The sequence below is a fragment of the Crotalus tigris genome, unplaced genomic scaffold (assembly GCF_016545835.1).
Source record: "Crotalus tigris isolate CLP2741 ecotype Arizona unplaced genomic scaffold, ASM1654583v1 scf7180000017695.2238764, whole genome shotgun sequence".
Taxonomy (NCBI): domain Eukaryota; kingdom Metazoa; phylum Chordata; class Lepidosauria; order Squamata; family Viperidae; genus Crotalus; species Crotalus tigris.
Window position 1 is genome coordinate 1,626,577 of NW_024096573.1, and position 72,089 is coordinate 1,698,665.

Here is a 72,089-nt window from a genome sequence, read left to right on the forward strand (position 1 = left end):
CACATTTTTATCTGTCTTTTTTGCTTCCGCTAAGAAAAACGTTCTGCCATCTGATTTCTGGGATATGATGTGTAAAAGATACTTTGAAGAAAAGTGGTGAATTTTGTTTTTATGCATAGCAATATATGCATAAACGTAGAACAAGAAAGGCTTTTAAAATGTTATATTGGGATTCACAGTATTTCAAAGTTTTTATTAAAACTTACATAATCATAATATAAGTATACACTTAAGTATAATGTAATATTTTTATTAGTTATATGTCTCCCATCTCACTACAGAGAAGCTCTGGATGACCTACAGCATCATAAAAACATTCAAATATTAAAGCATATAATATTTGTGGGCATACTCTGTTTCCTCTCAATTAAACAGTGTCATCTTATGGGATGCAGGAAAGATATTTCCTCTGTCACAATATCTTCCCTATAGAAAAAAAAACATACCCATTGAGATTAGGACAATCCCAGTCTTGTTGGCTTTCCATGGAACACTGAAGACCTGGTTCTTCACCCATGCATTGTAATAGATCATTGGAGAGGCCAGCTTATGTACAGGTAGTTGTAGACTTACAACCACAATTGAGTGCAAAATTTCCATTGCTAAGCAAGACAGTTATTAAGTTAGTGTTGCCCCATTTTATGACTCTTCTTGCTATAGTTGTTAAGTGAATCACTTCACTTGTTAAGTTAGTAACATGGTTGTTAGTGAATCTGGATTCGTTATTGATTTTGCTTGTCAGAAGGTTGCAAAAGGTGATCACATGAACCCAGAACACTGCAACTGTCATAAATATGAGTCAGTTACCAAGCGTCTGAATTTTGATCAGGTGACCATGAGAATGCAATAATGGTCATAAGTGTGAACAACAGTCATAAGTCACTTTTTCCAGTGCTGTTGTAACTTTGAACGGTCACTAAATGAACTATTGTAAGTTGAGGATTATCTGTATTTTGAGTTCAATTATTATTACACCAGGTTCAATATATTTTGTTTTTTTCTAACCTAGTTTTTATTTTAATGATTGTGACATACAGTTGCATGTGAGTTGATGGCCAGATAAAACGAATGAATGAATGCAGACCTAAAAATGCTAGGAATTCCTGGAAGCTTGGCATTCAGACAAATCAGGCACCAATAGGCACACAGAGATAAAACACATTTATACATCATACACAAGAGACCAAAAAAAAAAAAAAAAACCCTAGGAAGGAAACAAAAAGAACACATCCCCTCCAGTATTGCACAGTCAGATAGCAAGGATCAATATCAGACAAACAATCATGTATAAAACAATACTTTAATCAAGAACCATCAAGCAGGAAACCACACCTCTACCAAAACTGGCAGGCAAGCTACTATATATAAACCAGTAGCAATCCCATCCTAACTTGTGGTGCTGATGTTATCTATTTGGGTAATAAAATATCTGCAAGCAAGCAAGCAAACTCAAAAAGCACCAAGAACTCCACAGATGTCTCTCTTTCACCAGGTTTTAATTTTTAAGATGGTTTTGCATTTATTTGATTGTAGTTTTAATATTTACTTTATTTACATTTTGTTAGCTACTTCAAGTACTCAACAAAACAGAACAGCAGGAAATAAACCAAATAAATAAATTTGGATTCTACTAATTGTTGTATATAACTTCACAAAACTGATCTTTACACAAAAGCAATCAAGAGGAGAAAAAAACAATGAAAAGAATGTTACTGAAGGTTAAATAAGATTTGATTTAATCAACTCAACCCAATATTTAGTTACCTAATAAACATTAAAACTCAATGAAAATTACATTACATGCTGGGATTAATTGTAGCAACAACTGCTGCTAAGGGCATCTTTATTTAGAGCAGTCTGAAATAGAAGGATAGCTGTGGTTTTAATGCATTTTCTTGTTTTAGAAGTTTGCATGCTGGGTTTTTCACTTAAGTTTGTAACAAAGAGGAAAAAATGCAAATAGGAAACACAACTCTGTTAGATGATTAATTCTGCATTGTCCCATTTATTATTTTCAATGAAATAAAATTCTTATCCATGTGAAGTACAATGAATGAGATCATGAGATCCAGTTTCTCATTCCTTTCTTTCACTGTTCAGCTGCCCAAATACATCCAAAAGCATTTCACCTCCAGGCCAAATGTATAAGTAGCTTACAAGAACTTGGACTGCGATTCTGTACTTCATTAAGCATCGCTAGGTCCCTCAACACAGAAAGAAGAGCCAGCCAGCAGTGGTCTCTAAGAAACAAAGTGCATTTTCATCTCTGCAGTGTGAATCGGTCATGTCATCATGTTGGCATTCTTTAATTTAGAATATCCCTCCAACTGTTTGTGCACAGCTAACAATAACACTGTCACTTGCTTGCAATGCATTCAGGCAGCTGTGAACTTTGAAGGATCACATAACAATGAGCTAAGAAGAACTTTGGGCCCATAGAAAAATACTTGATAACCCTCCCAGTGGTTATTTAATATATTTAATATATCAAGTATTTGATGGATAATCTCAAGTGGATTCCTGCTATCCTTTGATCTCTCCTTTGTTTTGCATTACTCTTTGTTACTATAGAATTATGGAAGGCTTAATAGTTGGCAGCTTCATGTCTTTGGTTTTAAGGCTAGTAAGGGTGCTGCTGCAGCTCATGTCAGCGGCTATTCTGTCTTCCGCATATGGTTCCCTCTTGGAAAATCTCTGTTGTCTCCTGTAAAAGAAAACAAAAATTCAAGGAATAAAATTCTCTGTGGACAAATATTTTATGGTTATAAAATATAGTTCAAATATCCATTTGTTTGTTAGCTGAATTCTAATACATCTGTCCCCTGTGGTGTAACACTAATCTTTAGCAGTTGAGGCTGAAACTATTATTGCAGTATTCCTCAAACTAGAAGGTGGCCTGATCTGCTAGATGGCAATTATAGGAATTGTAGATCAATGACTCTGCAACATACCTGTTGGAGGAGAAGGAGGTGGCTATACTACTGGTCATAGCTAGGGATAATGAGATTGACATGGAGACAAAGAAATGGAGAGATTGAGTTCAGTGTTCCCTAGCCTACAATTCTCAGATACATTTAACATTCATTTTGCTTCCATAAAGATGTGAAAATTAAAATTTGTTTATTTCCCATGGGTAGAGAAGGGATGAATTATCAGTGGCCCTTACCCAACAGAAATTGTTTAACTTTCAACTAATCTATCTGAAAATGCTCACCCAGGTGTGCTTTACCAGATCCCTGGAATGTATGTGATCCCTAATTGTTGCACTTAATTTTAACTAATATGTCAGAAGTTGAAAATATTAAATGATTGATTGATTATGTGCCGTCAACTTATTTTCAATTCCTAGTCACTACATAGATTTTCTTCATGACAATCTATCCCTGATCTGTTTTTTTCAAGTTTTAAAAGCATGGCACTATTGATATTGTTTTTAAACTTAAACTCAGATCAGAAACTCAAAATTACTTTTGCCATGTTCACACCCACTTTATATATGTAATGGATATGCAAGCTTATGACATGTCGCTCAAAGGCAAGGTGCAACCCTTAGCCAAAAATGTGCACATTGCTTCACCCACAATTTAGTTTCAATTTCTTTGGAAGCTTAATAATTTTCTCTGGAAAATTAACTGATTAACTTTCCCACAGCTTCAACTTTTCAAGATAATCAATATTCACTTCCACAATAAAAATAAATAGACTTCAAACTTTCCAGATTATTAGACCCTCAAGCACAAACAATCTCCAGTTAGATTTAAAAACAAGAGTGCTATTAAGTAAAGTTTATTTACATTCCAAAACTAAACCAAGCTCATAATCCTTTCACATTCAAATCCACTCTTCCCTGTTCTAAGCTTTCATCATTTCAGCTTAATTTAAATTGGAAAAATCCCTTTTGTTGTTGCTATTGCTAATCTATTACTAACTGGATATGAGATGTATTGTATGCGAGCAGCCAATTTTATATTATTGTCATAAAATTGCTTAAATAATAAGTAAAGCACTTAGGATATTAACAGTGGATTGTATTGATTGTGTACTTTTTGCATATAACTACTGATTACACCCAAGAATAGTCTCACCATTCAAAAGTTAACATTTTTTTTTGACAGCAAACTCGCTGTCCAAGTGGGAATCCCATAGTCTCAAATACCTTACATACTGCACATAATTGGGTACTATGGAATCAAAAACACCATCCATATATAAGTAGACACCACGTTTTGATGAAGTACCCCTCCAATACAATGCCCCCCAAGGTATAGAATAGGCAGATTCTACTTCAAGAAAGTGAATGGCATTATACAAGCTGCAGTATGACTCTCTGACTAGCACCCTGAAGAAAAAAAAATCATTTTCTTTATTTGTTTATTTGTAGGTCCCATTAGCAAGACTTTTTGGTACATGAATATAGCAGCAACATGAAGATATTGTTTGTATTTTATAAGTCTTATCCCTGCAGGCCATGATGTTTTTATTTTTGCGAGTGTATTTTCTTAGATCTGCAAGCTTCTTAAACAGCAATATGAGTTCATGTTTTATGGATGAAGCGAAGGCCTCTTACTGACCTGCTTCCAAAACATAATCAATATGTCTTAAAATACAGCAGAGTATGAGTAAAAATGAAATAGCAATCCCAATTCAAATATTGGCTTCTGGACTCTAGTTAAAAGGGGATTTAGATCAGGGATTCCATTTTGATGTAGTTAGCCTGCTGATAGTGGTCATATAAACCCAGCCGAGCATATAATTGAAAACTTGCTTTCAAGATAAACAGTTATATTGCTCAAAACTATTTGGTGAAAGAGAAAAATAAATCAGGGGAAAATAAACAACAACAACAGCAATAATAATGATGATAATAATAATGATAGAATAATAATAGAATAGTACAGTCTACATTTGGCTGACAAAACAAAAATAATAATAGAATGTTTTTATAGAAGTGGACACAGAGGAATAGTGGAATGAATCAGAGTTCCTAAATTTCAAATATTCAGAGTATTCTTATAATGGTGATGGTGTTGGTGACAATTTTATACAATTTCATCATTTTGGGTGGCTCTACATTTCAAATATATGATCCATATGACCATTCAGCTGAACTGAGGACTCGGCAAACTGTAATCAACATTTAATATAGCATTCTTATACCAGCTGAAGGTGAATTAAAACAATATTGCTTTCAAACAAATAATATATACTTTGAGCATGTTCTGGAAATGGTGGTTCTCAGACCATCTTGTATGTGAGGTGATGTAACTTTGGACAGATGATGGCTCATTGGTTTAGTAGACCTTATTATAAAAATATAAAATCCAGCATGTGTCAACATGCAAGTATATAAGTTCAAAAAATCAGGGACTGCAGTTTCTCATACAAAGAACCGGTATAAACAACTCAATTAAAACACATAAAAACTAAACGACTGTTATAGTTAGGAATGCTAGATTTTATGTGGTAGACAGTTTTGAGAAAACAGTTGCTTAAAAAAATGTGATGTTATGCGGAACATCCATTAGGCTATTCACATTCAAGACTAAGCAACATTATACCAAGCACAGGAAAAGAAATTTAAACCAAAAAAACTGAAGAAATGAGGTAAGATAGTTTCCCCCAACATCATTCATTCTATATCTTTCTGTCCTTCCAAACCCATCAATACTTTCACCATGTCTATAGATATCATGTTGAGGATCTTAACTTTAACATCTCCTTCCTGCTAAACTCTTGGCTTTTTCAAACTGCACCCCTGTGAAATCTTCACACCTATTCATCTTATTGTGTGCTTCTCTAAATCAACATATAACAGAATTCCTTTCAAACATTCTTTTTATTTTTGATTGCATTTTCTCTTTTAGAGATTCTTTCTTTATCCTTCACCTATTTCCAGAACATCTCTTGTTTCCTTCAAAATTGCTGTGTATTGTCTCTGCCTCTTTTAATCTTGATTGTTCCTTGCTGTCTTTGATTACAATTGTCTTCTTTTCTATACACACACCTCTCTATATTATTCAGCTCTATATAAATTAACTCTCGCTCTACTTCTCCTTCTGTACATAATACAAAGTCCTACTTTTATCTTATCTGTAGTTAGATATGATAATGCATTTCATTGGCATCTTTGTTCAATTCAATTTTAAAGCAACTCGACAGATTACTGTGGCACTCTCTAAAAAATTTTCTTTCACTATGCTGCATGCAGCTTCTATGTCCTCTTTCCATTCATAATGTTGCAAGATTAATCTCTCCAATATATTTTCATAAAGATTTTCATGCTTTTTTCCTGCAATAATTCATATTTCTTTCACTTTTCCTTCCCCCCCCCATCCATTTTTCCAAGATCTGTTCTTGACATTATCAAATTATTGCCCATTTCAATTAATTATCTCTGGTATTTTTCACTAACTTTCTCAAGCTTTCATCATAGACAATCAAACCAACCATGTTTTTGTGGCAGTAAGCATTCTGAAGTGATTAAAGAGCTGGACAAAGAGCAGGGAAATCCAGAATCTAGTCTTCCTTAAGAGCAGAATCCAGCTGGATTATTTTGGGCACTCAAGCCCTCTCAACTATAATCAGTGTTACACTCTGTAACAAGCCAGCTGATAAATAAATCCTTTGTCACACCATGTACTGATAGTTTCACTGTAAGAACTAAGTGAGCCCAGTGCAAAGATAAGCAAATCCTGCAACTCGTAGGACAAGCACTAAAAAAAAATCAATTGTGAGACATAATCTTCCATATTTTACCAACAGATGGGCCTATAGAGATTCACTTTCAGCACTAACTGTGGGTTTGGTCAAATGAGATTTTTACATAAAGCTTTTTAATAATATAGGGCATAGACGAGGTTACCAGCTTTACCCATACCTCTACCCAGTGCTTTTTTTCTAAAAAAAAAAAAAAAAAAGGTGCCGGAACTCACACATGTCATACAACCCACCTTGCCTACCCTTCAAGGTTCCATCCAAAAAAGGTGCTGGAACTCCGTTCTGGGCATTCTATGAGAAAAAAAAGCCCTGCCTCTACCACCTGCAGCAAGCCGTGTAAGTGGTACCACCAATAAGTCACAATCAGAGCTCAAGAGCATGCTTACTCTATTACACAGATACAGTGATAGAGCCAATATATTAAAAGCCATCCTACTGTTGTTTCCCTGTCACCAACTACAAGGCACATGAAGCAGTCTAACACATACAATTAGGAAGACATTCTCAAAAAAAAAAAAAAAAGACCACCCTTACCCCCAAGTATTTTATTCAGCTGCAACAAAGAATTTGGCAGATATCAGTTTAATTGAAATTAAATTTTCCCAGCAAACAGAGTCAAGATGATCTGTGTAAGTCCAAGAAAGCAGAGAGACTAAATGGAGAGGTAGCTAGGGATTGTACAGCTGAATAAGCAGGGCACATAAAGCAGGGGATTAAAAGTTGCCTTTGTTAATTACCAATTAAGAGCCCTGAGCCAAGCTTTTGCTATTCCTTTTGAGAAATTAGATCTGCAAACCTCATAGTTTATTTTTTTCAGCAGGTGAGAAAAAGTGCACAGTAATGCTCTGCCTTCAGTGTATTCTTACTTAGTGTAAATTGATCTAAGAAAAAAAGATGCTACTGCCTTCTTTGCAATGAACTCTGCCCTTCTTTTTTTAAAAAAATGATTCTTTTCTCAACTGAAGTATTTTTCTCTTGTATTTCCCTCATCATATTGATTAAAAGCCAGAGGAAACCCAGGAACAACGACCACCAAGATCTGCTCAGCTGGCTGGTCCCTCCCTCACCTGATCTCCCACCGTTATTACCAGCTAAACAGTTGGAAGGATGATTGAAGAAGAGAGAAAAAGATGACATTTTTCCCTGCTCACATCCAAAAGGGGAATTATTACTATCTATTTCAGGAAGCATCCAAGAACTTATTGTTTTATTCACAATATTGCTTGTAAATTGCCAGAAAAAGTGTTAGCCTGAATAGTGGGATACAAATAATATTGATAATAGATATAAATATTTCATATGTATTGGACATGACTGAATTCTACCTGTTTCTAGGAAGAGGTGCTTAACTCATATTTTGAGAATTGCATATAGGCAGAGAAGATTTATATACATCATTAAAGTATAAACATAGCCAAGTGAAGGTCTGGTTTCAGTTTCACCCTAGCTCATCCTTTTTCTACATTTGTTTCTCAAAAGCATGACACATTCACCAACTTTCTGACATGAATTAGAAATATTGGGAAAATAATTTGCTTCTTTAGAAGTTGTGTTGTTCCCAATGTAGATAACACACACTCATTGTATGCTGTTGAATTGTCAAGATAAATCCATCCTGTTGTTACACTTTTAACAGAATTACAACAATTAGGGAATGAAATATGAGAGCATTTTAGATGGGGTGCAGCCACCAGAAAATTTTTGTGGGAATTCCAAGGAAATCATCTTACACTTGAGTTTTCTTTTCTTTTTTCTTTTTTCTTTTCTGTTTTTGATATGGAGGTTTTAGCAGGTTTTGGTATGGTGGGAGGTCTAGTAATTTAGGACTTTTTGTCTAATTCTATCCTATCATTTCTATGATTCAAGGAGAAGCCACAATCTCTCCAGTTCAAGGTAAGCATACTGGCTTTTCCTAATTTCCAATATCTCAGGGGCTGCCATAAAGAAGAGGGAATTAAGCTATTTTCCAAAGCACCTGAAGGCAGGACAAGAAGCAACGGGTGGAAACTAATCAAGGAGAGAAGCAACCTAGAACTAAGGAGAAACTTCCTGACAGTGAGAACAATTAATCAGTGGAACAGCCTGCCTCCAGAAGCAGTAAATGCTCCAACACTGGAAGTTTTTAAGAAGAGACTGGACAGCCATTTGTCTGAAATGGTGTAGGGTTTCCTGCCCGAGCAGGGGGTTGGACTAGATGACCTTCAAGGTCCCTTCCAACTTTACTACTATTATTATTATTACTAATTCTCCACAATTTCTTGCATCCAATTTGTACCTATTCTTTAAAAAAAATCATTGGCTGGAGTCTCAGATGTCCAATGGGCAGGTGCATCTGCAGGATCTAGTACTTTCATCAAAATAACAAAAACAGGATTGTAACATTGTGACACAAGCTCTCCCTTTTCATATATGCATATGATATTACAACACATGTGCCAAAGAGGGAGAGTTTGTTTTGGATAGTTAATGTGCTCTCATCATTTACCTTCACGTATGTTTCAGCCAAAAGACTTTAGGGCCACATGTCTGCAAACATGATATGTTGAAATTCAACTTTCAAAAGATGCTCATTTAAATTCCTCAAGCATATTGCTAGAAATGTTTAAAAGGCAAGCACGGTAGGATATGCAGTCGTAAATTAAAACAGCCTCATCATCCTTATCAGTATAAATGTATATTAGGACCAATAATGTATATGAATGTCAAATTAATGAGCAAACAAACCCATGCTCTTGGGTTTATGATGTATGAAAGAATTTATAAAGATCACAAACAACATAACAATGGATTATCATAAACAGGAAATAAATTCTACCTATAGTAGTAGAAGGCACCCCCTCCAAAGAGCAGGACCAAGAACAGCCCAGCGAAGAACGCAGCAGTTGCGATGTTTTGCTTTTTAATCTTCATCTCATGTTGCTCTTCCCACCACTCCAAGTCACTAAACTGACAACGGTCTCCCAGGTAGCCTTTCGCACAGCTGTTGATGAGCAAACCAATAAAGAAGGCAAAGTTAATTATCAGGAGTGGCTGATTTCACTCAGTGAAGTGCAGTCTTTCTGGGAAATTGTGATTTCTAGTCACCACATAAGAAAAAGCAGTCAAAATATGCAGAAAAGACAACCAACTTGTTTAGAAGGCTACAGGCCAAATGAAATCTGATGGAAATACATGGCATTACAACAATAGAATGGGTCATATGTTAAAAGTAAACATTCAGGACTGAGTGAATTTAAAAAAAAAAACGTCTTGGAGAATTAAACTGAGAATTTTTCTGCCATCACATTTTGTTTTAAAATGCCTTGGACAAATTCAGGAAAGATCAAGTTCCCATGGCTGCTAGTTAGGCTGTTTACTATCATCAAAATCCTAGGCAACATACTTAAATATCATCTGCTTTGAAAATAACAATGGAGGATGCTATCACCTTTGTTTCCATCTTTATAGCTTTATACCAGGGGTCTTCAAACTTGGCCGCTTTAAGACTTGTGGACTTCAATTCCCAGAATTCTGGGAGTTGAAGTCCACAAGTCTTAAAGCGGCCAAGTTTGAAGACCCCTACTTTATACAGTATAGAATGATCGATTAAATGAGCCACTAGCATGCAGAATTCTGAGAACTGTGATCCATATATTTGCAGACATCAAGATTAAATATGGCAATATTACTTTTTTTCCTTAATCTACTACCCCCAGATATATTTGGATTACAGTTTCCATGTTTCAACCAGCAAAAATGGGAATTATGGGAAATGTAGCCCATAAGGAAGGCAACAAACCGAGAACTGCAAGGACATGACTTCTAAAAATATTTAAATGAATGACGGCTTTAATGTTTGCTTTATTTTGACTATAGTCAACAGGTCTACATTTTACAATGTTAGCTTTGCTTACTTGAGAACTAAAAGACAAATAGTAAATGATTGGAAGTAATATTTTCCTTTCCTCCTCTGTAGGGCATTCACTGAATCCAACTTCATTCTGAATTGCACTGTGTAGAGATCTCATAATGAATGAAAAAGCAATTCTTATTTTCACTGAATTTTACAAACCCGTCTCACTCAGAGAGCTGCAAAAAAGTGTATGACTCTTAAGTAAGTAATAGTGAAAGACTATAATAGTGAGAGACCATGTGCTATGCTACAACAAGCATGTATAAGAAGCATGTTTATTTTTAAAGTAAGCTATAAAGCCTTCTGATATGTCTTGAAAATGGGAACAAAAATGTTTTCTCCCAATTGGTGATGGAATGAAATGTGTGTGTTAATGAATGATGAAACACTGCCACCTAATGTAAAACTATATACAAGAACAATAAGTATAAAATAATGTTGAAGTCGAACTCTGGCTGTCCTATAGATATGTGGCATCTAAGAGCAAGATACGGAATATCTTAATTGGAACAGTAAGCTGAAATGTTTTACAAATTTCCAGGTCCGTCTTTGGATATTCTCAAATGGAGTGAGAATATCTACAAGAAAACTGCAGGAGAGTTCTGCAGAATAAAATCCCTCTCATACCTTTCCTGCTCAGTCAAAAGTATCTGAAGGGGATGTTGTCTAAAAAGCTAACAAGGCAGGCACAATGGTGCCATTGAAGTTCCTCTTTGATTTTACGTGCATCGTACATGTAACCCTCATAAAAAATAGACAGAGCTTAGATCCCAGCGCTGTGGTCAACATCGTGATTTTATTTAACCATACCCTACAAAAGCCCCAGTGTAAAAATATCAAAACTAGAGCTGATGCACATAGAGATCTTGTGAGGTAAAGCGAAATAAATATTTCTATACCTCATCCAAACATTATATCCTCACGGGTTTTAGATCTGTAAGTGACTTGGGCCAAATGCTTAAAACTAGATTGGTGAAAACTAAGCTCCTTTCTTGATGACAGAGCTCATTGGGTAAGTGAGGATCATATATTTTCTCTCATCCCAAATTACCTTACAAGGTTATCATTGTGAAGACAAGAGATTATGCATGCATTAAGCATGCATGGGATCTAAATAAAACACATGTATTTCACATGCCTAGCAACACTATTTAACTTGCCTTTTATTTCACTAACTGAATTAATAACTATGGAATTACATTGGAGTTCAGTACTTACTTGCATGCAAAAGTCTGCAGATCTGAAAAATAAACACAAACTCCCTCATGGAAACAGTATGATGGTGGGCAGTCCATAGGAACTTCTTTTTCAGATAATGTAGAGTCATCCCTGGTTACAACAGAAGGAGCGATGACAGATTCTGAAACAATTTAGGAGAAGGGGGTTAATGTGTTTGAGTCTTGGGGCCAAATTTGAATGACTTGATATGTGAGTAGGTTCTCCCACTTTTAAAACAGTAAATATCAGCTGCTGGAAGAAATAAAGGCAGATACAGTGAAATGTCTACTTAACAGATCTTAATCCAACAGAACTGGGATACAAAATATGAAATTCCCTATGACTTTGTTACTTAAAGTCACTGCATAATATCACTTTCTTAATAATGACTATTTGAGATCCAGTATGATGCAGTGTCTGAGATGCTGTATTTAGCAAGGAAAATGCAAGTCCTCATTCAAAAACTGAGTGATTTTGGACTGGTTATTCATTAGCAGCCCATTCTAGGCCTATTCTCAAAGTAAAGCGGGAGGAGGAAGGGAGAAACAGAGAAAGAGAGAAACTTGGTCCATAGCAGTTGAGGAGGAGCTAAAGAAGATTGTTACTAAGCATTACATGTAAATTAGGGTCCTTTTCTCTCCATACTATGACAGAACATCCCAGTTCATATACAATACTATGACTTTCTTCCACTGTGTAGCTAGCATTTTAATTAGAAAAACATAAGAACATAAGCAGTGTCCTGCTAAACTGGATTCCATCTAGTCCAGCAGATGGATAAGATTTCATAATGGATAACTAGGACATCAACTGGTCTCCCAGAAGAGGAAACGCTTGTAACTATCACGCTAATAGCCATAAACCAAGGTTTTCCTCCTCGGTTGTTATTTCAGCAAAACAACAAATCAGGATATATTGATGGAGTAAGCAAGAGTAAGAAAGGGGGAATTTAAATGGAGATGGGAGAGAAAGGGATGTGCATTTGCAAAGTCTAATTGCCAATTTGCAAAATACACATATCTGCATCAGACTTGGTACAGTTTGGGATAAGCTGACAAATTGCTAAAAATTGCTGCCTTCGTATCTCCAAACAATACTCTTAGACAGTAAACTTATGATTTAATGTCAGCCTTTGCATTCTAGCTATGTGGATCAGGGAATCTGATTGTGAACATAGTTTTCAATGAACTCTATTGGAAATGTCAGCAACTCGAATCTCATGACTATTAATGAACATAAAATTATTTGATGAGTATTATGACTGACTCAATACTCGCTTTTATTTATAGGCAAGGTAATGATTTCCAATAAATCTCTATTGGGTCATTCATTCCATTAACGCTGCCAAATAACAAAAGAAAAAAACATATCCTGACATCTAGAGGCTTTGCATATTGATGAACTGATGATGTTAAACATCACCTAGAATGCAGAGAGCCTGGAAGAAGGGGATAAATAATGCCAGCAACCTTATAGAATTTGCAAATCCAGCGTCAGCAAGTAAAACTTTTAACAGGGGAATATAGTCTTTTCAGTGCCAAGAACTGCTTTGTGTGTGTGTGTGTGTGTGTTTTACATATTGAAGTCAGCTGTGGTTGTTGCCTTGATGCAATATCTCTAGAACTATCTGGAATTTTGAACACATTTTAAAATATAAAATAAGACTACCAGGCCCATCAGAGGCTTAATATCTCTTTACTGTCATATCTACAAAACCGATTTTTTTGTTTGTTTTACTATAATTTAACATTCTCTGGGGGAGCATATGCATTCCATGACCTGCAGGTTACATTTCATTCTCCAGCTACTTTGTATATAAAGTACTATATGACCTCATTAAGGCAATTCCTTGAATGACACCTTCTCAGTTCTTTCAAGCTCTTCTTTAATGTTTCACACCTGTAAACAAAATCTTGCCTGACTGAGCACTCTACCATCTGCACCTACAACATACTCTGTGAACTCTTAGGGAGAGGCTGTCTTCACCCTCGTTCTTTGACACATAAGATCTGGGCTGAGTTGCCTCTTACTCCTCTGGAATGTTTCCCTTCCCTTCTGGGCAACACCTTTTCACTACATTCTATCATATCAATACTTACATCGATATTTAAATGAAAATTAGTTATTCTGCTACTATTCCCCATAGCAGGTCACAGTGTGAAACTGCTTCCCTAAACTAAAGGAAAGAATATAATGTGGAACCTCATCTCCCCCCCCCACTTCCTGAAGTAAGAGTAGCCCCTTCCTTGATATCCTTCCAAAAGTCCCTTAAACTTGTTTTTGTCAACAGGATTTGAGGTCTCATGGAAATGGGGAACTAATGAGGTAGTTACATTGTGTATAACCTTTATGATCTCCCTATCCATTTTGTTTTTCTAATGTATAATAATATTTGTTTTAATTTTAGAATACTTTTTATAATCGTTATTTTTATTGTTTTATTATACAGTGCCCAGAGTCACGTTTCTGTGAAATGGGAAGCATATAAATATGATAATCTATATGATGAGAGAGAGAGAGAGGGAGGGAGGGAGGGAGGGAGGGAGAGAGAGAGAGAGAGAGAGAGAGAGAGAGAGAGAGAGAGAGAGAGAGAGAGAGAGAGAGATTTAGAAACTTGGCATAAAAATCCCTCTATGTAGGATGGAGAAATTATTCAAAATGTCCAGAAGAATATCCTTCATCCTAATAACTCACCAGAACAATGAAGCCCATCTTCATCATAACCCAAAAGGCACTCACAGACATAGCTTCCTTCAGTATTGATACACCTGGACCAGCTCTGATTGCACTGTTCTTTGTTAAGAAGGCATTCATCAACATCTACAAGATAAAAAAGTATTGACAGCTGGGAGACTATAGCTGAAAGAATTAATTAAATTCTTTCTCACAAAAGGGTTGGGAGGATAAAAGAGAACTGGGGAGAATCATGTATGCTGCCTTAAATTCCTGCTGAGAAGACAGGATATAAATACAATGAATCAAATCTGCTGTAGGTGAACCTTACTCACTATGTGTATGAATGCATTTGTTTAGTGAACTTATTACATTGATAACTACTATATATTGATTTTAAATATGATCTTGGCCCTCCGAATGCTGACTGGCCTGACTGTCAGGGATAATCTATTCTAAACTAAAGGATAAACCTAAAATGAAGGCATATTTAAAAAGTTTTAAAAGCTCTAAGTTTAAACCTGAATTTATATTTGTTGTATTCCTTATTAATCATAGCTTGCATGCTTTTTGATGGCATCGGCATAGTGCCAGGGCGTACATTCCTGATCTCAAAATGATAACCCAAGATTAAATCCATGCAAAAATATACTATATTAATATTACTCTGTAATCAGTTATGTAAAATTACCATGGCACAGTTGACCTTCCATGATGAACCCTCTCTGGCACTCACACATAGCCCCATTTTGATGTGCAATGCATTGGGAATTGAGATCACAACCCAATGATGTACAGTCGTCCTGATCTGTGGCACAAAATAATAATAAAATATATCACTCTACAGTTGTCCATAGTTTATGTGTTCGGAGTAACAAATTAGTATGAACAAACTCACTAGAGCTAACTTTTCAAATTTTATCCATCTGCCCCCTCTTTATAAGGCACATGGGTTATTGATAGGATGACAGACCTTCTCAGTGTCAGACCCCATTTTATGAACTATTCTCCTTCCAAGATATCTGTACCTTTTTCCCTATTTGCATTTTGTAAATTAGTTAAAACAGTATTGTTCCAGTGGACATTCCTCTTTTTTTCATCAGTTAGTTAGAGTCTTTCCTGGGGTTGAGAAAAAGTGACTGGTCCAAAGTCAGTCAGCTGGCTTTCTGTCTAAAGCGGGACTAGAATTCACAGTCTCCCAGCTTCTCTAGCCTGATGTTTTAATCCAGGGGTGGGGAATAACAGCTCTTTTATGACTTATAGACTTCAACTCCCAGAATTCCTGAGCCAGTCATCCCGGCTCAGGAATTCTGGGAGTTGAAGTCTATAAGTCATAAATGGACCATTGTTTCCCACCTCTGCCTTAATCACTATAGCAAGCTGCCTCTCATTCAGCCCTTGAATTGATTTAAATATTGCTAGCTAGTCCTTTGTAGTTTCTTCTTTATAAATGCTTCTGTACCATGACCAGAGTCCATTTGGATTGAAGGGGCTATAAATGTTGCAAAATAAATAGATAAATAATATTTGTTATGAAGCTACCAGTAGTTGCTGCACAGTTTAACTTGCCACTGCAGAATCGGCAGATCAAGGATCTAAGTTAATATAAGGCAGGTTTTTTTTTTTATGTTCTAACTGCACATGATCATAACAGCCATTCTCATAAACTGCAGAGATGCTTCTTTGGTCCCTATCAGCTATTTTGCCAGTCACACAGAACACACGTCTTCTCCTATCATTATGAAATAAGAAAAGGCAATCTTTACTAGACACCACAATTTCAGCAGTCAGTGTCTGTTGCTTCTCCCGGTCATCTCCGTGGCTATCACCATATTTGCTGTTACTCAGAAAATGCTGGGATGGTGTTTCTATGGCAAACACTTTCTTTCCTGATGCACCTTTCTCGGATGTAGAGGTACGGACTGAAAAGGTAAAAATAACAGGGTGATACATACCACTGCACTGTATCATTTCAAAATTATTTTTTTAATATATTTTATTGATTTTTACAATCACAATCCCTAGTGCCTAGTGAACAGCGTGTTATCTTGGTTCATATATTTTTAAAAAATCAGTAATAATTAATTAACAGTCAATACTGATTAATTTTATAATTCCATAATTAGTGTATTAATTAGTAATATATTTCTTTGATCTTCTCTTCTTCCAATAGTATTCTCCTTCGTCAACCTTAAACAAGTATAATTCTTAATATTTTCAATGCATAAATGATTAAATATAGGCATTTTTTTCATATTTGTAGAAATAATAATGATGTCCATATATGACATTTTTTTCTAATCAACTTGTATTGTATTTATAAAAATCATCTTATTGGTTCATCATGCATTCTATTTTTATAATTCTTATTTAAGCTTAACTTCCCCTTAATATTCAAGTCATTTTTATCAGTCTTAATTTTCTCAGTATATCCAAGCTTTCTATTTATATACACCATCCCAATATTTTCATGTTTCATGTGTTATAAGGATAATATACTACTTATTTATCTTATAACATCTACATATAATATCTTTTTTTATTGGCTTATATTTCACTTATATTTGTAAAAATTATCTTGTTAAGTCACTATATAATCTGTTTTCAAAAATTCTTGTTTAAGCTTAATTTCCCCTCAATATTTTAGTCATTCCTCAGTCCTAGTTCTCTTCAAATTAATTACCTTTAAATTTCAAACTTTTCATTCACACATATCATCCAATATTTTTACATTTCATATATTGTAAAAGATACTATACTAACTTATATCTCTTATCCCTCTTACTATAGAGCCCCCTTATATCCAAAATTTTCTGTTCTTTTAACCATATTCAAACAGGTGTTTGTTCATGTAATATTCCATCTGGTAAGGCAAATCAAATCTTTTGAATCTAACTCTGGCCTTCTTCTTTTGCCAAGTAGCTTTCCAAGTTAATATATTTCGCTTACCAGGAAGTTCCTGTATTTTTGTGGGTATTATTGGGAGTGAGAAAAACAAATTATGTAGGATATGTGCTTTTTGTCTCCCAAAATCTAATGATTCTCCTGGCAGCTCTGTAGTCCATTTTATTAAATCTTCTTTCTTATCCTCGGGTTTGTTTTGACATCCTGACAAATAAGTTACTTGTTTCATTTTTATTGGCAAAATCTTGTAGATTTTTTCCTGTTTTTGTTAAGTTGCAATTTTCTTCATTTGTGGCTTTGCTGTTTAAGTCATTTTCTTCAAGTTTGTGTTCAATTATCTGATTTGTTTGTTCATTCTTTATCGTCATTTTCTGAAAGTTTTTTAATTGTAAGTTTAGATTAGAGATGTGCTCATTTATGCCATCAAAGTTGTTTTTGATCTCCTCATGGTTTGAATCCATTGTCATTTGTATCTGTTATAGCACTGCATACATTTCCTCCTGAAAAGTATTTGTCTTGTCTTGGAATATTGCTTCTGGAGGTCTGTGATATTCCAGGCTAGAACTTTTAGGAGTAGATATTAGATGTGGTTTCCTGTCGTTTTTTTTTTGATAAGTATACAATATCCCTATTGTCTCCCCCTCCAAATAGTCTTTCATCAGTGCCATAGTCTCTATGATTAGCCTTGCCAAACCAGCCAATCTCAGAATCCAAACAACCTAATCTTATATAATTATCTTTATATATGGTTTTTGTAATCCAATCTGTTTCCAATTGTCAAGGCATCAGTGAAAGAAGTATTTTACCACAGTTCTTCTATTTAGGGGTCAGTTATCAACCAGTCAGAATTGCAATCCAGTATATTTAGCCACCTTGAGTCCTTCCTGTAAATTCCCCTCCTGAGAGATTAGCCAAAAGTCAAAATTTTTCTTTTTCTATAAATAATTTTTGGGCTTAAACAGCAGTCAGAGCCTTTCTTTTTCTGCAAACGCTTTTTAATCTTATGGCTGGCTCCGTATGTTTTCTTTCTTTGTTCCCAGATGTCTTCTTGAGAGTTATTAAAGTTCAAGGGAACAGATTATTCTTTGTTTCTGGGCATCTTGCCAATTTCTGAATCAGTCTTGTTGATGTTTTATAGTCTGATTCTTTACTAGATGTAGTAGTTGTTTGTTTTCTAGTTTTTTCAAACAAAAAGTTCTTATTTTTTATATATATATATATATAATTTCATCAGAATCTTTTAGGGTGTAAAATCTTAACAATTGTTTTAGTTTCTAGGTTTATCCAGACTGTAGTAATATAGATTTCATTTCAATATATTTCTTTCCCCCTTAAAAGTTAAAATTCACCACTTCCTTCTATGGAGGAATGGGGGTGTAGTCCCCTCCCTTCACTTTTGGAGGATTTCTTACTTTGGGGATCTTTCCCAAGGAATCAGTTACAAAATAGAAGAGAGAAGATCGATACCCTCACCAATTCCAAGCATGCTATTCACTGTTGTTCTAGTTCGTGCTCTTGGACTTTGGCTGCAAATAGCTTAGGCTAGATATTGGTGTGCAGCTAGCCTTTCTCCTGCAGGTTAGATGTCTTCTCCCGGATCAAATGGATTGACTGCCATGATTCCGTGTTCATTGGAGCACTCCTCTTTCTTTGTCGTTTCTCTGGGGCGACCTTTGATCCATTTAGGGTCCCCTGGCAGAGCAAAACTGGCCATGGGGTGCAGAGCATCGCAATCCCATGGCCATGTGCTACAGCACAAAACTGGAAGTCCCATTTCAGAATTATTTATTAGGGGACAAATATCCCTGTAATATATTCAACTGCTAAATTAAAGCAAAAAGGAAATATATTGTAATTGTCAAAACAAACCAGTAATAGAGATACATTGCTTACTATATATCATGTTTCCCCGAAAATAAGACCTGGTCATATTTTTTTGGACCAAAAGACCCATTACGACTTATTTTCAGGGAATGTCTCATTTTGCAGCCACCCAGCCACCCACTCCATCCCACGGTCTGATTGCTCATAGCCGCAACGGAGCAGGACTGCATGTGTCACACCGATGCCACCACCACAAGGTGAAGTGAGGCAGGTGGGGAGGTGAAGCTGCTCCACATGCCCCACACCCGCTTACCTCATGGTCCCCGCAGCCAGGACACCCATGCCCCACCACCTGCCTCACCTCGCAGGGGGGCACCAACAACAGCAGCAACTGTTGCAGCAGGAGCACGGACGATGGGCGGGGAGGATTGGTCACTTTACCCAGTCCCATTTCAGAGCCAGGAGGTTTCACTGGAGGGCCTTTCTTCGGTCCTGGCTACCCCCGCTTTGCCCCACAGATCACCTGACTGGTGGTAGTTCCTTTTCCTTCTCCGCCAACTCTCCTGTGCCTTGTGCCATGCCCGGGCAGTGCAAGCCTCCCCTGACGTCTCCCTCTGCCTGCCAGACATCCACCAAAGCTGCCCGCCCATTTCTTCCTACCGTCTGCTTGCCAGAAAGCTTGTGTCTAACATTTTAGAACCTCTAATAAGTCCTGATACAGAGCTAATCAGAAAAAGATTAAAGTACCCTTGACATATACCTGGTTTGGCTAAAGGATGAACTACAAGCAGTGAAGTGGGTCTCAGCATGCTTCCTCCAAGGCGTACCTTCTTGAAGCCATTTTTCTTGTCTATTCTCAGTAACGAAGGCCTAGCCCAGTCAGATACCCAAATGTGGTCCTCAAAAATTGTTATGCCATATGGATGGCCTAGAATGTAGATATAAAGATTGATAGTTCCATTATATACATTCACTGAGTAAACACATCGATTTATTTGCACCCAGTATATTTCTGTTCTGAATATTGCAGATCAAGATTCAAATCTCTGGCTTAGGGATTGCATGGATTATTTCATAATCTCTTCTGCAACTTGCAGATCCCGCCGCCCAGAATCTGTCTGTTTTTGGAGGGGGCATCCCTCAATCCATAAAAACCTTAGAACAATCTTTAAAGACTCCTAGCCCCACCCACTTTGGGACTGCAGCTTTAGTTATACCCTACACAGTATTAGAGTTGTCCATCCTTGTCATAAATTGAAGATTAGGATTAGAGTGAGGCAGAATCTTTTAAATTCCTAGATCAATCTCTTGCCTAAAGCACATTCATCAATCTGCATTAGATGCACATTGTGTCCTTCCATATTGTATTTGACTCCAGATGTCATCACTGCTACCACAACATTGATGGATAAAAGCGGGAAATGTTAAAATAATATATACAGACTTTATATTACTGAGTGGTGATCAGGAACATCAGACAGGAATAATCTGTCCAAGCATTAAAGCAATAAGATGTCAGCTCACCAGTAGCTTGTTCCACTAGCAAAATGGTTCTAACTGATGTTTAATTGACTTTAAATAATACAAATTACTATTTGTAGTCCAAAATATTTTTGTATTGCCAGTCTTCAATCATTTATTTAATTTTACCTAAAAAGTCCCATTCTTCTAGGATTTTTATGACTACTGGGAAGCCTAAGAGTACAAAATCCAAATAGCAGTTATAGCACAAGTAGCTTTCAGTTAATGAATATTTGCAATTACAAGAGTGATGAAAAAGTAACTTTGTGACCAATCTTCGCATTAACAACCTTCACAAGTCTGCAAAGCAAAGGAAAGCTGAACTCAGTTAATGTCCACTTTGCTTTACAACTGAGTTGCAGGTCCCAGTTGTGATCACTAAGCAAGGACTACTTGAAGTAATATCAATTATAAGCATTGTCTTTTTCTTTCTTCCCTTAACACAACAGTGTGCAATATGTAGCCCTAGGGACATACGTAGTCCCCACCTTCATTTCTCTACAACCAGTGATCCTTTTTTAAAATAGCCCAACTGGAGCAAAATGGCACAATTTTAAAAAAATCAGTCACACTTCTTGCTGTTTTATGACAGGAAGCACACAAAAAGTATAGACAGAAAAACTTCAACACTTCCCCACCCCAAACAGAGACACTACTGGAAATCTTGGCTGTATCTGCATATATATCATATCCTCACTCTGAGGTTTTTTTGTCCTTCTTTTAGTTCAGGCTAAAGCTAGCAAAGGATTGCCCATCTTCACCTAAAAGCTTGGCCCTTCCACCAGCCAAGAACCAGAGAACGTACAAAAATCACTGGAAGTCTTAGAATGCATGCACAAAAGTTTCTTCTGTTCTCTTATAAACATAACAGCTTGTCTAAGAACATAAAAAATGACCATTCTGGATTAGGCCAAAATCTTCTTGCCAGCATTTACTTTCTGAGTTGTCAGATAGACTTGCATTTACAGCACTCACAAGCAGAGATAGAAACATCGGCCTCCTCTGCTCTTTTTCCCCTACAACTGGTCATTGGAAGCATATTATCATCAACTCAGAGCTGACACTAAATCTCAAGTCTTTTGATCTCTCCTCCACAGAGGCATCTTTTCAGTATCTTAAATGACAGGAATGGGCACTAGATGGCAGAAGTGCTGCAATAAGAATCACTATAGTAATATTAAGTTATTATTACCTGGGCTAAAGGAGGTGAAAGTATTTGTTCTGTTTTCTTTCCTTTATGAGCACATAGTACTTCAATTTTCAAAATTTCTTCACATTTCTTTACAAATAATACACAAGTAAGTAATAATACACATTTCTTTTCAAATAATACTTCAAGTAAGTCAGCAAAATGGGAGGGGGGAAACACACACACACACACACACACACACACACACACACACACACACACGTCCCTTTGTTAAACTCCCTCCCTTATCTAGTGCCCTATTGATTTATCAGAACAAACATACGTTGGAATGTGAACTAGGTGAGTCCTAACGCTATTTGCTCTCCAAAGCAGAGTCCAAATACAATTCCTTTAACACTTTCCTGCTTCCCATTTTTTTAAAAAAACTATTTTTTTTCTTCATTTTCCACAGGGCTGCCTGAACCTCATCTTGGGGCAAGCTGGAATCAGATCATAGAAATAATGCAATATGATGGGTGACCAACAAATAACCAGCTGACTATCATGGATATTTGCAGGAACTTGCTTCTTTCATCACTGTGACCCTAATCAATTTTCTAGAGCAGCAGTGATGGATAAGTGGTACAAAAAAGGAGGGAGCTACTGAAGTCACTCTTCCATTGACATTTTTGATATGTGCCTTATTAGATAGAAAACTAACATCCCAACGCCTCACCTACATCATTCTGTGTAAGTATTTGCCGGTTGGAACCATCCAGGTTTGCAGTTTCAATAACAGACATTTTGGCATCACACCAGTATAGCTTGTCATCAGAGTAGTCGATAGTTATTCCACTGGGCCAAACTAAGTCTGAATTTGCTATAATGATACGCTCTGAGCCTTGCAAAGTAGATTTTCCAATATGTGGATTGATCCCTAGGTTTGTCCAAAACAGTTCCCTTTGGTGAAGGAAAACAAAATAAGTCATTGCATTTTTAAAAATCCTTTCAACTTGCAGAACAAAGAAGACATATATATATATATATATATATATATATATATATATATATATATATATATATATATATATATGTTTTCTGAGGTTTTCGCGGGTATTTGTATGTAGGTCTTTGGTTGTTCGGGTTTTCTCCCGCGTAAAATTGGAAGTGTCTTGGCGACGTTTCGACGAAGTCCCATTCGTCATCTTCAGGCTGGTGTTTTCAGCTTCGTGCTTTGAGCAGCAAGGACTTCATCGAAACGTCGCCAAGACACTTCCAATTTTACGCGGGAGAAAACCCGAACAACTAAAGACCTACATATATATATATATATATATATATATATATATATATGTCAGAGTGAGATATAAACACTATTCATAGGTAATAATTTTGTGTTTTAAAATCCATCTTTGATCCCTCAACCATGATTAAAATACAGTGGGGCACAAGTCATTGGACAATTTCCAGATGTATGACTAGAACAGAAAATGAAATTTATTTAGAGGAAATAGCTCATGGGGATAAGAGAAAGTCAACCATCTAGCTAACTATCTGGAGAAGAGTCAAAGAACATGTGCTCTGTGCATGGCTGTCTGAGGAGAAAGGCAACGGAAACAATCTCTTAGACAAAGAGCAGGCAGAGTGATGAACAGAGAGAACCATAGAATTTGTTCTTTTTAACCAATTAGTCATGTCCGATTCTTTATAGGCAAGTTTATAGGGAAGTGCTCTCCATAATACTCTTCAAGCACAGCTACTTTCAGTTGTTGGATGTTCAATTTTGTATCAGATTTGATGTTATCAAGCCAGCATGTTTGTTGCTTGGTCCTTTTTGTTCCATTAACCATTCCTGGCACCATTGCTTTCTGCAATGGATTGTATGCATCACATGGCCAAAGTAAATCAGACGTAGTCTTATGATTTTGGCTTCTAGTGGTGTGTCTGGTTTTATAAGATTTAATATCTCTCTGTTAGTTACTCTGGCTGTCCACAGTATACGCAGTAATTTACGCCAGTATCACAAACAAAGGTGTCAGTTCTTTTTCAATCAACTACTCTTAGTGTCCAATTCTCACACCCATATATCATTACAGAGAAGACTATTGCTCTAACTAGCCTGCTTTTTGTATTTATGAACACCGAATAAGCAACTGTTTATCCACATTCTACTTCTGCTTTGTGGTCAGTAGCTCATGAGGGGCTGAAGAATTAGAGCCATTGGATCTGCACCTTCAATTATTGTATTTGCAAAATCTCTGCACAGGTGAAACAGTTTCAATAGAAGCAACAATTTTACAGACTTTATTCTTGGGAGTCTATAATACCCAATAACAGTTTGGAAACAAATTTGACTTGGTATCTTACCTGGTAAATGGATGAACAGCAATTCCTTGAGGATGAAACTCCTTCTCCTGTATGATTATTTTTCTCTGCATTCCATTTAGATTACTAGTTTCAATGCTATATTTCCTGCAAAATATGCACATAGAAAGGGGTTTCTTATTGCGATAACTTTAGTTTGTCACTTTACTTGCCTCCTTCCAGTTGATTCTTAGTCTATACCATAATATTAATTAAATGTTTTAACATTTCTTCTCGGTTCTATCTTGTCCTATTAATTAAAGTTGTAAACTGCAAGAGAACTGAGTAAGACTAGGAGTAGGAGCAACTAGAATCCATAAATTAAATTAGTAACTTCATGAAAAGCAACTATTATTATGTGTGCGTCTTCAAGTCAATTGACTGCCTGGACTAGTCTCTGTGGTTGTCTTGGCAATTTTTTTCAGAAATGGTTTGCTATTGCCTTGTTCTCAGAGCTAAAGGAGAGTGACTGGTCCAAAGTCATCCAGCTGGTTTTATGTCTATCCTGAATTCTACCTGGGTGCCTTAATCACTAGACCAAACTGGCTTTGTAAACCAATTATTACTATATTCAAATACAGCAATTGCTAACTGGTTTCTTAGGAAGACAATATTTTTATGACTTTTGATATAATCAAAAGTGTTCCCTTCGTAGGTGGAAATTCTGGACAGGAGATCTGTGAAGTGAATTAAAAATAACATCTCAGACACAATTGTTTGGGAGTGTTTTTTTTCCTAACAATGTCCTTGTTTTTTCAAAAGGAAATACATTCAATGTTCAATAAAGAAATTGCTTTACATGAATGCTTTTGGTTAGCATATTATTCAGCAAAGGGTCTCTCTTTTTTATCTCTAGGTCTTTCTGTTATGACTATCTTAAGTATACAAAAATGCATGCTACCATTTCAGAAACATTTCAGTTACTCTCTCCTTTTTTTGTCAGTTGTTTATTTACTACCATATTTTTTTACTACCAGTAAGTGTCCTGCAATATTTATGCAAAAAACATACTCTGGGTCAGTCCAGTATAATTTACGATTAATCCAGTCTAGTGCTAGTCCTTCTGATTTCTCCCTTGTGTCACATACAACTTTTTCACAATTGGTGCCATCCAGATCAGATCTCTCTATACAGTTCAGGTCTGTATGGGTAAAATAAATCTGTAAGAAGAAAACAGAAGGTTTAGAGATGATCCTCAACCTACAACCACAGAATTTCTATTGCTAAGCAAGTCAGTTGTTAAGTGGGTTGCGCTCACTTTTGCAGCCTTACCACATCTTTTGCTGTGGTTGTTAAACAAATCACTGCAGTTGTTAAATGAGTCTAGTGGTTGTTAAATTAATACAGCTTCCTCTTATTGGCTTTGCTGATCAAATGCTGACTGGGAAGGTTGCAGCAGGATGCTGCAATCATTGGAAATGCATGCCATTTGTCAAGCGCCTGACTTTTGATCACATGACTGTGGGGATGCTGCAATGGTTGTGAGAGGACCAGTCATAAGTCATTTTTTTCAGTCATGTTGTAACTTTGAATGATCATTAAATGAATAGTTGTAAGTTGAGTACCACCTGTACTGCACTTCTTAGTTGGGGATAGGATTTCTTCTCTCACATCTTCTCATATTAATGACATTTATTTGAGCAAAAAAATAGTTACATTATTTACAAAGTTGAGACTGTGTTTCTTCCAAACCTACTAGTGCACAAATAATGTTTAATCAAGGTCCTGGATGGAAGCCATGTGTGAATAACACCAACAGATCCATGGTGGTACAGTGGTTAGAAACCAGTATTGCAAGCTAACTCTGCCAACAGCCAGCAGTTCGATTCTCACTGGCTCAAGGTTGGCTCATCCTTCCATCCTTCCGAGGTCAGTAAATTGAGGACCCAGATTGTTGGGGGCAATATGCTGATTCTGTAAACAGCTTAGAGATGGCTGTAAAGCACTGTGAAGTGGTACATAAATCTAAGTGCTATTGCTAATAGAGAAAATAACAAATACGGAATGTATAGATATGACAGATATGTCATGTTAACAGTGGTGGGATTCAAATATGTGAACAACTAGTTCTCTGTGTGGATGCCGCTTCTGGAAGTCCATTCTGGGCCTGGACAACAAAAAATTAGCTCCGGTTCTGCTGATGTGGTGTGAACCGGCTGAATCACACCACTGCATGTTAATATATAACTGCTGTCAAGTGCTCATTGTTTAGGAAGTCATTTGGCCCAAAGCATAATAGCAATAAGAAGCACTTTATCTATATCATGGAACATCATGAACTGCACAGTTAAAATGCAATGCAGTAAAAGCATTGATCCTTGCAATATTTTGAAATCCTCTTTAAAAAAAAAAAAAAAAGCTTACCTTACTTTCCATTGGATCCCAGTCCAAAGCTGAGACTATTCCCATCTGCCAGCTAAGGATTCTTGAGTATTGCGTCCCATCAAAAGCAATGCTACGGATATCATGACTGTTCGCAAACAACAGAAATGGCTTTGCTCCTGTTTGTAATAAATGTAGTAACATGTTAAGTCTTCTACTTCAACACTCTGCAGATAACAATGGAAAGAAGCAAATTGTAGCACGTCTTTCTCTCTTTTCTTCTCATTTACAATCCTTACTTGGCACTAATCACAGATTACCTTAATTACAATATGATTATAAATAACCAAGATGATAATCTGCCAATGAATTTAACATGCTAAATGTGACAGATGCTTATGTCGTTCAAAACAGGTATATGAATATTGTTACATACTACCATTTTTTCCTGGACAGGAATAATCTGTGGTGGACTTGCTTTAGAGCAGGGGTGTCAAACTGCCGGCCCACAGGCCAGTTGCATCATGTGGAGGCCGTGCCCACCCCAGCTCCAGCAATGCAAAAAAAGTCTTGATACATCGCAACATGTCATATGATGCAGCGAGTTTGAGATCCGTGCTTTAGAGAATAGTGCTCTGAAGATATACCAGTAGTATTTGGTTAAATAAAGCTTCAAAATAAATTTAACATAATAGAACATAAATATAAATGTCACCGTAGCCACCCTCGCCCCCATCCCCAAGATACCTTATCAATTCCAGTCTTTCATTAAACACCAATTTGTAACTCAATAGTACTTCCCATGTTAAGCTGAACTATTTTGCTTAGCTACGCTTTCAATTCTGTCCTATGAAGAGTGTCTACAGGGTATGGTTAAAAAGGAAGATTGACGTATCAATCCCCAGTTGTAGTGATGGAAGATCAAATAAGGAAAGTCTCCCTAGATCTCTTTAAGAGCCATCTATGCTTAAATTTAGCTATACATTTTAGCAAAATGCACCATGTGCTGGAGCAGTTTATTTCAGAATGACCAGAAACACCAGTCTGGCATTACATGGACAGATGCACCTGCAAAAAGCACGTATCCAATCCATCTTGCAACCCATGCCAAAATGTCCATAAATCAGTATCCTGTTACTGCATCAGCTTAAATTGGCCAATAGAAAGCAGAAAGATCGTCACAATGTCATCCACCATGTCTTCAAGGATGATTCATAGATTGTGTCCATTGCAAAAAAAAATGTGTGAATTAAGCAAAGAGGTAAAATTCTACATCAGCAGCCCCCAATCTTTTGGGTACCAGGGACCAGTTCAATGGAGAGAGGTTTTTTTCATGGACCAGAGGGGGCATGGTTTTGTGTGCTGCCTACATCCCGTGGATGGGTCTTCGCTTGTTTATGCAACCTGATTTCTGGCATGTTGCGGACCGGTGCCGATCCATGGATCAGGGGTTGGGGACCCCTTGTCCTATATGATACCACCATATGTCTTTTAAAAGCAGTTTGTGGAGCATCTTCATGCCTCAGTTAGACGAATTTGAGGATGAGTCCAAAAATCACAATACTTACTTGAAGCAGCACAATGTCTTTTGTCCTCCTGGAGATCATAGCCAGGAAAGCAACTACATTCCCAGGTTGTTGGACTCAAAGATGTACAAATCTGGCTACAACCACCATTATCAGGCGATGTACAACCTAGAACAGATTCACTTTTTTAAAAGATGGATCTTTATCTAAAGTCACTGCACTTAGATTGACATGAAATAGTATGGTTCACTCTGCTGAGCTTCAGTAAATATTACAATAAACATCTTTTAGAGATGATCTCTAGTTAAACTATATCTGGTAGTTATTTATTTAGGGATTCCCAGGCTGGATAGAGATGAAAGTAAGGACCCTCTATACCTCACTTGTTCCATCAGGAGGTCAATAACAGAAAAATCTTTTGATTTCCATGCAAAGGAATTCTGCTTCCTAAATTGTCTGTCTCGGGCAGTAATTGGTATTGGTCAATAATGGATAATAGGATGATATTAAGGTATTTCAAACATTTATAACACTGTAATTTAGATCAGCCTCCTCAGAACCTGGTGTCCTTTGAATTCAGTTGACCACAACTCCCAAATTTCTCAGTCAGCATGGACCTTTCGTCCTATTAGATTATAATTTTTCCCAATTTGTTTTTTGCTACCTAATATGAAAGCTTACATTATCTCTTGTTTTATTCATATTATAACAACATGCTTGATATCTCTTCTACTTCTCACCAATCATGAGGTCTGGATATCTTACGAAGGATTTAAATAGTTTGGACTTTAACAGCTCAAATTTATGTTTCAAATGAAATCAGTTTATTACAGTTTGTTACTGTACAGATTTGATAAAATATCCAATAGTAGCATTTATATTTCAAATAATGGATAGCTTACAAAAATGTTTGCTTTCTGCTCCTAGAAAGCTTTATGACAATGGTGGTGAACCTTTTAGAGATTGAGTGCCCAAACTGCAACCCAAAACCCACTTATGGATCGCCGGGTGCTGGGTGGGCGTGGCCACCAAATGGGCATGGCCACCGAGCTGTCAGCTCGTGCTCACTTGCTGTCTGCTCCGACTTGTGCTCACTCTCAAGCTGTCTGCAGCAAATGCTGCTTTCGCAGAAAGTTGCTTCTTTTATAGCTTCTCGCCTATTCCCAGACTGCGCATGCGCGGAGAGGAGGAGGGAGCAGCTAAGCCCAGCAATGGCTTGCGTGCCACCAGAGACAGCTCCGCGTGCCGCCTGTGGCACCCGTGCCATAGGTTCGCCACCACGGCTTTATGAGAACTCCTGGCAACTCACACTCTCTACTTGTATATCTCAAGATCTCCATTTTTCTACCTAAAAACCAATTATAGCATATAGTAAACATGGCATGAATATCAGCCACCTTTTTCATTCCTTTCTTCATTTTATACCTTCTAACCATCTTATTTATTCATGAGTTCTTTAAAGCTTACAAATAGTTTTAGTTGACCTAATTTTCACTTGGCCTAATAAAAATATTATATCTTTGATTCCCCCATCCCAGGGCAACTAGATTCCAACTGCTTTTTTACTGAAATAAGATAAAGAAAATGGTTAAACACTATTATTTTGCCAAGCTTGGATTCTTCTAGATATGTTCTACAACATATCCAGTACATCCAGTTCGATTCAGGATTATAGGAATTAATCAAATACTTCCAGTACCTGTTTGGTTCAACACCAGGCTAGAGGAAGCTGAAGTACAGAACAAATGCTAAACACTGTTAATTATAAAATATATTATCCTGTTTCAACATCAAACATTTGTCATCTACAGCAACATTTTCAGAATAAGCATTGAAAAATAATTATATTTATTTACCTGAACATGTTTTTCCATCGGCTTGGAGAACTGATCCTTCAGGACAAAAGCAAATAGGCCCTTTGGGTGTCTGTCCACAGTCATTGCTGCAGTGCATATAATTGCTTGAACAGGAAATCAGTTCTATAATGCATTAAAATGAAGAAGAAAATGTTTTTTAAAATTGATGGAAATAACTTGGAAGAATTCAAGCCAGAGTTAAATACAAGTTATTTGCCATGTGTTACATCACTGATATTATTTTTGTCCGCTGCTTTCCAGTGTTTATGTCATGGGCCAAGTATTGCTTCCAGACAAGTTTGATGGGTGTTTTGTTTTTAAAGAGAATATATTTCCAATTTCTAAAGCTAAAAGCTAGAGCAACCTAGTTGAGTAAGGCTTCTCCTGAGAAGGTGTGTATATGTGACAGAAAAATAATTGACAAAATGTAAATATTTGATTTTTTCAGAATAAATACATACTTTTCAACAGAATACTGAACTTCACTTCTCTATCACTTTTAGGACAACCCAAAGCATTTGGAACAGTTTTTTTTTCAAAGTATGTTAGGAAACTTAAAAAACTTTTTTTATATTATAGGGCCATCTGTTTTACAAAGCTTATGCTTTGTCTATGTGCATATGTACACAAGTAACATTTCCACTGGGACTGTGCCATGGTATGTGGGAATGACCTTGGGAGAAATGAGGGAGAGCCTATAAAAGATATCATGGTGGTGCAGTGGTTAGAATGCAGTATTGCAGGCTAACTTTGCTCACACTGCCAGGAGTTCGACTCCTTTGATCCTGACCAGTTGACCCAGCCTTCCATCCTTCCGAGGTCAGTAAAATGAGGACTCAAATTGTTGGGGGCAATATGCTGACTCTGTAAACCACTTAGAGAGGGCTGTAAAGCACGGTGAAGCAGTATATAAGTCTAAGTGCTATTGCTATTGTTATCATAGTCCACAAAAGAAGAGAGAGAGTGAAAGAGTTTCAAAGGTATACAACATATTTTTCCAGAGAGTAAAAGGAAAGGAGGGGAGAAATACTTTCAGTCTTGCAAGATTCTGCTGTGTAAGCTTAGAATAGAGCTAGTACACCTGGTTGTGCTTCTTCTCTGGACTGCCTCTCAGGTTGTCAGCAAATGCACGTGGAGACAAGGACAGTTTTTAAAGAAGATACACTAACCTTGTAAAGCAGCAATCCCCAACCTTTTGAGCACCAGGGACAGTTATGTGGAAAACAATTTATCCATGAACCAGGGGGCCCATGGTTTCGCATGCTACCTAGATCCTGTGCATACACAGAAGAAGCTTTGCTCGCTTGCACAGCCCAATTCCTAACAAGGGGGTTGGGGACTCTTGTTGTAAAGGACAGAGCTGTTTTAAAATTTTTGAAGAGATGCCTTGTTCACACTAACATAATTTGCCAAACTGCCCTTTCAAATGCTGTGCACACTGCTATCGTGTGCGGCAAAAAGCATTCTTAGAAATAATGTGCTTAAAGATTGATCTTGTGCTAACTTCCCATTTAGTTTTTGATTAAGAATAATCAATATGGATAATGTTCCATTGCTGCCACATTAAACATGACAATTTGGCAGTAGTTTTTGTATAGACTCTGGGGAGCTCATGAGGCCTGGAGGCTTAAATTGCACATCTCTGTACTACATGAAAAAAAGATTAATGCCCTTGTTCATTCAACAGCTTGCCCAGGGGAAATGCCCCTCTATTATTTGCACTGATGATGAAAAGATTCAGAAAACTCAGCTTTTGTCCATCTCACTATATCCCTAGATAATCTTCTACCAAACAACATATCTCAATAGTGACACAAACTTATATTAGAATTCTGTGGAATAATGGAATCACAATTCAGGGTATTGTGAAAATATATGAAATATCTGGGAAGGATAAACAGAAACTACAATGCAGTGGCAACATTTTGAGGAGAAACATCCTTTTGTGAATAATCCAGCCACAACTTTGTTATTTTAATCGTGAGTCTTAGAGATGCAGAATTTATCATCAGGCTGTAATGGACAAATTCTGTAATCCTAAGCAAGTTTGCATAACCTTAGCTTGACCAATTTTCAGTAGCAAAAATGTTTACCAAATTTGTTTTATATTTCTTATCCCACATAGTCAGTATGAAATCAACTGTTTCTACCTGGTATGGTGTCAGGTTAAAGAATAATCATAGATATCTTCCTATAGTAAACTAACAAGCAAATACTGGAGCGGACAACACCAGACACATGACTGGAAGGCAAAATCACAAAACTGCATCTCACTTATTTAGACCATTTCATGCGGGGGAATTTACTGGAGAAAGCAATTATGTTTGGAAGAGTTAGCGGTAAAAGAAAACCAGGTCACAAAGGACACGGAGGCCGGACATAATTAAAGCTGACACTAGTCAGAACATAGAACAACTCAAAGAAGTAATTCAAGATTGGAAGATGTGGAGAGACCTGGCCTACAGAATTGACAGGAGTCAGATCGGACTGAATGGATATCATTATCATCATCATCATCATTTATTTGCTTTCTTCAATATTCAAGACACCATATGGAGACATCTGCAGACACAGACTCTAAAACTGGAACAAATTAGGTTTTCCTACAGCTGTTTTCTGGAATCTATGGTAGATAGTCATTCATTTCAACAGAAAATAATAAAAATCCATCTTGTTTTCTAAGAAAGCAGTCCTAATTGCACTTCTTAAAAGTATACTACTTAATTTTGATCAAGTCACAGACTTAGTTTTAGAATAATAATATCTTAGAACTAGTAGGTTCAAGTAACAAAGCAAGCAAAATAATTCTTATATTATTCGGTATCTTATCTACATTCATAAAACACTTGTTTGTTCACTGCTCAATAGAAAGATCACTTACAAATTTGTATTAAGACCAATTATAGTCTCTTAATTTTATTTAAGCTGCTGTGAGGTTTAGATACTGATTATAAGAAAGGACTAGATCGGGGGTAGACAACCTTGGCTCATTTATGACTTGTGGACTTCAACTCCCAGAATTCCTGAGCCAGCATGTCTGGATGAGGAATTCTGGGAGTTGAAGTCCACAAGTCATAAAAGGACTATGTCTGAAGACCTTTGACATAGACTGTATTCTCATCTTCATTCTTCATGGTTTCGTCCCTAGTCGTACATGAAAATGAATGAATCTAAGAGTATTTTCTTTGCAAATGACCCCTAGGATTTAGCCAAAATTAGAGCTCCAAAGCAATACAAATAGCCCTGCTGTGTCTTCTGCATGAGAGCCTTTCAGATATTGGACTACTGCTATCATATCTTTCCTTAATATTTTTACTCCAGCTATCTCTGTTGTTCATCTTGATGGCTTTTCTCCTGATGCACTCATTTGTCAGTGTGTTTTAAAATATGATGCTTGAAGTTGAACATGGTATTGTAATGCTGATAAAATGGAAGTTTTTTATTTCCTGTGACTTTGATCCTTTTCTAGCAACTATATTATCAAATAATACATCTAGATCTTCTTTAAATGTACTGCTGTAAACTAGCCTCGCCCATCTTATATTTTTGACTTTAGTTTCTTGGACTTAAAGCAAGACCTTGAATATAACGATTCTGGCCTGTCAAGATATTTATGAATCTTGATTTTATCTGCAATTGTCTTAATCTTCTTAGCTTCAGATTTTATCTGCAGTCCCTTTACATCTTTATTCAGGTCATTTTTAGAATGTTAAATAGTCCATACCTACATGGAGTCATTGGCATGGAAATAATAACTATGACTGCTTAAGCTGGTATTGATCCCCCTAACAATAGTTTTAAGCTGCCCAGTGAAGCCTTGCACAAGATGGGCTACAAACAAAATTAATAAAACAAATAAATAAAAATAGTAGCCATAGCTCCAACACACATTTTACCAATTTGTAAAGCAGAGCTATCCTACACAAATTTGCTCAATAGTTTATTAAAATCAAGTTATTGTATTTCCATAGCATTCCTATTATCTAGTGCAGAGGTCCCTAACCTTTTGGACACCAGGGACCGGTTCTGTGGAGAGAAGTTTTTCCGCAGACCAGAGAGGGCATGGTTTTGTGTGCTGCCTGCATCCCACAGATGGGGCTTTGTCAGATTTAAACAAATATAAAGCATGCAAGACCAGGGATTTTGAATTCATTTTTTTATGTTTTTTTAACTACAATAAATGATAGGCTATGTCAATGGTGACAAACCTATGGCAAGCGTGCCAGAGGCAGCACTCAGAGCCCTCTCTGTTGGCACGTGCGCTGCCGCCCTCAGCAGCAGGCCCATCAGGCCGACACTGCCACCCGGAGCAGGAGCCCTGCCCAGCACAAAGGGGGCAAAGCGGCCAACTAGCAAGCTCCAGTAAAGGTGGTAGAGCAGAGATCACCAACCATTGTCGATTGATGGAGTGGAAAAAAAGGGAGGGGAAGCATTTTACATGCGTGCATGCATGCACGGGGCTGCAAGCATGCACACGCTGCAAATGGGGTGGGGCTAGTGCCTGTATGATACTCACTAGCCCTGCCCCCTTCTTGCATGGTGCAGTGGCGTTCATCTGCACCCCGCAGTGCGGCGGCGGCCATTTTTGTGCCTTGCAGCACGGTGGCCCATTTTTGCGCCCCTGGTTTTTGCGTGCCAGAGGCGGCACTCAGAGCCACCTCCCTGCCCCCCCTGAGGGCACCACAAGGCTGATGCGCTCCTGGCACTTTGCAATAAATAAGTGGGTTTTGGGCTGCGGTTTGGGCACTCAGTCTCTAAAAGGTTCACCATCATTGGGCTATGTAAATTCATCAGGTAAACTGGGTCTTATGTCCATAGGATTTAGATGTTCTCCTCTTATAAGATATATAATTCTAATTTTGCCCATTGTGTGATGATTTAAAAGAGGGAAACCTTGCTATATATTTTTCTTGATATCTGAAAAATTCACAAGTGCCCCCTGATTTGATGGACAAACTCAGTTTCTCTATAGAATGTTGACATTTTGATAGATCAATAGCTTAGTTGTCAAATACCACATAAGGAGTATTAAAAGAAATTATTTGAAAAAGTTTGGGAAAATAGTAGGGTGCCACCTACCATAGCATGTTTTCTTATCAGACAAGAGAATAAAACCCTTTGGACATGTGCAGTAATAGGATCCAGGGATATTCACACAGCCCAAAGTACAGCCATGATTCCATAATGCGCATTCATTGACATCTGATGAATTTAAAAACACATAAACAATTAGGTTACATGCTTGTGAGTTCTTAAGAGCAGTAAGCTATTATAACAGTAATTAATATAATGTAATTTAGTATCTTGTGAAGTTGTTACAGAAATATTCTTCAATGTAAAGATAAAAACAGATCAAGCTGTACTTAAATCAATATATTTGGATAGATTGAAGAAAATTCAGTTTAGTTATTGGCATCATATGATGCTTATCTTCTGCAAAGATCAATGACAGAAATTCAGAATGGAAATGTTTTTCTAAGTAACGTACTGGGCTGTCATTTTAGTTTCTGATTTCTGATTATTCATGCCCATTGGCAAAACAAGAAATGGTTTAGTTAATAATCAGATTTGAGTCAAACAGATTTCAAATACAGATTTGTATATTTTCAATTATTCTGTGTTGATTCCAAATAATCAAGAAAATATCAAGTGACTGAAACTATTAAAAGCTATCTCAATCCAGAGTAATTATAGTAGACAAATTAGCTACATATTACACTCCTTGTAATATGTACTTATTTCTGGATAATCAGTCATGCTAGTCCAAGGGAAAAGAGTATACATAGGTCAGGGTTGAACTTAGTCCTTGAAAATTTGATAAACGCTTCTTAATCTCACACAGGTGGACAGACTCAATCATAATTTCAACAAGAACAGCCTCCTAGACCAAGCTAGATCCAAAAAAGCTAGGGAATGCCTAGAAGATTGGCATTCAGACAAGCAGCCATCAATAGACACGTAGAAATAAACTGTATTTACACATCATTCAAAAGACACAAAAAAGCTAAGAGGGAAACAAAAAGGCCAGAACACATCCTCACGAGCAGCCAACCCTTAATATCAGACAATCTATCGAGCAGAAACATTATACTAACCAAGGAATTCCAAGGACAAAACCACACCTCTACCAAAACTGACAGAGCCAGCTACTGTATATAAACAGGGAGAAAATCCCACACTCACTGAAACTGCTGATGTTACTGAGTCAGGTTATGAAATGTCTGCCAAGCTCAGAGAACACTAGGAACTCCACAATTATGCTACTTTATGCTACAATAATCTTCTGTCATCTGGATAGGATCACAGCATACCCACAGGGCTGTTCCTTCTGTAAATGAATGGTAATCCATTTTATTGCATCCTGCAATGAAGCTGGCAACTATTAACCCAAATTTGAGTAAAGCAAACCTATAACCATTAAAACTACTTCTGTGCTGTCCATGAAACCACTGTAATTTCCTTGTCACAACGATGTTCAATTGTGCATTTTTATTTCTAGCACGTCATGATTTGCCTCCACAGAACATAGAGTTTACATGATTTTATCCTGAAATTTCCCTTGCTGTAAGGCCTCATTGTAAATCTAATTTGGACGTTAATTAGTCTGGTTGGATAAACTGAATAAGGCAGATGCAAAGTTCATCTGGACTGGGAAACTTAAGCTCCTTATGAAGCTGCTTTATAAAGAGGCATTTAGCAGGAGAAAGGAAAAAACAAAAGAAGCTTGAGACCAGGACAACATGACCTTCATATTTCTCTTTTTCAGTCGGTTTTGCTGGAAAGAGAATGAATAGATTGCATTCAACAAATAGTATGCTTTAAAAGCTAATGCATTATCAAGAAAAAAATACCCACAGAAAACGATTACACTTCATCATTATATTTACAATATATGTGGAATTCAAGGAAAGAGTTGGGAAAACAGATAAAGAGATCAGCTGAGTCACAGTTTGGGGAAAATCAGCAATTGGGAAATAACAGCAGTAACTAACATGGAAATGGTAATTCCAATTGGGAAAGTGGCACTTTGGAGGTAGCTAATGGAATAGATAACACCCCATTTCTTTCCTGTATACATTTGCTTCCTCTCTTTCCATCCTGGTTAGTATTATTTTAACTGAATTTTAAATTTATGATCTTCTTATTTTTTTAATGTTTTATATTGCATTTTAATTGAATGTCTGTAAAGCTGCCTAGAGTTGCCTTTGGAGAGAAGGAAGGAAGGAAGGAAGGAAGGAAGGAAGGAAGGAAGGAAGGAAGGAAGGAAGGAAGGAAGGAAGGAAGGAAGGAAGGAAGGAAGGAAGGAAGGAAGGAACAGAATTTGAGGGACAAACTGAGATATACTGGAACAGCTTACCCCAGAAATTGTGGGTGCTCCATCACTGGAAATTTTTAAGAAGAGACTGGACAATCACCTGTCTGAGATGGTATAGGTTCTCCTGCTTGAGCAGGGGGCTGGACTAGAAGACCTCCAAGCTCCCTTCCAGTTCTATTCTGTTCTGTTCTGTTCTAGTTTAAATTTTATAAACCTGAGTCTTAAATTTCTATTAGCATATAAGGAGAAAATGTCACAGCAAGCATGTGCACATATCAGGGAAATAAAATTTATACAGCTTTCAGTCAGACAGATGTACATATTACTTACTCAGGAGCCCTGCCTTTTCACTGCTTGTCTTTCTGATATTATTTCAGTAGTGGTTGTCTACCCCGGCCCACAAATAGGAAATATACACTGAAATGCTTCTTTTTACTAACAACCCCCAGCTGAGGTAAGATTAAGCTCCAAGTTACTTGACTTCTAAGCTTAAATCATGGCTTGCATTAGCCTCCAGAACAGATTATCTCATCACCCAAAGCCAGTGCTGTTCTTTACAACTACCCATAATGTGTGTTTTTCAGCCCAGCCCATCTGACAGGCTGTGTTTTGAAAAAAGCTGAGAGAGTCCTGTAGATGCTACTTTAAATTCCTGGAGAAAAAGTGGGATATAAATCTAAAAATGAAATAAAAATCTACTCATTACTTACAAGTAAAGGTTAAACACCGCTATCCACAATATCTTAAATTTCTTTGCATTTGTCTAAACAAAACCTTGTGATTTTTCCATTTATAGCTCTTCTGCATATGATAGCAATGGATGCCAGATTAAATTATCTACTAAAGTAGGTTTTACATGGACTACCCTTGAAAATTCTTCAGAAATTGCAATTGATGTAAAGTAAGCAATTTGAACTTCAAATTGAAGCGATTTGAACTTCAAACTAAGGAGGCCATCTGATGCTAGTAGTGAAAACTCTACACTGATTGCCAATACTGGGAAAAATTTATATTCTTAATACCCAGCTTTAAATCTATAAAGGTTTCAGGACTTAAAAGATGCTTTTTCATTTTATAAGCCTGTCAAGTTGTTAAGATCTACTGGTGTCAAGCCCCAAACCAAGAATGATATGGAGCAATTCTTCCAAGCTGAATTCTTTATTTTTTCCACAGCTATAGACAAAATCTTGGCAGATTGAGCACTCTACTATCTGCATCTGCAATATACTTTGTGAACTATTAGGGAGGAGCTGTTTCACCCTCTTTTCCTGGCACATGGTATCTAGGCTAAATTGCCCCTTATTCCTCTGGAATGTGGCCCCTCCGTCCTGGGGATCCACCTCTTCAATACATTTCATCACAGCAGGAGAGTCCTTTCTGGAGATGTTCCTGCTATCACAAGGCCATCTTCTCCATCATTACCCTCTAAATCAAGGGTCTTCAAACTTGGCCCTTTTATGACTTGTGAACTTCAACTCCCAGAATTCCTCAGCCAGACATGCCTGGCTGAGGAATTCTGGGAGTTGAAGTCCACAAATCATAAAAGGGCCAAGTTTGAAGACCCCTGTTCTAAATGGACATACATTCAGAGCTTAGCATTCCACCCCACATCTCTTTTACCAGGTTTTTAATTGTTAGTTTATTTTCATATTAACTTACTACCCGATATAAATGTCTTTCTAATGTTTTACAGTGGTAGCTTGGTACTTGGCATTAATTCGTTCTGGAGTTAGGAAGGATACTAGAAAGGATGAGTTCAAACCATATGATTTACCATGTAACCCTTTGTTTTGGCTGGGAAGAACTTTCTTTCAGTTTTCCTATGACAGTGACCTTCCCAGCATGGACGATTTCCTGTCCACTCTCTATGGCCATCCCCTTCCTTTTGCAGCAACCTTCCCAGCATGGCTGACTTCCTGTCTTTTCCACACAGCCATCCCCCTCTTCCTATAGCAGCATGCTGAGTACTAAACAAAGGCCAAGTAATGGGACAACATTCAAATGCCAAAATGCATGGAGAACCAAATTTTGAAGTAGTTGAGTTGAGTACTGTGGTACCACTGCATATTCTTCTTGTTTTGAAATTTTGTTACATAAAAATAAGCAATAATTATATTTTCTATAAGAAGCATTTTTAGGCTGCATTATGGAGCAAATGTTTTCCTTATTGGGATAAGTAAAGTTACCAAGTCCTTTAGAATCCATCCTTTTGCCAATCTGTTTTGCAGGGTGCACCACCAATATCTCAGTAGGTTGAGGAAATGTTTTTTTCAAGTTAATTACAGCAATATCCTTTCCAGTGTATTTATTGGCTATCCGATTAGTTCCAGTCCTTGAGTCAGAATAGTATATATGGTCACCAAAGATAAATATGTCATAGGCTTTATTTCTGCAGTGAAATAAAACAAGTAGTTGCATCAGTTTATTAAGTTGCTCATGCACAAGATAAGGAAAATACATTATCAGTCTAGCAAGGTAGTTTAGCATCTATAAATATTTGTATACTATTTCATTGGAATCAGTGGAATTTTACAAGTAACCTTTTCCGTTTAATTCAAAGTAGCAAAAATAGAGCTAACTTTCTCATATTTAGAAATAGGATTTTTTAGTTAACTTTGGATAATTTGCATTTTTGGCAAGGAACCTTTTTTTTTCTCCTTCTGGTTTTACATAATACTTAAATTTGACCCTCTTTGGAGGACATACAATAAATGTGTCACATAAACAGTTAAACCAGTCAGGGTTTACAAGGAATTAGTTTTAGTTCATCTTATTCCAAGGGATTTTTAGGGCTAAGCTTTCTCTGGTCATCATGTTGTTTGAATAGAAGGAAAATTTACTCTGTTCTGTCAGACGGAAACAAAGTTCTACCATGGCCATGCAAACATAGGACGGCTTTAGGAATTCTGTCTCTCCATTGATTTTCCATATATGTCTCTGTGTCACAATGGAAAGTGTAGAATGTGACAAGAAAGCGATCTGCTCCTCCAAACCATCTGTAATACCTGAACCACCATGGATTTTTTTCCAAAGTTTTTTTAAGAAATGCAGAAGATGACAAAAGTCTTTGGGATGATAACCCATTTCATCAAGTCATCAGTGACCATATACTCCTAGTTCACAGAGATTTATGTTTTTATTCTGGAGGTGGTATCTTGGTCAAGAATATTATACAAATATCAACAATTCTCAAACAAAATTCTTCTTATCTAATACCTACAAAGTACAATATGTTGGGATCATAACTTTATCATTTCATTGTTTCATAAAACCCTTATTAACAGTATAATCAAATTCCTTTTTCTGAACCATTGATTTTAATTCCATCTCATGAACCATAAAAGTTCATGTTAATGTTAAAAATTAACACAAATGTGTTAACATTTCTGTTTGGAAGCTTGGGCGTGTTGTGACAAATGTTAAGAACTGGGCTCCTTTCCAGAAAATTAATCACCATAACTGTCAGATTTCTTACAATAAGAAGTCCTCGACTTATGATCACAATTGGGGACAGAATTTTTGTTGCTAAGCAAGGCAGTTGTTAAGTTTTCCCATTATTGTAAGTGAATCACTGAAGTTATTATGTGAATCATATGGTCATTAAGCAAATCCAGCTTCCCCCATTATCTGGGAAGGTCGCAAATGGCAATTACATGGGATGTTGCATCATGTCAGTTGACAGGTGCCTGGTTTTTGATCATGTGACTATGGGGATGTTGCATCAGTCATATGTAGGAGGACCTGTTGTAAGTCACTTTTTTTCAGTGCTGTCGTAACTTTGAACAAAATGAATCGTTATAAGCTAAGGACTACTTGTTCTCCCATGCATACAGAACTGCAAAAAAACTTCAGATGAACAATGAAAACAGCTACATTATCAAGGATGGTTACTTATCCACTGGAACAGCACCTCAGTAGAAGTCTGCACCCATAGCAGAGCAGCTATAGCTGATGGGTGCAGTTTTTTTTTTAAATTGCCATTTTATATCCATAAACATACCGTCCCATTTGTCTGTATAGCTTCATAAAATGACCATTGTAATCGCAGGTTCCAAAATATGAAATTTCATTAATGGTGTCGTGCTGTATCCAGAACAGCTTCACATTGATAAAGTCCAGGGAAATGGTTTTGATTTTTTCTGTGCTCCTTAGAACTTTCCAGATTTTATTTCCATCTAGATCTGCTCGATAGATGCTATCAAAAGTCCCTTCAGTAGACCAAAATAAAAACCTGCCAATTAGAACGATTATCATCATCATTATTTCAAAAATTATAAAAGCAATTGTAAAGCTCATATATTCTTTTATTAATGAATTTGTTATCTAGTATTCTTTATATTGTTTTCATCCCAGTTTAATTATTAAAAGTAATTATGCATCATTTCTTATTGTCAGCATACGTGGTTTACAATACCTGCAATATGCAGAAATATATCTGTTGATGCAGAAACAGCTGTAAAAGCAGATTATGATTCATTTAAACTAGGCATTTATTTACTAAGCTGAACATATAAGGGAAAATGGGAAATAATAGGCTCATCTGCCCATTATATTCTCCATTCTCACAGTCCATTTCTGTATATTATTTAACTTTGAGATTTGCTTCTGCACTAACTAAAAATGGAAATACCTTTGACTTGGGTCAACTTCAATACTTGTAGGATTGTGGTTGTTCTTTATAAGAATTCGGGAATGGTTTCCATCCAAGTTGATTACTTCAATAGCTCCTTGGGAGTGAGCCAAATAAATGTCTTGATTTATCCAGTCTACTGCCAATCCAATAACATCCTTTTTTATGGAGCAGATGGTCTATTACATAAGCACATTCACACACAAAAATTAAATAGTTATACTAAAATGCAACCATTCTTTTGTCTATTAGTATTAAGGCACTGGAATTCATGAATAACAACTTTATATTCATTATGACTGATACTACCTTGGTTTAACATTTAAGGAAATGCCTTTAGGCATTTATTATTAAATTCAGAAGAAGAAAAATAAATCCAAATCTACATAAGCTATCACTCCTGAAATGCATTTTTTTTTTTTTTGTATTTTCATAAATCTTTTTATGCTCTGGGCAGACAACCCCTTAGTGGTAGGATAGGAAGAATTCAAGAACACATGTGGCCTTTTCATCTTTCAACTTTCTTCGGTCCTTCTCTCCCATTAGACCAAATTTCCTGCCACACATTCCTATTGTGAATATCTATTTGGAGAGCCCAAGGGCTCAAAATCAGGTGAATGCAAAACTTCCTTGATTCAGCCACTAAACATCTCCAGAATATATAGTTTTGTCACTGCTGTGAGTGAAATGACACTGTTGAAAATTTCCATGGCCACCACAAGACTTGGAAAGATGAGCTACATTTTCCCATGGATCTCTTTCTCTTTCACCTTTATCTGATTGGGGTCTTGGGACACCATCAAGAATCACAGGATTGCAGCTTAAAGAAGAGATGACAACTGGAAAACCTGAGTATCTATTATAAGCAAAATATAAGTTATACTGTATTCTGTATAGGGCATCATATTCAATAAAGGCATGGTAACATGTACTTCTAATACTAGACCATGAGTTTCAAAGATTTCAGGCCACAGACTCTATTCATTTTTTTAAGCCCCAGAACTCCTTATGAAGAGGCAAAATTCTAGTGTGCCATTTTTAAACATCAGCAAATTTTAAATGTGTGGACCAACTCCCATGTTGCTGGGAAATTCTTGGAACTGAATTCCACACATTTTTAGTTTGCTGAGAGTGAAAAACTCTGCTGTGTACAAAAAAAAATGATCAAATTTGAGTGACCATTTTCATTTGTTTGTTTGACCTTGATCATTCACAAAAGTATCACCATGCTCTGAATAAGTTTGCAAAAAAACAATATAGACACAGGTTTACTTCTTTCCACAACTACAATACAGTACAGAGACATTATGAGAAAGATCTGCCATCTAAATTGCATTAACTTCATCAGCCCCAAAGACAAACTACGGCATGTGGTGTCACTGCTTTTCTAAGAAGAAACAGAGATATCCTTTTGGTAAAAATGTCCCTTCTTATTTACAATCAGGAAGAATTTTAACAATTATTATTTTATTACCTCTTGATCTGAACCATCCAAATGTACACGTTGGAGGACACATTTTTCTTTATCCACCCAATAAAGATATTTTGCTTCATAATGGTAATCAATTAATGCTGATAAGCCAACATCAGCTACCAGTATTTGGTGATTGGTTCCTTCTACATCTATTCTATAGATCGCACTTCCTTGGCTGAAAACTAGGAATGGTACAGGATCTAAAGAGAAAAAAATGAAAAATGAAAAAATGCCTGTGCTCCAAAGCAAACTTTTTATTCTACTCTTTTCTGTATTATTCCTTCAAGTTCAACATTTAATGTATCCTTCAAAAATATGAAATGTAGAAAACAATCCAATTCAAAAGTTTGATGTGGTTGGAAACCAGGAGAGTGTAAGTTCTAGTCCCTTCTTAGGCATGAAAAACCAACTGGGTGGCTTTAAGGTCAGTTGCTCTTTCTCAGCCCAACCCACCTCACAAAGTTGTTGTTGTGGGGAAAATAGGAGAATAGAGGAATATTGGTATGTTTGCCACCTTCAGTTGTATATAAAAAGGCAGGATAAAAATCCATTAAAAAGATACAAAAATATATGTATTATAAAAGAAAATGGACAACATTAAGGCAAAACATTTTATATTTATTATCCATAACTCATGACTTTATTTAAAACAGCTTTATTTAGAAGTTTAGCTACAATTTTGTATACATTTCTCAGGAAATTAAATCCATAGGCACCAGAGGTTTTTGACTAGGAGTAAACATGTAAAACTTGTCCAGCTTTAAGACATAGACTTCAGCTTTCAGAATTCCCGAACCAACTTAAGGTATTCTGGGGTTGAAATCCACAAATCTTAAAGTTGCTAAGATTAGATGCCCCCCGATGTAAAGGGTTCTGTCCTGTATCATGGAAAGCAATGCTACAGTACAGAATTATGATAATCCATTTAATGACCAGCCTAAGTTATGACAGCATTGAAAAAGTGGTTTATAACTAGTCCTCACACTTATGGTTGTCACATGACAGTGTACAGTCACATGATCAGTTTTGAGTGCTTGGCAACCAGCATAAATTCATGACAGTAGCCACATCCAGGAGGCTTCTGAAAATCAAAATCAATGGGGGAAGCAAATTTGCTTAACAACCATGCCAAAATAATAATAATAATAATAATAATAATAATAATAATAATAATAATATGAGGCATAATTCCCTTAACAACCTCATCACTTAATGGCAAACGTTCTACCCCCAATTATAATTGTAAGTTGAGAACTATTTGTACAACCCCACATCTACTATCTCAGGCAGGAATTACTAATTATGGTGTTTTTAATTACACTCAAATAACTATATTTTCATGAACTATTAGTCCACTCTATGTATGAAATGAATCAATATGAAGTTGTGATGGCTATCTAGACATGGAGCTCACAATCACCTGACAGTGTGTTAACAATGGGGAGAAAGGGTTTCTTCCAAGGGTTTCTTTCTATCCAACTCGATCCAACTGAGGGGGCCTGCTACAGATCCTGTCAGCCAAAGACGATCGAACTAGAAGATGGTCTTTTTCTGCTGTAGTCCCTGCCTTCTGGAATATTCTTCCCTCGGAGAAGGTTTTAAAAACTTGCGTATGTACCTGGGCGTAGGTCTTGCAGTGTGTTAAAGGCCTCATTTATTGGCTTTGCGATTAGTTGATTAAGCATCATGGCTGCTGTTTGTTCTTATTTTTATTTTTTGATGTTTTTAAATTGTTTTATAATTTTAGAATTGTAAGCCTCCCAGAGAGACTTGGTTGAGTTGGACAGCTATAGAAAAGAAAGAAAGAAAGAAAGAAAGAAAGAAAGAAAGAAAGAAAGAAAGAAAGAAAGAAAGAAAGAAAGAAAGAAAGAAAGAAAGAAAGAAAGAGACTAGATATACATGCACACACACATGCGTGCACGCAGGTACACTGTACCCAGACTGAAATTCCAATGAGACCCAGTGCTGGGAGGGGGTGACTTTGCAAATGACCTTCCTTTCTTCTCCTGCCCCCTCTCTTCTAGCTAGTTAGACCCCAGCTTTTCAGGCTTTTATATGCTTGAGTTCTTATTTCCTTTACATACAGCAAACTAGCTATTTAGTTTAAGAGCTAACTCAATTTTTCTACAATTAACTGGGTTTCATACCCATGAATTTTAAAATCTACTGTGTAATTATCCCCTTAATATTTATTTCCTCGTTTATAAGTTATACAAGTAAAAGTGAATCCAAGATTTGAATTGGAATGCTCTTTGGCTAAATGCAAGATACAATTGAGTCATTTATATGCAAAGTTTCACACATTCAAAGAATGTTGAGAGAGGAGCAGCACTGCATATTCACTGGTGCCAATATGTATCCTAGACAGACACATTCATGTCGAGATGTCTGTCTGGTTTCCATGTGAAAAGGTGTTACATGCTCTCTTCTATAGAAGACGCTTTTAAAATACTTTTTTTTAAAAAGAACAATATACAAAGAACAAAAAGCAAACAAAGACAGTGGGAAAAAATAAAACCAGGGATCAGTAATATATTTAGAGAGTGAATTCAGTGTAACTAGCCAAATAAAAGAGAAAATTATTCTGATTTCCCTGGGAAAGTATTTCCACAGTTTGGGTGGAAAAAACATACAAAATATCACCAGCTTCATACAGTATTTCAGATGAAGGACAAAAACTTGGGAGGGAGGGAGTCAGTGTTTCTCTTCACATGAAGAGCTTTTATGACAGACTGCTCAAAAACAACAAACTAATCTTACCGCTTACATGACAAGATCTCTTGTCATCACCCAAAGAATAACCTGGCATACAGGAGCAGATAAAGGATCCAGGGACATTCAGGCAATTTTGGCTACAAATCTGAATCCTGCCTTCCAGACATTCATCTGTATCTGAAAAATAGTAATACGTAGATCAGAAAAGAAATAGGAAGTTTACAAATGTTTTTATACATATCAGATAATGATATCAGTGCCTTAATTAATGAAATTAGTGACAATGCATTTCAATCCCTCTAGTTAAAACAGCATTGGTGACTGTGTAAGTCTAAATAATACTCAGATGTTTTTCCAGAGCAAAGCTTGCAATATCCATTTTTTAATGAAAGTGGCCTGATCCAACAAGACAGTTTTGGCCATATTTATTATGGAGCAGGTGTTCTATTTATATTGCGTTGCATCTGTCATTTAATAGTTTCCAGTTAACCAAAGTGAAGAGTACTTATTTTGAACATTGCTTAAATGCCTATGCATCTGACATATTATTCCAATACTTCATAATACGTCTTTAAAAAAATTAATATCATGGTGATGCATATTGTATGATCAGGTGATCAGAAGGATTACTGCACGGGTACTTGGGTACTTGGCCTATTTCCCCACCTATCCCAATTCATTCTCCAACATGACTGCTTCCTGAAAGCTGTGCCCCATCCTGGAGATCAAGTGCTTAGCTTTGATGTCACCTCTGCCCAGAAAACACTGCAGAAAGTTAACATCTGGAAGGCAGCAGGCCCAGATAATATCCCTGGGCAGCTTCTTAGGAAATCTTAGGATGAGCTGGCTTGTGTTCTTACAGATATTTTCAATCTTTCATTGCAGCAGGCAGTGGTCCCATCGTGTTTTAAGATGGCCATTATTTGGCCAGTGCCAAAAAAGTTCACTATTATGGGTCTCAATGATTACCGTCCGGTTGCACTGGCATCCATCATTATGAAATGCTTTGAGAAGCTGATAAAGGACGTCTAGCCTCCCACCAGCATTTGACTCTCTTCAGTTTGCTTACCGACCAAATTGCTCTACAGAAGATGCTATTTTTTCTGTTCTCCATCTGAACGTGGAGCATATGCATATGCAGTTTGTCGGCTTCAGTTTGTCATTTAATACAATCTTTCCCCAGCATCTAGTAGACAAACTGGGCTTTTTAGGCTTAAACACTCCCTTGTGCAACTGGATTCTTGATTTTCTCACTGACAAGCCCCAGAATGTGCAAGCTGGAATAAATATTTCTAATACCATTTTCTTTAGCACAGGTTCTCTTCTGGGCTGTGTCCTAAGTCTGCTGCTGTTCACCCTGTTGACCCTTGACTGTTGTGCAAGATTTGCCACCAACCATATTGTGAAGTAAGTGGATAATACAACAGTAGTGGGCCTTATTCAAGATGACAATGAGGGTGCTTATCACAACGAGGTTGAGGGTTTAGTGAAATGGTGAAAGAAAAGCAGCCTGGTTTTAAACATTGGAAAAACCAAAGATATCATTGTCAATTTCAGAAAAGGCAGGCACAGCCACACTTCTCTGTGCAATAATGATTCACCTGTGGAGATGGTTACCAGCATCAAATTCCTGGGTGAGTAGGTAACAAGTAGGCTGGTTTGGTTGCTCAACAGTGAGATACTGGTGAAGTGGGCACAGCAGCACCTGCATTTTCTGTGTTGCATGAGAAAAGCATATCTTCCTTCTCCCGTCCTTACCACTTTCTACAAAGGGACGGTCGATAGCATCCTGTCATACAGCATCACAGTCTGGTTTGAAAGCTTCACTTCTTCAGATAGGAAGAGTGCAGAGAGTGGTGAGGACAGCTGACAAGATTATTGGCAGTTCCCTCCCTTCCATCCAGGACATAGCACCTAAGCATTGCTCAAGCAGGGTCCGCAAGATTGGGACACTACACTTCCTCTTCATGACCTATTTTCCTTGTTACCTTCTGGGAGGAGGCTCTGTGGTATCCAAAGCAGAACATCCAGATTCAGTCATAGTTTTGTTCCATACAGTATTAACCTTGTGAACTCTAAAGCTTCCTCTTTCTGCTATGTGTTCAAGATGGACCGCGATTAATATTTATATGTTATTTATACATAAGGGTGTAGATTTATATATATATATGTTGTATATAGCATGTTTAAATATGTGTTATGTATGTGTACACTTTTGAAAACAAGCAACAAAATTTCATTTTTAATGTGTGCCACTGCGCCCACAGTTAAAAAAGATAATAAAGGTTACCTACCTACCTATCTATCTATCTATCTATCTATCTATCTATCTATCTATCTATCTATCTATCTATGTTTTATCTAGCAATAGGGGTCTCTCCAAACTAATGCAGAGACCAGACCTGATCTTTTTCTAGAAGCAAATGGTTCCAAATCATTCTGCAGATAAAAATACCCAAACTCCCCCATCATCTCTTCTGACACACATGGAAACATCTACTTCAATTAGTAAGAAAAGATGGTTTTCCCATCTTTTCTTACTAGAAAGTCTGTTTCCTATTTCAGAGTTGGGCAGCTATATTTCTTAGTAGCCAAATCATGAAATGTTAATCCAATATATTTTTAACAACTTCACCTGCTTCTGCAAGATCCAATCTAGGTCGGTCACTGGGACCAGAGATTTTGTCCTCCGAGCTTTCGGACTCATGCTGGAACCCATCCTCTCAGGGAACTTCTCTCCAGCCAAGTGGGTTAATGCAGAGGTCTTCAACCTTTTGGACACCAGGGACCAGTTCCGTGGAAAGAGATTTTTCTGCAGACCAGAGAGTGTGTGGTTTTGTGTGCTGCCTTCATCTTGCGGATGGAGCTTTGCTTGTTTTGTGTGGCCTTGTTGCTGGCATGCCGCGGCCCAGTACTGGTCCATGGACCGGGGGCTGGGAATCCCTGTGTTAGAGAGAAGTTCCCTGAGGATGGGTTCCAGCACATGTCTGAAAGCTTGGAAGACCGAACTTCTGGTCCCGGTGACCAACCTAGATTGGATACTGCAACATTATCCTGGGACGCGTATAGTCTCCTTCATCACCTGTTTCTCTTATTCTCAAAGTGAAGCAGCTGCAGCTGCCAAAAAAAGTCTATCTATAAAACTTGACAGGCAGTAGTGAATGAAAGCCCCAGTTTCTGCTCTGTGCTCAAAAGTCTCTTTATGCCATCTCAGCAGAGACAGCCTGAGAGAATGAGTCTAAGTAATGAATCACGTCTTTGCAAAGCTGGCAGTAAAATTCAGAGTCCTTAGATACAAGGAATTACATTTACCAAGAATAAAAGCAAAGTTCCAGTTGCAGAAAGTGAAACATTAGTATGCATGGTATGAAGGCAGGGAGACTCACTAGGGTACTGCAAAGCGAATCACGGTCCTCTTTATAAATACAGAACTTCAAAACGGGCAAAGTTTGGTGCAACTTTGAAATATACTTTTGACAAAATGGAATTTCTAGGATTCTTGGGAAAAGACGTTATCTGTGGCACATCCTGCCTTTTTTATTTTTTTATTTGCCTATAATAATTTCTGTAGTTATCAGGGTCTCTCATTTATGTGAGCAAAAAGAATTATTGCACAATAAAAACTTAACCTACAGTATGTGAGAGTAAAATTTTGAGCGATGTGCTGAAAACTCCCCTCCAAAAACTGAGCAGAACTAGAAATAATAATAGTACCAACCCCCAAACAATAACCCAATGTCTCCAGTCATTTGTATAACTTTCAAATGTAATAAATGCACTGGCTTCTCATTTTCAGCAACAAATAACACTACAAACGTTTGGTAATAACAACAAAGGAAGTTACACAAGACAACAAGTTATTAAAGACTATAAATCTCTTAAGGATTTTTTTTGCTGAAAATGGAAAAAATGAATTGGTGATTAATCAATTTGCTATTTAATAAAGTTGCACACAAGAAGAAGTTAATTATGGTGCAAGTTTAATTAGGGAGAAGAAAGGATTGTTTGTAACTGCTGCAAAAAAAACCAGGAGTTGCTTCCTTATATATGTTTTCTATTTTTTTCTATTTCTATTTTTTAATCATGCTTCTTAATTTCTAAGCACACACTTTCTCTTTTTTATAATCTTACTTTTATGTTTATCTTTTATCTCTGATTGCACACCAAGTCTATAACATCTGAAATGATGATCTAATGTCACTACTGTGTAGCATGCAATGTATAGGATTGGAGTAAATGATGAATTGTTTCCATGACTGGTGCTGACAGGGCCTTATAACTCAGGAAATTCAATGAATAATGAACAAAATGATCATGGAAATCTAAAATTAGACAGAGAAACCTGATGGACTGATGGACACATGGCTCTGAAAAAAGACCCAATAACAGTGACAAATAAAACATATTGAAACCACTTTACCAATAATAATTCATTTGATGAAAATGTATTGATTTTGGGACACTTTCTGCTGAAGCAATCTAAGGAACAAGTCCCACAGGATTCAAGAGATTTATTTCCAATTAAATGTGCTTAAAATTGAAGCTAAATACACATTAGATGTATAGAAACCTCTTATGATCTGTGTGACTATTGCTCCCTTAATCCTCGAACATAATACTTAAGCAGTCTGGCCAATAATCAGGCTGGAGAGGTTACAAGAGTATATCAAGTGGAAAAGCTGCTAGACAAGTTGCTAGTTAAATAATTATGCCAACTTCCCAAGGAAATTTGGGAATTTCCCAAACCCTGTAAGAATCAAGTCATTTTGCCAGATTATATTCCCCAGGTTAGATATGTTGGCAGAACCAACTACTCTACTATATAATATAAACAAAAAAGCAAAGTGTATTTGTAATATAGATTAAGCCTTGGATTTTTGAACAACTACAATATAAAAATATTCAGGTACTTCAAGTCATATCAGTACCAAATACTTAGTTTCTGGCATCTTACTGAGATTATATCTGATCTAGAGTACAAAAATCTGGATCACCACAAGAGAACAATAAAGACTTACAGTTTACTACAGGTCTAGTTTCTTCAAGAAATAATCCTGATTTTTCATATAAACAGTTACATTTATTTAAACATTTAAAATATTTATCATTGTCACTTTTATTTTGGGAAAAAGACTACAAGCATCTGTTACTATCCAGTTAGATTATTGTAATACATGATGTGCATTTATCAAATCAAAACAGACACAATTAAATAAAAGAAATACTAATAAAAATGCAATAAGTCTCTGAGGGTATCTAAAGTTCTAATTTCACTCACCAAAGCAAGAGGAATTTTCATTCCCCATTTGGTATCCTCTGGGACAGATTCTGATCTCCTGAACTGACAGATCGATAATACTCATTTTAAAAACAACCGGCAAAAACGTGGAAAAGAGAAACATCATTTTTAGAAGTTTGTTGTTTTTTTAAAAAAAAAAGTTTGCAATAGGACACAGCTTATTTTAACTTTGTCATACCCTGGCCAAAAAAAAAAGCAGGTGTAACACTTCTTCAAGATGCACTTGTCTATAATAATCAAAGAAATCTTGTTCCACCTTGATTGTTCATTCTTGTCTCATTTGAGAATTGACCTGCGGCCTTATCAGTAGCTCTGAACTTGGAAGAAATTCCAGGGTGATGTCTTCAGTGCTCCTGCATTGCTTCCGCATCCTTTTTATGCAGCGGTGGGGGGTCCTTCTTCTTTTTTTTCTTTTGGAAGCCAAGTATGAAATGCCTGACCCACTTGTTATAAATTTAATGTGGCTTAAAACAAAAAAAACATGTCCAAATTCCAGTGCTGAAACAAAGCAATGAATGAATGAGCTGCTGAGATTTCTAAAGATGTTAAGTAAAATGAAGTAAAATAATTTCTAGGAACCTTTCAAAATAATATCTTTCTATCAGTTCAGCTGAAGTGTTAGAATCCTCAAAACACACATCTCTCTTTTTCCCTGATGATAGAATGGCTCTCTTCTTTATGCAGCTTGTTCCCTAACTGCCCTTTCTTTTCCTTTTAGTGCCACTTCAGTGAAGCTTTGTTTGCAAATAGAAATGAAGCCAACAACTTGCTGAAGTGAAGCCATCCACCCTCTCAGCAGCCAGCTGAGAAACTCCTTAGCATACATGCTTGATTAGGATGGTTATGTGCTTGTGTTTGATTTTAATCAGATTTTAAAATATGAAAGTATTTTAAGTAAGGTATTCTACTTTATGTTGGACCATTATATAAATTTACTTTTATAGTTATTTGTCTTATAATTCTTCTATTTTCCCCCCAGAATTGAAGCCAGTAGTTGAGAAAGAAAAAGTAGGGGGAAAATGATCAAGTAAAATGATTAAGGGCCTGGAGACAAAAACATATGAAGAAGGGTTGCAAGAATTGGGTATGGCCAGTCTAGAGAAAAGAAGAACTAGGGGTGACATGATAGCAGTATTTCAGTATTTTAGAAGCTGACCCAAAGGAGAGGGGATCCACTTATTTTCCAAAGCACCAGAAAACAAGACGAGAAAGAATGGATGGAAACTAATCCAGGAGAGAAGCAACCAGGAATTAAGGAGAAACTTCCTAACAATAAGGAAAATTAACCAGTGGAACAGCTTGCCTTCAGAAGTTGTAGGAGCTCCATCATTGGAGGTTTTTTATGAAAAGACTGGGCAGCAACCTGTCTGAAATAGTATAGGGTCTCCTGCTTGAGAAGGGGTTAGACTAGAAGATCTCCAAGGTCCCTTCCAGCTCTATTCTGATTGATTGATTGATTGATTGATTGAAGTATTGGAACAATTGAAAATATAATAATATAGGACTTCCAGTTTGGGTTGCAGTGGCTATAGGCACACGAAGAGACTCTTTCTCTTCGTTACCTGCATTTCATCTGCCAGTAGACCCTTAATCGGGTCGAAAAGTCACCCTGGAGGAGTGACTACCGATGAGGAGGACTCTCATTGATTGCAGGGGGAGGAGGCAGCTCCTTTCGCGGTCTGAGGCAGCTCCTCAGGGCTGACGGAGAGAAAGATCGGCCAGTAACATGGCCGATTATTTAGCTGCTCCAGCTGAAAGTCAAAAGAACATCTAAGCATTAAGAAACCATCGTGGATGATCCTGGTGGGATTTTTCCCTTTCTCCTTCTGCCTAACTATCTCCTGTCAAAACCCTTTTGGAATTTCTTTCCTGCTTTGAAAAAGCTGCCTTTGTTTATCTGGGGAAAAGAGCTTTCCAAAACAAAGGAAAAAACTTCTTATTGACTATTTTTACTTTGGCTACTTGGGGGCCCTGGAAAAATCCTTGTCATAAAACTTTATTATTATATCTTTTAAGCTGGAGAATAGTGTCTTCCTATGTCTTGGACTTACTTTTTTAAAGGGATAAATCTTTATTGTTTGAAAAAAACAACAACAACTCTATGAGAAGCCGGAAAAGAGACTCCATAGCTCTGACTTTGCTAATCTCATTCTTGATGTCTGGGAGAGACTTTCATAGTTTACTGAGGACATCTTGTGGAGAAATTTAATTGTAACTGTTTTTTGTTTGTATTACTATTGAAATGGAGAAATCATACTCATAACTCAACTGTAAACTCATACTGGAAAAAATTTATGAAGCTACTGAGGAAATATGTTCCCAAATAAGAGAGAGAACTGCAAAAATAATAAACAGAAATTTTACTGTGAATTTACAAACTGACCTTCAGACTCTACTTGATCATTCTATAGACCAAAAAGCAACAGAAGAAGAATTAATTTACATACAACCTATGGAGACTTTGGATGACCAAAAAATGATTGTAACTAAACTATCTACAATTGCAAAACTAACAGAAATGGACTTGAAATTACAACTGTTGGAGAATTATGACAACCTTGATAATCAACTATTAATTATAAAATTGGACATGATTGAGTGTTTTATCCAGTAGACAGGAACCAGGTGTCAAAAACAGAGGATGGGAGGTCTTTTACTGACCCAAATGATATTACAAGCAATAATGGGAGATCTATTTGCTGAAATAGAGGCTTTGTTATGGAAGCCTTCTTGGCATAGGAAGAAAGCCAGAATAAGATTAAAAAGAGAAATTTAAAATTATATGTAATGGATTAAAAAGGTTTTGAGAAATATGGACTGATTTAAGGATTAAGATTTAGAGTTGAAAATTTGTGATTATTAGAATATATATGTTAAACAGAGTAAGAATGTATTTTCTTGAATAATATTTGTATCAAAATTATTTCGTAATGGAATGAGAATAAGAATATGAAAGAGGTTTTTAGAAATACAGATAGCTTTAACAACTAATTGAGTGTGTTAAGTTAGTAAGACGATGTTTTGTGTAATACTGTAATAGGTGTGTTCTTTTTTTTAGATATGATAATTATTTGAATGAGATTTAAATGCTATTTGAAGTAATAAGATCTGTGATAAAATCAATAGTTTATGAGATTATGAATTAGAATATATCTGGATTAGTATTTTAAAAAGGATACCTGAAGTGATAATACATTTATCTAAGGTTAAATTGGACTATGGTAGTTGTAAATTAATAAAGCTCAAAACAGGATTAGGATTTATAGATATGTAATGTAAAAATGGATTATGTTAAATAGGTTATATCATTTGAGGGAAATAGAGAGGGAACATTTAATGGATTTACTTGAGCTATTATATGATTTTGTTTTTGGATAATTGACCACCTAACCACCACGGTGTGTCTTGAGCATTCTGTTGTAAAAGTTAAAAAAACCAATAAAATTTGTTATAAAAAAAAGAAAATATAATAATATAGGTAGTCTTTGACTTACAGCAGTTCCTTTAGTGACCTATCAAAGTTACAGCGATATGATGATTTTTCACATTTACGACCATTCAGCATTCCCATGGTCATGTGATCAAAATTCAGATGCATAGCAATTGACTCAAATTTATGACGGTTGCAGTGTCCCAGGATCATGTGATCACCTTTTGCCATCTTCTGACAAGCACAGTCAATGGGGAAGCCAGATTCACTTAACAGCCATGTTAATAACTTAACAACTACAGTGATTCACTTAAATACAGTAATTCACTTTTTACAGTGGCAAAAAGGTCATAAAATAGAGCAAAATTCACTTAACAATTGTCTTGCTTAGCCACAGAAATGTTGGGCTCAATTGTGGTCATAAGTCGAGGATTACCTGTATGTAAAATAATGCAGCAAAGTACTGAATATCATCTATCCCATTTCAGGTATAGAAAATGATCAGATAGAAGTTGAATATATTAGGTGCCCCCATTTTATTTAAATCCAGGAGAGTCTATGTGACATAAAAATAGCTCTCTTCTATCACTCTCTGAAATCTATTGACCTCTGTCTAATGGGAGAGCTTAGCTGGAAGCTTTATAGTTACATGTAACTTTAACATCATCGCTAGCTTGATTTGTTCCTAGTGAAATTGGGGAATCAATCAGCTGCTTAAGTAGGAAACTCCACACATATCCTTGGGAAATGTCAAGTTGGCTATATCATTTCTGCTGGAATGGCACACTACAGCAGCTGGTCATCCTGGCAGTATCAAGAAGGCACCACAGCTGTATATGAAACCATTCCTGGGAATGTTGACTTTATTGGCCCAAATTATCAAGATCTTATGCTTTTGCACTCTGGAAAAGAAATAGCATGAAATACTCATTAGTGATTGCATCATTCTCTCCCATGCAAAGAACAAGAGCATGAAAAATGTTCTTTCATGTTTAAACATCTATACATAGTAACATCTTATTTATTTTATAAATAAATCCGTTGCTATAAAGTTGATAAGGGAATCTAATTGCTTTATATCTGACAAGATAATTTCCCACTTTCCTTATTTGAACTGTGCTTGGGAAATTCTTAGCTTTTTATACAAATCTAGATGTATGCTAAAAATTCTCTATAATGGGATATACTTGCCTAGCTAAAATAATCCAGAAGTATATTTATGTAAATATGGATTTGTATTGTCATTATTTTATGCAATTATTTTTATCCCTATTATTATGCAGAATGAGGTGGATTTACACAATGAGAAGGACAATAGGAAGAGCCTTCCCTGATACCATCCCTACAATGGAGCACATCTGTACAGGTAGTCCTTGACTTACGACCTTAATTGAGCCCAAAATTTATGTTGCTAAATGAGAAATTCGTTAAGTGAGTTTTACTCCATTTTATGACTTTTCTTACCACAGTTGTTAAGTGAATCACTGCAGTTCTTAAATTAGTAATGTTATGTCCCGAGCCTTTGCAAACGGCTCGGACGTTTGCAGGCAGTCCCGGGCAGGTGCAAAGCTGCCCGGGACCAGACAGGCTGTCGCCAGCGCCGTGCGCATGCGCGGGTGCTGGCGCGGGAAAAGTAACCCATTTACCCGGGAGTTGCCTATATAAGAGGCTGCGAGGCGTTTGGGCGAGGCTGAAGCCATCTTCCTGTAAGCTGAACGCTGAATAAAAGAAACTGAGAACTCCAGCTGCTTCTCGTGTCTGTTTTCCCGCCAAGGACGCAACACTGGCGACGAGGGTGGGATGCCTTGCACTACCTGGAAAGGAAGAAGTGTAAGCTTACCCGAGGAGTCCTGAGCGGCGGAAGAGGAACGGCGTCGACTCGGCAGCTACCCGCCAATCCGGTGCGCATTCGGGGGTAGGCTGGCTGATAGACCCGTCTCCTGAAGATCCGAAGATGGCGAAAATCGGAAGGCTTTCGGAATTCGACGTCTCACATCCAGAGCGGTGGGAGTCCTACGTATCCAGAATGGAGAACTACTTCAAGAAAACCAAGTGAGGGAAGATAGCTTGAAGGCGGCCACCCTGCTTTGCGTTTGCGGCCAAGACGCCTTCGAAATCGCAGAAAATCTTGTAGCACCTGTTCCAGTAGAGTCTGTACGCTACGCAGACCTGAAGAAGCTGCTGAAAGAGCACTTCCACCCCAAGGTGTCCGTTATCTCATGGCGCCACACCTTCGAGCAGAGGGATCAACGGTCCGGTGAAACAGCCAAGGAATACATCGCCGCGCTACGGAAGGCCGCCAAGCCCTGCGAGTTCAAGGACCTCGAGGAACGACTGAGGGACCGATTCGTGTGCGGGCTAAGGCATCGAGAGCTACAACAGAGACTTTTTGCCAAGGAAGAATTATCCTTCCAAGACGCCTTAAGGGAAGTCACCACAGAAGAAGCAGCAGGCGGCGCCATCAAAAACATGCGGCCGATCAGAAACAGTGCAGAGGGTGCGTCCGTGCACCAGGAAGACGTCCGACGAAACTCCGAGGAGGATCCGGACGAGGAAGTCGACCGTCTACACCCCGCGAAGGAAGAGAACCAGAAGGTTCTTCGGCTCTGCTCAAGTGCATCGGCTGTGGAGGTCGCCACAGGAGAACCGACTGCAAGTTCCGCTCCGCTACCTGCCGGGCATGCGGCAAACAAGGGCATATTGCAGCTGTGTGTCTGAGCCGACGAAAGGCACAACCCCAAGAAGAACGCCTGAAAGGTACCAGATTCCCCAGCCAGAATAGGGTAGGGTTTTGCGCTTCGCGAAGAAGCATCTGTAGAACAGGCACACACAAGCCCATGAAGAAAAAGCTGTCACTCAACGTGAAGCTACAAGGGGTTCCATTATCTATGGAACTAGACACAGGGTCTGCCCTGTCCATCATTTCATTGCATACATTTAGGAAGATTTGTTCCAGTAGTGGGTCTAAGGCCAAGTTAAGGCCTTCTGATATTGTATTAACAGATTTTCAGAACTCAAGAGTGTGTGTTAAGGGGGAGGCCACCCTTAACGTGCAATACAAGAGTTTTGAAGGTCCACTAGACTTATTAGTAGTAGGGGGTGAACGAACGAGTCTCATAGGACTCGATTGGTTTGAGGCCCTGGGGATACACGTCACAGGACTCAACAGCTTACAAACACTCGACCTACAGGAAGTCTGCAAAGAATTTGCAGATGTTTTCAGCCCCCAGCTGGGCACATTCAAAGGACCACCTGTGTCCTTAAAGCTAGACCCCACTGTCACTCCCATTAGGATTAAAGCAAGAAGGGTCCCTTTTGCTTTAAAAAGTAAGATTGACACTGAACTAGACAAACTAATCCAACAGGGAATCCTAGAACCTGTTGATTCCAGCCCGTGGGAGACCCCCATTGTCACGCCTCTAAAGGCAAATGGGGACATTCGCATTTGTGCTGATTACAAATGCACACTCAATAAGGCATTGCAGCAACATGCCTATCCTGTTCCTGTGGTCAGTCACATCCTGGCCTCTCTCAAGGGGGGGCGTGTTTTTGCAAAGCTTGACCTAGCTCAAGCATATCAACAGCTGCCTGTTGATGATGATGCTGCCATAGCTCAGACCATTGTGACCCACAGGGGAGCCTTTAAAGTAAAAAGGCTACAGTTTGGAGTAAATGTCGCTCCTGGGATTTTCCAAAGCGTAATGGAAAACACACTACGAGGTATACCAGGGGTCTGCCCCTACTTTGACGATGTCTTGATTGCAGGAGACTCCACACACATTCTAGCTGAAAGACTTAGGGCTGTCCTGTTAAGATTCAGGAATCAGGCCTCAAGCTCAGAAAAGACAAATGCAAGATCGGGGTGCCTTCTACTGAATTTCTGGGATTCAAAATTGATGCTGCTGGGATTCATCCTGCTGAATCCAAACTAACTGCTATTTTACAAGCACCCAGGCCAAAGTCTAAGGCCGAACTTCAGGCCTTCCTAGGCCTCCTGAATTTCTACAATTCTTTTCTTCCACATAAAGCTAGTGTAGCTGAGCCTCTTCACAGGCTACTAGACAAACAAGCTGTGTGGCTGTGGTCACAAGCACATGAGGCTTGCTTTAAAGAAGTCAAGGCCTTGCTCACTTCTAACAGTGTTCTTGCACATTTCAACGAGTCTCTTCCTGTGTGCATCGCTTGTGATGCATCCCCCTACGGGGTTGGAGCTGTCCTGAGTCACCTCAGGTCTGATGGAACTCAGGTTCCTATTGCATACTACTCCAGAACACTGTCTTCTGCCGAGCGCAACTACGCTCAGATAGACAGGGAGGCTCTGGCTGTTGTTGCTGGAATTAAAAAATTCCACGATTTTCTATATGGCAGGCATTTCACGGTCTTCACTGACCATAAGCCTCTGCTGGGACTGTTTACCACACGTAAGCAGACTCCCCACATCATTTCCCCTAGAATGCTTAGGTGGTCTATTTTTTGTCTGCATATGATTTTTCATTACTCCACAAGCCTGGGAAAGAAATGGGCCATGCTGATGGCCTCAGTAGGTTGCCTCTGCCAGTAGTAGAAGCTGACCCCGCGCCAGCTGTCAACATTCTATCAATCCAAGCCTTGCCCGAGCTCCCTCTTAGTGCCAGGGATGTTACCGCTGAAACGGGTACAGATCACACACTTTCACGTGTCCGCTCCTGGGTCCTGTCCGGGTGGCCTGAGCACTGCCCTAGTCCTGAGTTTCAGAGTTTCTGGTCCAAAAGAAACGAACTGTCCCTTTCTCAGGGTTGTCTGCTTTGGGGAAACAGAGTTGTCATTCCCACCTCAATGAGGACTAGGGTCTTAGAATCCCTCCACGAGGGTCATCCTGGCATTGTTCGTATGAAGGCTCTTGCACGAAGCCACTTGTGGTGGCCTGCTTTAGATAAAGATATTGAGGCTAAGGTACACGCATGCCACCTGTGCCAACGATCTCGCCCAGAGATGCCCCAAGCTCCTGTGCATAGATGGGAGGAAACACAGTCCCCATGGTCTAGGGTGCACATTGACTACGCTGGGCCCTTTCAGGGCCAGTTCTTCTTGGTCCTTGTTGACAGCCATTCAAAATGGCTTGAGGTTGTGCCTGTCTCATCCACCACCACTGCAAAGACTATTCAGGTACTGAGGGGGATTTTTGCTGCACACGGGCTGCCAGATGTCATCGTGTCCGACAACGGCCCTCAATTCACCTCCTCCGAATTCCAAGCTTTCTTACAGGCAAACCTGATTCGTCATGCCACGTCTGCGCCTTTTCACCCGTCCACCAACGGTATGGCTGAACGCATGGTGCGCATCGCAAAGGACGCCTTGAAGAGACTCACCTACGGGGACTGGCATCACAGGTTGGCTGACTTTCTCCTTTCTTATCGCACCACACCGTCCACTTCTACAGGGAGAAGTCCAGCTGAACTTCGTTGGGGGCGCCAACTTACTACTAGACTTGACCGGTTGCATCCGGACAGACTGCCTTCATCTACCTCACATCCTAGGGCACCTAGACAACTACTTGTGGGTGCCCCGGTTTGGGCTCGCAATTACGGGCCTGGTCATACATGGGTCCCCGCTTCTGTGTCCAGGATCACAGGTCCTCTCTCCTACGAGGTTGCCCTGGACAACGGTCGTGTCCTACGTCGGCACATCGACCAACTTCGCTCTAGGCGAGACTTTTCTGCTGAGACTCCTGGGTCTTTTCCAGGGGGGGAGGGGGACCCTTTGGAGCAAAGGGAAGGGCACGAGCTGCTGCCCATCTCCACTGAGGAGCCACAAACGGCCCATCCCAGGGTTCCGCGAGAGCTCCGAACAAGAATCATGAGCTTACCTAACTACCAGGCATCCACGCCTACTCCAGCCAGGGAGTCACCCCGGGGGCATACTCACGTTCCACACACGTCACACAGCACTCCAGTCACGGAGGATACCCGGGGGCATCCCAACAAATCATTCCCCGCAAGAATGCTGGCACACAATCCCCAAAGTTGGCCTGACCTTACCCCAAATCCTACAGGGGGTCAAACATACACAGAGCTAGTCGAGGAACCAAGTCCCGACTACAACAACCCTAGCACAAATCGGGGAACACCTGAGTTTTGGGAAAGTACAGAAACCCACACGAGCCCGAGCACAGAATGGGGTTCAGGGAATGGACAGCCTCCTGACAGGTCTTGGACTGACCTAGGAGGTTCTACAGAGACGCCCAGCAGCGGCTATCACTCCAAGGGGCCTGAGGGTCTACATCTAGGTAGGTCAACCAGGTCACAAAGTAACAGAAGCCCTGGCCTGACGAGCCCGGTGGGCAAGCAAGCAGGCCAGGCATCGGGGCACAGTCCTTGGAAGACACCAGGGCACAATAGAGAGAACAGGCTCACGCCTCCCTCCAGTCAGGGGACTTATGCCAGTAACCCACAGCTAAGAAGGTCACAGAGAGCAAAGAAATCTCCTAAGTACCTAGAAGACTACATAACATTGCTGGCAAGGCAAAGGCCAGTAAACAGTGGGAGCACTGGGGAGCAAAATGTTATATAAAATAAATGCTGTATGTTGGTAGTAGTTTTAGCCCGGGGGAAAGGGGTGTTATGTCCCGAGCCTTTGCAAACGGCTCGGGCGTTTGCAGGCAGTCCCGGGCAGGTGCAAAGCTGCCCGGGACCAGACAGGCTGTCGCCAGCGCCGTGCGCATGCGCGGGTGCTGGCGCGGGAAAAGTAACCCATTTACCCGGGAGTTGCCTATATAAGAGGCTGCGAGGCGTTTGGGCGAGGCTGAAGCCATCTTCCTGTAAGCTGAACGCTGAATAAAAGAAACTGAGAACTCCAGCTGCTTCTCGTGTCTGTTTTCCCGCCAAGGACGCAACAAGTAACATGGTTGTTAAATGAATCTGGTTTTCCCATTGACTTTGCTTGTCAGAAGATCACAAAAGGAGATCACATGACTCTGGGACACTGCAACGGTCATAAATGTGAATCAGTTGTCAAGCATCCAAATGTAAATCAAGTGACCCTTAGGATGCCGCAACAATCATAAGTGTGAAAAATGGTCATAAGTTACTTTTTTCAGAGCTGTTGTAATTTTGAACGATTACTAAATGAACTGTTATGAGTTGAGGACTATTTGTATGTACTGTATTACTTGCCTTGTACTACATCAATTTGCCATCTGCCCTTAAATACAATGGAGGAAACATTATCATAGGCTGTTTGACTTGATAGAAACCTATTATTGACCATAAAACAGGAGTAAATAGATCTCCATGCCGTCAAGGTATAATTTGTAGTGAATAATATCATATATGTTGAGATAGTTTGACCCAACAAAATCTCCTGAGGCAGCTGTGCCATACCCCAGAGAACCAAATTACAACATGAAAACCATAAGCCCAAAGTTGGCATTCTTATTTTTACAGAGTCCAAAAAACATCTACAGCTGTTGCTTCTTTTGCTGGCTACAGATAAGAAACTGCTCAATTGGGAAGGGAACCAAAATGCAAAATTAAAGACATGTTTTCAAAAATTAGAAATATTTGGGTGATTTTGAAATGTATTGATATTCTGTCTATGATTTAAATAGCTGTCCAACTTTTTGAAGATCGCATACATCAATATATCAAAACCCCAAACAACATGATAAATAAAATACCCATATATCAACCATCAAAATGCCCCAAAGTCATAAAGCAGGACATAAACACCAAACAGCTAGAGGTCATCAAATGTATAAACCACCTCTCAGAAAACAAGCTTATCCACCATTCTTGCCTGGTGCCTGGGGAGGGATAATGGAAAAGAATGAACCTTTGAACACATTCTTCAAGGCTAACAGAGTCAGGGCCATCCAGATCCTGTGGGAGAAACTGTTCCAAAGGGCAGACACCACAGAAAAGTCAAAATCTCAAGATTTGGGCTTGATCACCCTCTATTTCATTGGCATTATGAAATAGATTGAACAGGTGTTGTACCCTAGGTATGAAATAATATTAACCCATTTATTCTGCCTTAGAAGAAAGGTATGGTCCCCATTTATTCTTTTTAAAAAATGGTTCCTTCTTCAATGGCTTAACCTTCATATTTACTCTGATAAATCCTGATATAAATCAGGATCAACCCACTATGAAATCAAAGGCACTCCAGAACCTACCAACTTTAAGCTAATGCATGCATTTGGTCTTGATGCTATCAACAACATCCAATTCTGAAAGTTGATGCTGATAAAAAGATTTCTGAAATCTAAAAGTTAATCTCCTTGAATCTCCTTTACTACAGTTTCTGTAGTAAAATTCCAATTTTTAAAAAAAGTTTTCATTGAGTACAAAGAAAAAGGGTTTAAAACATTGAACATGATAAATCGTCTTTGATTGACATCTCAGTCCATATTGTACATTAATTACGTATAATATATCTATATACAAACTATACATTTCTGGTCTCTATCTTATCTTTTTATTTGTGACCTCCATTTTTCCCCCTCCATCTATAAAATTTATTACATATTCAATAAAATTCTGTTTCTTCTTGATTTTTTAATCTTTTAGTTATCCTATCTGCGCAATACATAATTTTCTTTATTAGTACTTCCTCACTCAGTACTTCCATTGCTTTCCACTTTTGAGCAAATAATATCCTTGCCGCCGTAACCACGTGAATAATTAAATATGTGTCCTCTTTATTTACATTTTTCTCTAGTATTCCTAATAGTAATGCCTCAGGTTTGTATAGAATGTTTTTCCTAGTCATTTCTATTGCCCATTCCCAGACCATACGCCAATACACCTGTGCTTCTCTACATGTCCACCATACATGAAAAAAGGTGCCCTTTTCTTTTTTACATTTCCAACACATAGATGAATATCTGTTATACATTTTGGCTAATCTGGCCAGAGAGAGATGCCATCTGTAAACCATCTTATACAAGTTTTCTTTATATGATGTTGCCAATGTGATTTTGTTATTTCACTCCCATACTTGCTGCCATTGATCCATATTTATATTATATCCTAGATCTATTGCCCACGTCACCATTGTTTCTTTAACCTACTCCTCATATAGCTTATGTTCCAACAGGTGTTTATAAATATTCTTTATTTGTTTTTTCTCCGGGCCTAGCAGTATTTTATCTAACCCCGTATCTTGTCTGTTAATTCCCCATTCTTGCTTATCCTTCATGTATCTTGCTTGTATCTGGAGATAAGACCACCACTCCATGTTTATTCCTTGTTGTTTTAGCTCTTGTTTTTGTTTTAAATAACCTTCTTCTGTCAAGATGTCTTTATATATAATAGCCTTGTCCTTCCTATACAAATTGGGATATGTGACTGCCTCCAATGGCAATAGCCAAGCCGGAATCTTTGTGTAATATTGACATTTAACTATATTCCAGCTTTTTATAATTCTTGCCAAACCTTATGTCTTAAAGAATATTGGTGGTTTCTGCTTTGCCCCATCCATATGTGAGCATGCCAACCCTGCTGGAGGTCATAACCCTCTAAATGTAAACATCTTTTATTTATTTATTTATTTATTTATTTATTTATTAGACTTATATACCGCTTTAAGTGCAAGCACTCTCTAAGCGGTGTACACCAATGTATATATATATATATACATTGCCCCCAACAATCTGGGTCCTCATTTTATCTACCTCGGAAGGATGCAAGGCTGAGTCAACCTTGAACCGGTGAGATTTGAACCCCTGACCTGCTGAACACAATCAGCTAAAGTGGCCTGCAGTACTGCACTCTAACTGCTGCGCCACCTCAGCTCTTTTCTAAGGTTATCCAGTCTCTAATCAATGTTAGGGCCGCTGCTTGGTAATATAGCTCCCAATCTGGGAAATCTAAACCTCCCCTTTCTTTTGCATCCTGTAATGCCTTTAATTTTATTCTTGCCTTCTTACCGGACCACACAAATTCTAAGGTTAATTTATTCAGCTCCTTGAAAAATTTCTTGTGTAATTGAATTGGGATATTCTGAAACAGGAATATCATTTTAGATAAGATGTTCATTTTCACTGCAGCAATTCTCCCAAGTAATGAAAGATGCAAATTCCAATTTTTAAGTGAGAAACGACAAGGTACGAAAGTAACTTTTAAGATTAGAACAAAAGGGCTCCCTTGATCAAAGGCATATGTTGCCACTTGACTTTTTATTACTGAATAAATTTCTTTCACCAAAAGGAAAAATCCAGTCTTAGATTATAGAAATTGGCATATTGTTCCCTCCCTCTCCCCCCTTTTTTTTACACTAGATATGAGAGGAAATATGAGGGACACATACAGGTTCTATTCCGAAGAGTCCATGGTCTCAGTTTCAACCTCCAATATTCTTCAGTTTCTCTTGTGTTAGCCGAACATGATTATGAAAATACTGAATGCCTCTGTTATTTGCAATTATTTATTCATATTGATAATACAGGGAAAAAAATAAAAAGCATATAGCAATCTTCAGATCTTGGGTGCTTAGAACTGGCCTTTTTCAACAGTGGCTTAAGATTGTCTTTCTCAAGCTAGTGTGCCCCATATGTTGATGTGCTCCATCAACATTAGATAGCTGTACTAAACAACTTTAGAAATAAGACTGAATCCCAAAGAATTGAATGATCATCTGGACCGATACAAATTGAGACAGGCATATGCATTGACCCAAATAGGAGATCCACTGAAATGTCAGATCCATGTCCTTTGGAGGGCTCCTGTAAGCTGCTTCACAACTCATTCCTTCATATCTACGCATTAAAAACATTTCTGCTAGGACCTATGAAATGAAGCAACTGTATCACTTTGCAGCAAGCACATGAGACTTCTAAAGGACATGGCTCCTTTTTTGAAGACAATTGCTTTGCTCAAACTATCACATTCATTTAAATTACTTTGATGGTCCTAATGCATTCCTTCCAAAAGAAGTGGGAAGTCATGGTTATAGATTTTCATGCATAAACATATGCCGATACATTTTTCTTAAGCATGGATACTGCTGCTTGTTTACATGTGATATATTCTGAGTACATCAGAAATAAAAGGTATTAAGTCTTCTACTCAGCTCCAAAAAGCTAACTTAATATTTTTCTTATTAAAAGACAGGTGACTTAATACATTCTTAGGAGAAACCAGAATATGGTAGTTCTGTAATTTTAGCTCTTTTTAAGTGTTTGAATTCTTTTAGTATTCTACTTTTTTCACCCTATTTTATTTCAGTTTTCATTACTTTCTGAAATGCGAAATCTGTAACCTTTCTAATGTAAACATGTATAAATTTGGCCATTGACCATAATAAGGTAAAGGTTTCCCTCATTCAGTCATTTCCGACTCTAAGAGGCAGTGCCCTCATCTCCATTTTTTAGCTGAGGGAGCCAGTGTTGCCCACAGACATTTCTATGGTCATGTGACCAGCATGCATGGAATACTGTTACCTTCACAGCAAAGTGGTATCTGTTTATCTACTTGCGTTTGCATGCTTTCAAACTGCTAGCTGGGCAGGAGCTGGGACAAGTAACGAAATCTCATCTCGTCAACTGGACAGCGTCTTTAACCACTGAGCCACCACATCCTCTTGATCATAACAAAGGCCAATAATGTTACTAGTTATTCAAAAAGGGACTAATCAGTTCATTCACATTCCTCAAGAACTGATGCATTAACCACTATTACTTAGAATAGCTAAAATGAAAATATTTTAATGAAAATAATGAAATGAAATGAAATGAAAATAATCAACAGCAATATATCACTGAATACCAGATAGATACTAAGGCCAAATACTGGGGGAGAACCATTTTACTATGCCCTAAATTCTTTGAAAAAATATACTACTTGCTCTAATCTTTCAAACTCTTCTTTGATCTTTCTTAATATTCTCTTCTAATCTTAATGGATAAGTCCAAAATAGGTTCCTCTAACTTATCTGTATATAATAAGTTTAGTTCTTTTGTTGCAACTCTTACTTATGTATATTCATCATTAGTTTAAACTCATAACACAGGTTGAGGAAATGTTTCTTCTGAAAAAAATCTATCATGTGGAATTGCAAAGCAGGTCCAAGTTATCAAATAAGTGATCTGAGTGAAATTTAGGTGTGACTTATTTCAGGTATAGTTACTGACTTACTCTCCTTTATGGATTACTGCCTTGTCGTGGCGAAGGGGCTTGTGTAACTCAATGAAGCTATAAGCTATGCCGTGCAGGGCCACCCAAGACGGACAGGTCATAGCAGAGAGTTCTGACAAAATGTGATCCACTGGAGAAGGAAATGGCAAACCACTCCAGTATCTTTGCCATGAAAACCCCATGGACAGTACTAAAAGGAAAAAAGATATGACGCTGGAAGATGAGCCCCTCAGGTCGGAAGGTGTCCAATATGCTACTGGGGAAGAGCAGAGGGCTAGTACTAGTAGCGCCAGAAAGAATGAAGCGACTGGGCCAAAGCCGAAAGGACGCTCAGCTGTGGATATATCTGGTGGTGAAAGGAAAGTCCGATGCTGTAAAGATTTTTTCTCCATAGGAACCTGGAATGTAAGATCCATGAATCAAGGCAAGCTAGACTAGTCAAAAAAGAGATGACAAGACTGAACATCGACATCTTAGGAATCAGCGAACTAAAATGGACAGGAATGGGTGAATTTAACTCAGATGACCATCAGGTATACTACTGTGGGCAAGAATCCCTCAGAAGAAATGGAGTAGCCTTCATAGTCAATAAAAGAATAGGAAAAGCAATACTGGGATACAATCCCCAAAATGACAGAATGATCTCAATTCGAATCCAAGGCAAACCATTCAATATCACAATAATCCAAATCTATGCCCCAACCACTGGTGCTGAAGAGGATGAAATTGACCGGTTCTATGAAGCCCTACAGCACCTTATAGAATTAACACCAAAAAATGATGTCCTTATCATCATGGGGGATTGGAATGCTAAGGTAGGAAGCCAAAAGATAACCGGAATAACAGGCAAGTTTGGCCTTGGAGTACAAAATGAAGCAGGGCACAGGCTGATAGAATTTTGTCAAGAGAATACGATGGTCATAACAAACACTTTTTTCCAACAACCCAAGAGACGGCTCTACAGATGGACATCACCAGATGGTCAACATAGAAATCAGATTGACTATGTGCTCTGCAGCCAAAGATGGAGAAGCTCTATACAGTCAGTAAAAACAAGACCAGGAGCTGACTGTGGCTCAGATCATGAGCTTCTCGTTGCAAAATTTAGGCTCAAATTGAAAAAAGTAGGGAAAAGCACTAGGCCACTCAGGTATGAACTAAATCATATTCCTGATGAATATACAGTAGAGGTGACAAATAGATTTAAGGAATTAGATCTGATAGACAGAGTGCCTGAAGAACTATGGATGGAAGTTCGCAATATTGTACAAGAGGTAGCAACTAAAACTATCCCAAAGAAAAAGAAATGCAAGAAAGCAAAATGGCTGTCTGAGGAAGCTTTGCAAATAGCTGAGGAAAGAAGGGAAGCGAAAGGCAAAGGAGAAAGAGAAAGATACACCCAATTGAATGCAGAATTCCAGAGAGTAGCTAGAAGAGATAAGAATGCCTTCTTAAATGAACAGTGCAAAGAAATAGAAGAAAACAACAGAATAGGGAGGACCAGAGATCTCTTCAAGAAAATTGGAGATATGAAGGGAACGTTTCATGCAAAGATGGGCATGATAAAGGACCAAAATGGCAGGGACCTAACAGAGGCAGAAGAGATTAAGAAGAGATGGCAAAACTACACAGAAGAACTATACAAGAATGAGCTTAACATCCCAGATAACCACAATGAGATGGTCACTGACCTCGAACCAGACATCCTAGAATGTGAAGTGAAATGGGCCTTAGAAAATCTGAGCAACAACAAAGCTAGTGGAGGTGACAGTATTCCAGCTGAGCTATTCAAAATCTTAAAAGACGATGCAGTAAAAGTGCTACACTCAATTTGCCAGCAAATTTGGAAAACTCAACAGTGGCCACAGGATTGGAAAAGGTCAGTTTACATTCCAATTCCAAAGAAAGGCAATGCCAAAGAATGTTCAAACTATCGCACCATTGCACTCATTTCACATGCTAGTAAAGTTATGCTTAAAATCCTACAAGCTAGACTCCAGCAGTATGTGGATCGAGAACTACCAGAAGTACAGGCAGGATTTCGAAGAGGCAGAGGAACTAGAGATCAAATTGCCAACATACGCTGGATCATGGCGAAAGCTAGGGAGTTCCAGAAAAACATCTACTTCTGCTTCATTGACTATGCTAAAGCCTTTGATTGTGTGGATCACAACAAATTGTGGCAAGTTCTTAAAGAGATGGGAGTACCAGACCATCTCATTTGTCTCTTGAGAAACCTATATGCGGGTCAAGAAGCAACAGTGAGAACTGGACACGGAACCACTGATTGGTTCAAAATTGGAAAAGGAGTCCGGCAAGGCTGTATACTGTTGCCCTGCCTATTTAACTTATATGCAGAGCACATCATGAGAAAGGCAGGGCTAGATGAATCAAAAGTTGGAATTAAGATTGCCGGGAGAAATATCAACAACCTAAGATATGCAGATGATACCACTCTAATGGCAGAAAGTGAAGAGCAACTAAAGAGCCTCTTGATGCGGGTGAAGAAGGAGAGTGCAAAAGTTGGCTTGAAACTCAACATTAAGAAAACCAAAATCATGGCATCCGGCCCTCTCAATTCCTGGCAAATAGATGGGGAAGAAATGGAGGTAGTGACAGATTTTATTTTTCTGGGCTCCAAGATCACCTCAGATGGGGACTGCAGCCAAGAAATTAAAAGACGCTTGCTCCTGGGGAGGAAAGCTATGGCAAATCTAGACAGCATACTAAAAAGCAGAGACATCACTCTGCCAACAAAAGTGCGTATAGTCCAGGCCATGGTTTTCCCAGTTGCAATGTATGGCTGTGAAAGTTGGACCATAAGAAAGGCTGAGCGCCAAAGAATTGAGGCCTTTGAACTATGGTGCTGGAGAAGACTCCTGCGAGTCCCTTGGACTGCAAGGCGTTCAAACCGGTCAGTCCTAGAAGAGATCAACTCCAACTGCTCTTTAGAAGGCCAGATCCTGAAGTTGAAACTCAAATACTTTGGCCACCTAATGAGAAGGAAGGACTCACTAGAGAAGGGCCTAATGCTGGGAAAGATTGAGGGCAATAGAAGAAGGGGACGACAGAGAATGAGATGGCTGGATGGAGTCACTGAAGCAGTAGGTGTGAACTTAAATGGACTCCAGAAAATGGTAGAGGATAGGAAGACCTGGAGGAACATTGTCCATGGGGTCGCGATGGGTCGGACACTACTTCACAATTAACAACAACAACAACACTGACTTACTTTGGTTAGCTGCATGTCTGTAACTTTAATGCTGATTAACTGCATTACACCTTGACATTATAAATATTTATGTGCATTCCCCAAATTGAATCTCATATTTTTAATCATACAACCTCTTGACCACAATACAAAATGGAACTAATTCATTAATCTAATTGAAATGGCTTGTTCTGGGTTGTGCCCCATTGTGTCTTTCCACTCATGCATAACAGACTGGGAGTTTTGAGTTAATTAAACAAAATATTGATAAGTACTTTGCACTGAACTGCAGCAGTATATAACTGAAAGAAATGTGGAGAGCACCATGGAAGGAAAATACATATTTTACATAAATCTTTTTAAACAACAAATGAAGTATTAATCAAGTAGAAACTATACATTGATAAGTGCTTCAGAAATAATCAAGTGTCATTAAATGTTTTTGCAGAAGCATTTTCCCTTCCACACCACATAAGACTTCGATTTCTATCATTTACAGTATTTGTCATCTATGATTTGTAGTTGGCATTGATCCAGTATTGGGTTTCAGCTTCTTTTGCCCCTATCTAAATTGAAAGTTCTAGATCAGAGTACTTCTGCTGACTCTGGGTTCTGTAGATTAGAGTTAGTAGAAGTACTCTGACCTAGAACCTTCACTTTTGAAGGTCATCTGCGAATCCATACTTGACCTGGAACAAAGTAGTTGTCTTTCAGATTCATCAGTGTTTCGGTGAGTCCAGATCTCCACATTTGCTCCCATGGAATGTGGTCTAAAAGAAAGAGTTTCAAATTTGATATAAGTCTCTTTTGCAAGTTCATCTTCCTTGATCAATTTTGGTTTCCTATGAAGCATCACAACTTTATATAGTAAGAAAAAAATGAGTGGTATTGCTATTGCACAGGCTATCCCACTAGCTACTAGCAAAATAGAAATAGGATATTTGTCTTCCATATTAATTCCATCAGTGGAGAAAATGATGCATTGGTCTTTGGTGGGAAGCATCTCTGTAGGGCATACGCAGGCCATATACTTTGTGCTGGGCTCCAAACCATCTATTGTCACTTTGTTTTTTGTGGGATCTGGATTTAGTGACACCTTCTCTTTTTCCCCATACTTGGAATACAGCACAGTCAAAGCAGAGCTATTAGAGCCATCAATATTTTTCCACATTAAGGTTACTTTTTCACTGGTTTCAGGAATTACTCTTAGGTTTTTTAGAGTAACATTTTGTTCATCTGCTGGCTCTACACTGAGTGATGCATCCAATTGCTTTTTCCTTCCATTAGCAACTGTGTTCCCATTCTTTTTGTCATCAGGCATGGGCTCAGGTTGTTTTGTGTCAGTTCCTCTTTTAGTTGTTAGTTTTTCAGTGGTAGCCATAGCTGTAGAAGGAGAGGTGGTTGTGGATGCTATTGTAGAAAAAGAAAGCGTTACATTGAAAAATTCTGGTTTGATATCTTCTTGGGTTGTAGTTGCTTGAGGTATTTCTGTCTTCTTGCCATACTTTGGGGAAGGTACCGTTGTGGTAACAACACCAATAACAGTGAGAGTAACAGAAGCTTCTGACATTCCAGCGAAATTTTTGGCCTTGCATCTGTAGTCTCCTGCATCTTTGTAGGAAATGCCTGTCAGACTAATAATGGACCATCTTTCACCTTCTCCTGGACTTTCTTGAATAACTGGGAAAGAAAGAAATACAATATATATTATTTATAAATAAATGAATTTGAATACAGGTATTCCTCGACTTATAACAGTTTGTTTAGTGACTATTCAAAATTACAATGGCACTGAAAAAAGTGACTTATGACCGTTTTTGACACTTATGGCCACTCTAGTGTTCCCATGGTCATGTGATGATCAAAATTCAGATGCTTGGCAACTGACTCATATTTCTGACCATTGCAGTGTCTCGGGGCCATGTAATCACTTTTTGCGACCTTCTAACAAGCAAG

General features: G+C 38.0%; 2 protein-coding genes across 6 annotated transcripts in view; both read right to left on the reverse strand.

The window, feature by feature from the left end:
• Positions 1-1,475: 1,475 nt before the first annotated feature.
• EGF (epidermal growth factor) lies at positions 1,476-52,040 on the reverse strand. 4 transcript variants are annotated; one of them, XM_039338347.1, is made up of 20 exons: positions 51,359-52,040; positions 46,126-46,257; positions 43,366-43,565; positions 41,892-42,070; positions 41,262-41,492; positions 39,448-39,650; positions 35,026-35,148; positions 29,947-30,069; positions 28,133-28,258; positions 26,607-26,743; positions 25,254-25,402; positions 24,246-24,350; positions 22,615-22,838; positions 19,989-20,156; positions 16,267-16,422; positions 15,192-15,308; positions 14,522-14,647; positions 11,828-11,969; positions 9,533-9,697; positions 1,476-2,704 (listed from the first exon to the last, which is right to left on the reverse strand). In XM_039338347.1, exons 1-20 carry the CDS (start codon positions 51,483-51,485, stop codon positions 2,566-2,568), a joined length of 3,072 nt encoding a protein of 1,023 aa, XP_039194281.1. In that variant the 5' UTR covers positions 51,486-52,040; the 3' UTR covers positions 1,476-2,565. The 4 variants fall into 4 exon arrangements, 2 of the variants coding, with proteins under 2 accessions (XP_039194281.1, XP_039194283.1); XM_039338349.1 differs by lacking the exon at positions 51,359-52,040 and adding an exon at positions 42,662-42,747 and having other exon boundaries at positions 46,133-46,247; XR_005556131.1 differs by lacking the exon at positions 1,476-2,704 and having other exon boundaries at positions 9,564-9,697; positions 16,277-16,422.
• An 18,004-nt stretch (positions 52,041-70,044) lies between these two features.
• The window catches only part of LRIT3 (leucine rich repeat, Ig-like and transmembrane domains 3), an 8,196-nt gene continuing 6,151 nt past the window's right edge, over positions 70,045-72,089 (reverse strand). For both annotated transcript variants that reach the window (XM_039338258.1, XM_039338257.1), the window contains exon 4: positions 70,045-71,813. In XM_039338258.1, coding sequence (XP_039194192.1) covers positions 70,759-71,813 — 1,055 coding nt within the window. In that variant the 3' untranslated portion in view covers positions 70,045-70,758. The remainder of the gene's footprint in view (positions 71,814-72,089) is intronic.

Coding starts and splice junctions, on each gene's coding strand:
- EGF (XM_039338347.1), bottom strand. CDS start 51,485: ATGATGTTTCTCTTTTCCACGTTTTTGCCGGTTGTTTTTAAAATGAGT. Junction 42,071..43,365: donor TGGATGGTTCAGATCAAGAG/GTAATAAAATAA, acceptor CTTATGTAATAG/ACCATCTGCTCCATAAAAAA. Junction 35,149..39,447: donor GATGGATTCTAAAGGACTTG/GTAACTTTACTT, acceptor TAAATTCATCAG/ATGTCAATGAATGCGCATTA.